Source organism: Rhea pennata, chromosome 1 (genome assembly GCF_028389875.1).
Source record: "Rhea pennata isolate bPtePen1 chromosome 1, bPtePen1.pri, whole genome shotgun sequence".
Lineage (NCBI taxonomy): Eukaryota > Metazoa > Chordata > Aves > Rheiformes > Rheidae > Rhea > Rhea pennata.
This window is the reverse complement of record NC_084663.1, coordinates 202,068,008-202,134,313: the sequence shown is the minus strand read 5'-3', so window position 1 is coordinate 202,134,313 and position 66,306 is coordinate 202,068,008. Positions and strand designations below refer to the sequence as shown.

The 66,306-nt window shown below is 36.8% G+C and overlaps 1 protein-coding gene across 3 annotated transcripts; it reads right to left on the bottom strand.

The window, feature by feature from the left end:
* Window positions 1-20,457: 20,457 nt before the first annotated feature.
* Window positions 20,458-56,491, bottom strand: PGR (progesterone receptor). 3 transcript variants are annotated; one of them, XM_062577749.1, is made up of 8 exons: window positions 55,144-56,491; window positions 53,518-53,669; window positions 40,867-40,983; window positions 35,036-35,338; window positions 33,464-33,608; window positions 28,310-28,440; window positions 23,235-23,392; window positions 20,458-21,000 (listed from the first exon to the last, which is right to left on the bottom strand). In XM_062577749.1, exons 1-8 carry the CDS (start codon window positions 56,400-56,402, stop codon window positions 20,845-20,847), a joined length of 2,421 nt encoding a protein of 806 aa, XP_062433733.1. In that variant the 5' UTR covers window positions 56,403-56,491; the 3' UTR covers window positions 20,458-20,844. The 3 variants fall into 3 exon arrangements, with proteins under 3 accessions (XP_062433733.1, XP_062433750.1, XP_062433741.1); XM_062577757.1 differs by lacking the exons at window positions 20,458-21,000; window positions 23,235-23,392 and adding an exon at window positions 24,458-24,480; XM_062577766.1 differs by lacking the exons at window positions 20,458-21,000; window positions 28,310-28,440 and having other exon boundaries at window positions 23,330-23,392.
* Between the last annotated feature and the right edge of the window lie 9,815 nt (window positions 56,492-66,306).

Here is a 66,306-nt window from a genome sequence, read left to right as displayed (position 1 = left end):
TTGATTATTCCTGGTAGGACAAAAAAAATACCCTCCAAAATTACTATAAAAAGGCTGAAAGCACGTCAACATTCTTTTATTACAGAATAAAGTCTATAAAAAGGGAACAAAGAATGCAAGTTAGACAATATAGCGAAAAAATAATTGAGATAAATACTCTGCTAACAGAAATACCTGAAATACCTGAAAGTTCAGTCCTGAAGCTCTTCTTGATAAAACCTTCAATTACATCTGAATGTTTCCAGTCAATAAAATTACCAGCTTAGCAGAATCTGTTCTTGGAGTGCCAGCTGAATGCTTCATGAGTTAAAACCCTGCTCTAGAGTCAATGGTATTAGATATTTGTTCAGGATAAAACAAAAGCATAAGCAGGTTTCTAAATCTGAGCCCCTTTCTTCCTTTGAAAAGGAAAAGTGCAGTACTTGCTTGGTTAGTTACCGTGCCCTATTGAAAGACAAGATACTTAAGCACAAGTTAGTGTTAGAGGAAGATTTCACTGTTCCATAGACCTAACTAATCTTAATTCTTTTTTCAATAATGGTAATAAATATGTAAGACCTCTCTTGATTTCTGAGATGTATTCTGCCTCCAGAAAATTTAAGGAAGAACTTCTTTTAGGGCTAGAAACATCATTAATCTACTGATCTCTGCTTTTTTTTCCATAGCCTTTTTCTTGTTTAAATTAGGTGATAGATTTATTACTAGTATACAGAAGCGTATCAGCACCTCCTTTACATGCATACAGTCCATCACTTAAGCTGAGCCACTCTGTTTTGGAATTCAGTCTGATGGCAAAAGCCTGCAAGGTCCTTCTGTTCAATAGATAAAGCACCAAGCAGTGCTCAGGAAAGAGGGGAGAGCAGCAGAGCAGCTCCCTGAGATGAGCTTGCTTTTCACAGAGGAAGTCTTTGGTATTAGTTGGGCTACTCTGGACGGGGGTGGATTGCAGGCAGTTGACAAGAGACCCCTTGAATTAGTGACTGACTCATCTAAGTTATTTCTTCAGTCTAAACTGAGGTTCATTAGGTCCCAAATCAGATTTCCCTTCCTGATAAGACAAGACTGTGTTCAGTACCTAGTGATGAAGAAAGATTGTTACGGTCTTCATCATGGGTAGTGGGGAGGCAGAACCATGTGTGATGCCCATAATTTTCCCAGAGCAGGAGAGATAGGAAGTAGAGGTTTAGCTCAGCTGGTCAGAGCATGGTGGTGCTAATGCCAAGGTCATGGGTTCAGTCCCCATATGGGGCTACGCTGAGGGTTGGACTAGATGACCTCCAGAGGTCCCTTCCAACCTTACCACTCTATGAAATCGTGCCTTCCTTATTTTTAAGGCACACCAATACTTTTGTATAATGTATGCCTGAAAATTCCATTGTCATGAGAAGATCAACATGATTTTTGTTGTGTATTGGATTGCACAATCAAAAAATTGCAGAGTATCGAAGGGCTTTCCTCTGCTGACCTGCCCAGGAGAAGGGCTTTGCAGGTGAACACAAGTGTGAAGGAGGCAGAGGACAGAGCTATGATCAGAGCCTAGAAGCCTGGCAACACCATCTCACCCACGCAGAGAAATGCAATGTTCTGGGGAAAAACTTTTCCTATCTATTGCACCAGGCTCAATGGCAAACTGACCTTTACTGTACTTCTCTTTCATGACCTTCTGTGCCTTTTAGGAGGAATTTAATTGTTATGAAATTTCTGAGGAAGAGTGAAATAGAAAATGCTTGCTTTTATTTGATCTTCTTTAGCGTGATTTCCCCCCCATTTTTTTTAAAGGTGATTTAGATGATCTGACAATAGGTATTTATTTCTGGGTATTCTCCAAAGTTATGTTTTGAAACCAGCTGATTCAATTGCAAGCTAGAAGACTCAAAGATAGTAAACTTATACAAATTTTACAAAATTTTAGAGTTCAATTACAGATTGAGTAGGTAGAGTCTGTAAGTGCTGAGGGAAAAGTTGTGGAAAGCCTTGAAGGAATCCTTGTGGAAGAGAGGTATTATGTCTGTTCCCATACATTCATATCCTGATAAACATCAGAAAATTCAACTGTGCAAGACCGCTTCATAAGAAACTAGCTTTCATTTGTTCTATTGCTCACAAAACAAATCTATCTTTTCCTCTTTAGGACTGTTAACCTATTCAGGCCCTTCTTCTGAACCAGCCATGTTGATCATACATTTAAAGTTTAACTTAGCTGTAAAATGACTTTTCCATCTGAAAATATTATGCCCATTCTTAATTGCAGTTAACCTCTCACTCTTAATGGAGTGTTAGGAGGGTATTTTTGGTTTTTTGCCGCTGTTATTCTATGTTCCTCTTCTCTGATACATAACAAGCACTTTCTGTGTAATTTCACTACTGGGTTGTGAATGCCCCAGCCCTTTCCTGGCTTTTTATGAGGGCATTTATCTCTACAAGAAGCTGTAAAATGAACTGGAAAGTTGTTTAAAGTAACTGGGTGCCTGCAAACTGGAATGAAGGAGAGAGCAGCACCAGAATTTGCCTAATGATGATCAGATCTGACCAGAAATCTCTTCTATTAATAGCAGAAGATCGGAAATACATGTAACATTTAAATGAAGATAAAATATTTGGATAGTGCCGTATCAGAAACTCAGCTTATCCAAACCAATTTAGTTCAGAGTATTTATATACCATTGTTTAAGAAAGTCAGATTCACTCTACAAGCAAAGGTTGTGCTTAATTTTTAAATTATCCTTACTACTAAATTATCCTTACTAAAAAAATGCAGTAGTTTTATCAAAAAAGCACTGTGGAACTCGCAGTAGATGACACATTGTAATGGCTGTTTGTCTTGTGAAAAAAAATGTCTGTACCTACAACTTATGTAATTAACCATGTCTTTTTCTTTGTTAAACTTTTTGGTACATGTTGTAGCACAGCAGGAGTCAAACTAATATTATGAAGGACTGATATAGTGTATGATAAATATGTAAAATATATTAATATTTTATATCACTCTTTATTAATACTGATTAAGGTGGAGAATTATTTTAGTGTAATTTCTATGAGTTCAGTATTAAAATGTTTGTGCCATATTTTGGCATTTAGAGTACTATGTAAAAAAACTCCTAAATTAAACCATAGCTATCACTTATGTCCCTAGCTAATCTATAAAGTTCATTGTTAGATTATTTCTGGAAAAATGATGCACAGAATTGCTGACCAGCACTAATCTATGATAGTAGTAGTAATTTATTGTCTTTTTTATATATTTTCTGGTGATAATCTCTATTCTATGCCTGTAATTGGATTCATTTAAATATGTCTTTAGGAAAGAAATATTAGGAAGAGAGAGAGTTGCAAAATTCAGCAGTTCAGAACAATAATTACAGCAACGAAAGGGCTTTATAATATGAGAGGAATTTGATTTCTTTGTTACATGTGTGCACTGGCCTATTTTCTATTTAATAAGATTGCATCAGAGTAAGTAATGAATCCAAAAAGCACATTGTTCTTCATACTGTTTTTCCTAATGCTGCAGTGTGTGCAGCTCTGGAATGAGTGGCAAGAAGAGCGCGACCCCTACGGGTGTGTGTCCTACAGATTGGGCTAGATCTTCCCCATTGATGGAAACTCTCAGAGCGCTAGAGAAGTCGGAGAGAGACGTCTGGCAATTTGTAGTGGGAGTTTGCTGGCCAGAAGCCCCGATAGAGTAAATTGAATATTCTGTCTATGGGAAAAGATGTGATATGGCTTGGCATTGTGTTTTCTTCAGCAGAGTGCTCGAAGTGGATTGCTCCATTAAAAAGAGATCAAGCTGTAGACAAAGTTCAGTGTTACTCTTTGTGGTCATGCAGCCCCGAGTGCTGCTGCTTCTCCTGTCCTTCCAGCTACCACTCATGCAAAAGCTAGACTATTGATCAGGCTGTGTCAGAAGAGGTTGGGAGGTCTGTTTTTGCATAGGATTTTGTATGGGCTTTGGGAGTTTGCTCTGTTTTATTGTAAAAAGGTGCTTGGTATCCAAACAGCTACTAGTACAATGTTGCATTTCAACAATTATCACCGAGGATAATAGCATTGTTTCTGTTGTCCTGTATGTGGCACTATTTAATAAGCCATTGGATTATCCTTGTTATTTTAAATATAGACAACGGTGCTTCAGCTCTTGGATGTCTCAGTTGAAAGCTCATCTACAACAGTTTTTTGCAAGTGTATCAGAAATTGTCGTTAGTGTTCTGGCACTGGCAGTAAAGATTTCAGAATGATCTCAGCACTGCAAGAGTTTCTACTAAAGCAAAGGGCAAAGCAACTGAACACATAGGTAGTTTCAATTTACAATCATATTTATGACAATTTTGGAGGTATTAGAGTTTATAAGGGTTACTTTAGATACTATAGGGTATTTTAATAGGAAAGTATGTTCAATCAATAACAAAAATATATATATTTAATAAAGTACTACTAAATTATCTTACTGAACTCTTTGTTTATTTTGTAGTGTGGTTTCAATAATTATCTGCACTCTGTATATATCTACATGTAAATAACTGTCATGATATGCATAAGCTGACTTGCAGACATACTTTTATGTTTTACTTTACACTGTATTTCAGAAATCTGAAAAATGTTTTTAAAAATAAAAAAGCCTTTTGACACCTACTGGTTTCTGTATTGTTTTTAAACTTGAACTCTGATTCAGCCTTTTTTAGGTTTGTTTTCAAATAACAACAAATAATGCTTCTTTTATCCCTACCTGAATTTTTCAAGGTCTAACGTTTATGAAGTTTCATTCATGAAGATGCTTTATGTACAGGACGATTTAGTAAGTTGTTCCTACCATTTAGTAATGGGCATGTGTATAAATACTAGAAAATACTATGTCATCTGCTGTCTTGATCAGATGGAAGTCTCCAAAGACTTCTGAGGAAAAGAAAGTGACAGTTTTACGTGTTGTGCACCAAAGCAGCACAGGACTAGTGCAATATCAAAACAACACTGATGTGGTCTTTGCCTGTAAAAACTTGCAGGTGAGTGGATCACTGGAGGCAGCTGACAGTATGGTGATCCGATTCCAGCAATACTGCCTGTAAGTGAAGTTGTTCTGCAATTACTGTGCCTCTCTATCACAGTTTCTCCAAAACTTTTGGCCTCAAGAGACTTGCAGCTGTTTGGCCCTCAGGGGCCTTTGAAGTCCTGCAGTTTTTCTAGGCTGTAGAAAATGAGTTATTTCTGTTGTCACTTTTGCCTGAGTCAGGCAGAGCTTTGTTGCTGATCTTCCTTCTGAAGGGACTCTCCAGAAACCCGAGAGGCTTGAAAAACTTGAGTTTTATTAGGGTATTAACTAAGACAGCTATTTTTCTTAAACTATGAGGACTCAAAAATTTCTGAGGAAGATCAAACAAAAAAAAATGACTTTCCTAAGTCCTTCCCCACCCACGTGGATAGTGCAGTAGACTCTGCTGCATCCTCAGGGCACTTCCCTCTTGCAGCATATGCTGGGCTCCTCCTGCCCCACGCACCAGCTCCCCTGCCCTGCAAGGCTCCTGCCTGCCAGACCTGCGCTCACCCCACCACCACCTCCTCACCCTGCACCTCACCCGGGAGCCTTCACAGAAGGACATAGACGTCACTGAGAACAAAAAGGAGAAGAAGACATGGTCATAAATAAAATGAGTTAGTTGTGGTAGCAGAACAAGAACTAGATTAAGAAACAAATTTCTTCATTGTGTTACTTTCAAACAACGAATAAACTCTCACTTCACACCTCTCCCCCCATAAAGTTTTTAGAGGTTACCTACCCATCGGACAAAATGTTAAGGAGTCAGCATAGTTCACTGATCTGTTTATGTAGATTTAGCTGTAAGATGCATCTCTCACAATACTCAAATACAATAGATTCAGCTAAGCATCTGATTTGGGAGTTTGTTGGTTTGGTTGTTTGCTTATTTTTATCAGACTTACTCCCTTTCCAGTTTATCTGCTATGTTTGCTACCACAAAATGGTGTTGGATTTTCCATTACACTTCATCTAACAAGGGCAGAGAATAGAAAATGATGGCCAATTTATATTTGCAGCACAGGTAAGCTTCCCTCCATTAAAACTCTTGCCAAGTAAATAATTTCAAATGAATGAGATCAAGATGAAATAGGTTTGAAAATTTCTTGTCTTACTGTTTGATAAATTTCATAATTTTCAAGTATAACCTTAAAAATAACAACTGTGATTAAAATACTTTGCACTAGAAATAAAGAAAAAGTAATGATAAAATGGTGATTTTCCACAGTGGGGACATCTTAAAGAAGTACAACTTCAAGCAAGTTGAAGGAAAAATTACTGAAAATTTGAGCCTAGGTTTCTGTTGAAATACAGACCTCAAGTTTCAGATTCCTGAGCATTTCCCCAAAGTCAAGAAGTCTGGAAGTCTGGGATCCCAAGTAACCTGAGATTGAACAAGTGAGAGGTGAATGATAAGGAATTACAATCAGGATTCATATCTGAGTCTGTGTAACTCAGAACCCACTATAAAAAAGACCCACCTTTTTCTATACTCACTTAAAATGAGCGATATGTATGCTGGGTCCTTAAATCCACTGAGCTCAGCCAGCAGTTAGTCTAGTGGAAGTGGGGTGTGATGTAAACCTCTGGGCATCAGCACAAGGACCCACTGTTATTACTGTTATTAAATGCTGGGGCCATACAGCTTCATATCTGTACTTTGAAAGTTTTAAAATGCTCTCTAAGAAAGTACGAACAGAAGCAGCAATGAGGCCATGCCAGCTACTGAATTTGCAAGCTGAAAGTAAGCGTGAAAAGTAAAGCTATTTGGCAGAAAGGAGTTAGAAGAGCTGGAAGGAAGGGAAGGTGAGCTGTGATGGCTCAGATCCAGGTTCCGACCCCTCTGTGCTGTTTGAGACAGCTGGGAAAGGCAGTGCTGCGTGCCTAGGGCTGGATGGAGCTGCCCCGGGCTTGGAAGCGCCGTTCTGGGCAGCCGGGACACAGGGTGGATCTGCCTGGCGGTAGGCAAGGGCTGTGAAATGGTGATTGTAAGTGAACAGGTAACCTAGCCTTGCAGCTTATGGATGCTAAACACGTACGTTGTTAAGTTCTTAGAGTTTTGTGCTGTATGGGGTCAGGGAGAAAAAAGAAGTTTGAGCTCAAAGGAAGGAGCTGTGCTGGTGAAGCTGCGTTTTGCGGTATTAGTTCTGCTAGAGAAGTCGGAGAAGGAGAGGCTGTAAGTGAGGTACTAAATGACTTGCAACATTTTGCCCTTAACTTGAAAGTTGCTTAACTACATCAGAAGTAGTGTGTAGCTATTACGAAATAACCTGTGACTTAGAGGAAACGCCTGTGACTACCCTGTCACGGATTTATTCCCACAACACTCCCTAGCGCCATGTGGATTTTCAGCAGTGAGGTAGCACTGGGAGCAGCAGTGGCAGCTGAGTGCAATTGCCAGGAGATCACCAGACTGCCCTATTGCCCTCTCATGTTGGCACGCTGAAGTACATCTGTCAGCCTACATCTGTGCCCGTGGTGGACTATACTGTGACAGTGTAGTCTGGGGGGTGTACTAACAGCTTATTTCACCATTGCTCGTATTAACGACTGAAAGCATACGTGATAAGAGCTGTCATGGATTCCTGGATCTGCAAATTTGTGGAACAGGCATAAAGGGAAATGAAGAGTTAACTCTGCTGATCTGGGAAGGTTGGTTCATAGATAATTGGAAAGTGGTAACATGCACTTTGATCGCTGGCAAAATGAAAGATAGATAATATCAGGTTTTAAGTTCAAAATCTGAAATAAAATTTCTGTTACAGTTTTCTGCCCTTCCCTGTTGAGGATTCAGACTCCTTGGCTTTCAGTGCAAGAGTGACTATAGCCCAAGACTAGTTTTGAGGCCTAAACTAAGCCCTAAAAGAGTTTTCATTATTTTCCCAATGTCTGTAAGGCCGTTACTTAGCATTATAGAAAAGCCAAGATTTTTCTCTATTTCTAAGAAGCAGATATGCTGGCTTGCAATATGTTGACATTTCCTGAATATTTAGATATAAAAAAACAGCACAACATTCCCATAATATCACCAAAATGACAACTCCCATGCAATGAGACACTATCTGTGTTTCTTATGGAAGGGTGACATCACTGGTTGCATGAAGACACCTCATACTTCATGATTCTCATTTATCTACAAAAATGGATTTCCTGGTATGCAGGTTAGAGGTACTTACTGTATTGGTTGCTAAGCCTGTGATTTGTTCTATTGATCAGTTGAGTTGTGGAATAGTTGTCATACAAAGCATAAGCACTCAAGCGACCCACAGCTGTGTGAAACATCTGCACATTTGGCCTAGGTCAGGCATGGAAGCCTGGCTCGGCAGCTGCCTCTTGAGGAGCAAGGCTGGCTGTGCCCTCTGCTAGCAATGAGAAGAAATTTCAGGAAACAGTGTAGAGAGAGAGATTCAGGAAGTCCAAGGAAAGGGTGTAGAGGTAGAGAAAGCTGGCTGCAAAGTTGAGGTCCCAGTTGTGAATGTTCTCACATGAGCTGAGCATGATCCATTACTTCAAAACCTAGTTTCCTTTTTAATATGAAGTCTATTCTTATTAAACATGGTAACTAAGGTATCCGCACTTTCAACTTTTTAAAGTTTATTTCACATTTATAAAGGTATTTCTGTGTAATTTGGATTAATCACTGATACAGAAAGAAAGTATTGAAGTATATTTTTGACTTCTTTTGCAATGGTTGGATGGTTTTCTATTGTATTTATGGCAACAAGCTCAAAAGCAGAACTAACCTAGAGCAAGTACCTTTGCCAAAGATCATAGTGTGCTTTTTTAATGTAAACATGCAAGGATTCATGGGAGCATTCAGTGACCTCCACAGCCAGCACAGAAAGGAGTCTTAATTCACTTGAAAGTACTTTGGTAATTGGAGTACATCCTTCTGCCAGTATAATTGAGGAGCTGATTAGCTAGACTTAACATGGGTATATTTCATTTGAAATTACTGTTAATGGCTCTGGAGTGCCCTTATAAGGGATTAGAGTTCAGTCTGAATGAGAAATACTAGCAATTTGTTTTTGTTGATGGTCATTGCCTTTGTCTTCTTACAAGAAACACTTTCAAAGGGAAATATGTGGCTTATCTTGATTGTGGATATTTTCAAAATGAGATTTGAAATTCCATGTTTTAACATTATGACAACAATAAACTCCATCCCCATCAGTGACTAACTGGCCTTGAGGAAAGGTTCGGCAAGGGCCTTTGCGTTGCAGCGCTAGCTGCTGTGCTGCTGCAGGGAGGAACAGGGACAAGCAGAGTGCCCAGCACTTGCTGGCTTGTGGAACTAGCGCTCAGCGCCCGGCACGCCTGCACGCAGCAGACGGTCAAGTAGGAGCCAGAAGACTCCAACCAGTGTCATCTTGCGGCTTGCAGGACTATCACGCTACAGTCCAAACTTGACCATATGTGCATGCCATTGCTAGAGAAATTGAAGTATAGCCTGTACTAAGATGTGGGTGGCCATGCAGTGTAAAGGCCATGAGAAAACCTTTAAAGGACAATTCACAAACCAAGGCGGAAGAAAAATAAGAAACCTGATCTTGATAGATCTATACAGTGTTCCTCCAGATAAATTAATTGGTGTACAGGATACAGCTGGTTCCCAGAATGAAATACATGGTATTTGCAAGGATTTCACAAGAAGATAGTAAAGATAGGATTTTAGTGTATCATCTGAACTGTGAAACTGAGCACAAAGCAATGGAAACTGAGGCTGTGAAAGCTGTGACCACTGCCAGTCCTGAATGACTACAGAACAAACATGACCTCTGTCAGCAAGGAAATTCCACGTATAAAGGCGAAATACATCAAGACCTTTCTGGTAGTATTCTCCAGGGGTATCTGAAAAGGAAGCAGGTGGATAGCAGAAAACCTCAGAGCAGTTTAGTGAAAATAAATTTTTATGCAAAAGTATGCATGATGCAAAAGTATCCTTACATAAAACCACGATTTAAAAATCATCATTTTATTTCCTTTGTTATTGCTGCTGTTTGAGGGATCCTTATGTTTGCCCATGAAAAACATTGTTTCTATACTGTTATTATGGAAAATTGTGTCTGCCTTGGATGAGAAAATTTTAGTATTCTGCATAATTTCCTGAGTCCTCTTTATTGGCTCAGTATGAGCTATCTAATCAGGCCTTCTCTTGATAAATTTGCAGTAAATGCCATCCCAACATTTCACTCAACTTCCAGTTGGAACATGTAATGCAGTTATTTCAGGAGATCTGAAATACCTTATTAGTATATAGTTCAGTGAATGGAAAACAAGAAAGCACAATTATTTTACCTTCAGAGCAATACATAGATATCTCAGAAAAAATGAAGTTCTACAAAGAGGTTCATGTTCCACTACTGCTGATGCCCTTCCTTAAGATTTTTTTTTTCTCATCAATGTTTAAAGTATCATTTGAAATAATTCATGACAAAATGAACTGAGAAGCCAAGTGTCCAGGTATCTACTAGTGCCTTAGCTAGAAAAACTTGGGTGAATGTTGATGCCTTTTTAAATTAATGTGATTACCTTAGCGGCTTGTTAATTGAGATGTACGTAAACATTGTGATAAAGCAACATTCTTTCTATTCCCTCTAAACAAAAGCTATCCAGCAAAGTTAGTCTCCTGCATGCAAGAGGAACAAACACTGATCTTCAGCTTTTCACAATTTCCAAGTCACTCATTCCTGTAAACGTTTTTTCTTTAAGGTAGGTTACATCTGAGTTCTATAAAAAACAACACAAAAGAAAATTGTACTGCTCCGACTTAGGACAGTGGAATTTTGTCTTGAGTCACCTCAGCCTTAGTGCAGTTTGTTGCTATCATCATCTCCATTGCCTCAGCTTCTTCCTTACTGACCTATCAAAAAGGAAATCATGGTTTCATCCAAATTACTGCATGGTAGGATACCTGATACCTCATGTTTCTTTCACCTAGATAATCACAGAATAGCAGGGCTCTCTTTACTGAGAAGATGTGAGTGGTAGATTGTTATTCTATGAACTCATTAATATGATGAAGTGAATGTACACCTGCACTGGGTAGAGATGAGTTAATATCTCCACAGTAGCTACATCATTACAGAATCTGAAATGTGATAATGAAAAAGATCTCATTTAGTTAAAGGTTAAAGCAAAAGCTTCTACCTCAAATTGTTTAAACAGCTCATTTCAAATAATGAGTAAAATTCTTTTATTCTTTTACACCCTTCCATTACTGCTTCTGCTAAAAAAACAAGACCCCAAACCATTTTTGAGTGAGAGAGACAGGCATTCAGATTGAAACTGGATATAACATATAGATACAAAGCGGTCGTTCCAGTCAATTTGGAGGAATATCAGTGCATAAGAGATGACTGAGGACTAAATAAAGATAGCAATACAAGTGTCCTTAATTGGATGCCTATTTAAGTAGGACTAGGGTCTTAAACTTTGACATCTTTTAGTTCTTCAGTGTCTCAAAAACTCTTAATTTTTTCCTCTGTGTTATAACTGTTAATAAGACTTCCCATTGTGATGGGATTTATACATATTTTGTTGCACAGACCAAAAGCCTTTTGCTGTTGTTTAATGGTGCATGGACTGTTTTGTCTAACTAAATTAATTTGGAAAAAGTCACCTATGTGGTAAATCATAGCCCTTTGAAACTGTTTATGCTGTGCACACGGATTACTGATAATATTGAGATCAATTCACAAGAATGAGGGTATTCAGAAATGCAACTTAAACATCACTTTCAAGATGTACTGTATTATCTGGAAATAATGCAGAAAAATATCATTGTTGCTGTTGGCATGGTCAATGCTGCTGTGAGAGCAGGTTAACATTACAGCGCTGCCTGAGCAAGGGCTGACTTCTCCCACCCAGATCAAAACTATCAGTGTGCCCCTAAACTGAGAGGGTTTAAACTGAGAAAGTTGGTCCCTCCCTTTCAGAGAAAAAGCATAGAGCCACACAGCAATTCTGCTGACAGTCAGTGCTGCTGGCTGGCCCAAGGCTCCATCCTTGCCCATTGCACAGGCTGTTGGAGAAGGCTGGAGAGCAGAAAGGGGAAAGGCTAAGGCAAGGATCACCTGAATGCTTAAGTCAATAAAAGCCTGAGGAGATAATCCCTACTGAGGCAACCACAGAAAGGTTGTGCTGGTCCTAGTCAGTGGGCCATCGTGCGCAGACATTTGGAAAAATATCCTACTGCTCAGTGCCCGGAGGCTGTGTGGAGGATGAGCTCCTCCAGTGCTTCCTATCTGAGACCTTGGCAAGCCCATCCGACAGTGTCTGCCCCTGATTGCAGAGGTTCCAGTCAGCAGTATGGACACAGCACATAAACTCACTGACAGCCTCTGTAACGTGTATGTTCTGCATATGGAAAACTTCCTCTTAAAACTTTGGTATAATATATATAAAAATATTTATAACATATATAAAAATAAATCATTACATAGACTGCTTTGCTCATTTTACTTGCATCTGAATGCTTCTAGATAATATCATAAATATTACCATTGTGCATACAGTTATCACAGTTATCACAGACCATTTTTCTTTTTTTCTTTTTTGAACTAGATTTTTTCCTTGAGATGTACTATTGCAGAAGATCAGGAATGCACTGTGGCTTTTTTTTTTTTTTTTTTTTTTTTAATGCAATTTTGCAACTTTTATTAAAATCACTACCATCCATATAAGCATTTTCAGTTTTTGAGTTTTGTAGAAGGTTTGAATTCAAAACAAAAAGACAAATAATTCCCTATCCCCACGTAGTTTTAAATTCAATAAATAAGCTATGTCTGTTATCTCTGTCCTTGAGCTGCCAAAGTAATGACAGTGAAGATAACCTCTACAGCTGCTGCACCATAAAAGCACTGCAAGCACCAGAGGCTCCTACCACGAGAAGCAACCAGGTACAAACTGACATGATGCTAGTGACTGAAAACATGGCCAATTACAGCATGGTGCTATGTTGTGGCGTCTCTTTACTTTCCAATCTAGCTGTAACTGAAGACTTAAACACTTCCCGTACTACTACAAAGTAAGCACATTTCTAATTTATTGGACATGACACAACGTAGCTAGACAACACCTTTACAAAAATACTTGAAAGCTATTTCAGACTTACAAATATATAGATGCAAGTTCCTCTTCACTGGAAAATACAGAAATCTTATACAAGTCTTTTCTTATATATAAAAATAACAGCAATAGACTGTAAATTATGTCCATCACACTCTAGATTGCTAAATATAGAGAAATACTAACATCAGTCCAAAGTTGTCTCAGTTAAATATTAATATCTGGCTTTCTACAGAATTTTCCATCTAGGATCACAAAACCTTTACCAAGTGCTAACGCATTGCACCCCAAGTAATCCACGTGAAAGAAAGCATGCATATATGTGTGTGTAGGTAGGGGGAAGGGGAAGCATTTTACAAATATGGGAATTGAGACACAGCATTTTTGAGATATTCAGAACATGAAAGAAATCCTGTATTGCAAGAGTTCCTCACCTTATTTTTATCCCCTAGATTGTGCTTCTTCTGTACAACATAGCTTTTCTTTGAATTAACAGCCATCTTTAGTGAAGGCTTTAGTGTACTTTAAATGCAGTCTTCCAAAATAGTATTTGCAATCTTGTTTTTTTAATATGTTTTGCTTATGCTTGCTTATACAACTTTGTAATAGACACATGATCTGTATTACTAAGCTTGAGAAAGGCTATGAGTTCCTGTCTTCAAGTAAAATTTAAGTTGAATGTAACCATCACTATAAATTACAGGTATTAGCAAACACAATGACAATGCTTTTGTATAAAACTGGTGTAAGAAGTGAATTGGACTGCAGGCAGTATAACTACATTGAACAATGACTTTGGGATACAAAACTTCCAATTACATTTTTAACTGTAAAGCCTTTTAATTCTTAGAAACCCCTTGGCTAACCCATAGTGTACAATGATGATAGTCCAAAAAAGATTCAGTTAGCATCCATTGTGCATAATGCCATCATGATAGAACAAAACTGAACTGTTTGGTGCTTCCATAGCCCAGCTACCTGGGCATTTTAGGTAATGGTAAATGATGGAAAAAAAAATCTTTTAACAGTTTCTACTATTATGTTTCGTCTATTTAATAGTGCATAATTTTTAGCAAGTGTGTTGTACTTTGCTTATAAAAGAATATATTAATGCTTTACAGCAAAGTAATTCCACATTTTTTTTATCGAAAAAGTTGCTGGGATCTTGGAAAATAGTATGGAGCATATCTTTCTTCTACTGAGAGGTCTTTCCCACTGTTCTGAAGATCTTGTACCAGACTGTGCATATGACATCTCCCAAAAGACATCCAACGAAAAGACAGTTCATATGGACTACTATCCACCACTCTCTGCTTTACTGAAAGTTTAAGTCATGATTCTAACTTCCTCTGAGCTGTACATGAAAATTCATTTCAGTGAAAGTGCATTTGATCCATTATATTGCACAAATAAAACTATGATAGTGAGATTTTTATAATATGTATTTATTTCTATAAAGAATGGGACATATGGACTAGTATTGAGGCCTTCCTCAAAAAAATCATTATCTCTTAAAACTGCTTGAACTGTATATAGAGATGCCATTGTAACTACATCTGTGTGTGTGCACACGTGTACACACGCCTGTGTGTTTCTGTATATGTGCCTGCATGTGTGTGATATTAAAATCATTATTTCAACTTTCATGCTCAGTGTTTTTCAACTGTCAGAAAAAGCACTGTGTGAACCACTACTATTCATTACGATGGCTTTAACCTTACATTTAGATATGCCTGGTAACAACTGCAATCAACTGCCTTTTAAATAGATTTGTCCATTTGGGGCAATTTATAAAATTTAGATGTATGGTTTTCAAGTAGCATGTTAAGACTTAGAAAACTTCCTTGGAGCTTACTTTTTTTTGCAAAGAGATTAGAGATGCTATTAAATTTCAGTACAGTAGCAGCCTTAGGCAGTATTTAAAATGCAATAGAATTGTATACTCCTTTGAAACAAATTTCCTTTCAAAATTGTACTGATAACAATACTGCAACCTAAGAATTTCATTTTTTTCCCATGAATCTAATATTCTAAGTAGCATTTACACACTTTCTGAACATATGCTGCCATGTCCGTGTTCATTTGGTGCTTTGCTTATTCAGTCAAATTTCACAGAGCCACAATGGACCTGCTTGAATAAATCAAATTTCTTGGAAGACAGCTATGATGAGAACATTGCTCTCAACTGGATGATATTTTAGATCAGAGTGACAGGTTGGACGTAGAACAACAATATAGGGTATGAAGTGTAAAAGTATCTTTATCTAGTTTATGAAAAACAGGCATATGTGGAAAATGCATGTGCAGTATGCACATTGATTGACTTACGGTACTGTCCATAAAAGTCTCACCTGTATAATACAAAGGCCTCTGTACTGGTCTGCTCAGTTTTCTCAGAGCTGATGGCAAAAAAACTAATTGTGCCACTAGATATTTTTCATCTGGCATCTTGTTTGAAAGCAGACTGCTGTGGAGTTCACTGATGGGGAGTTCTGGATTTCTGGAAAACTCTCTTTTTCCTCAATATAGCAAAAAGAGATTTTACTACTAAACTGGTTGGGTGGATATTTAAACTGAGCTGTGGGAAAAACGCAATAGAGTGAGACGATTTAAATGACATCGTGAGAACTTCCTCACTGATATGCTTGAATGCTAAATTGGAGGAACCATTGTACCTGTAGAGGTGAAAGGGTAATTTAGTTTTCTTTCCCAGAAAAACATGATCTATGGCTAAAAGACTTATGATGCTATTTTTATAATGAGCACAACTCACACCAGCAAGAAGCTGAAATGTTGCCAATTTTAAATGACGATCTAGACCTAAATGAAAGTTCACTACTCTTTGATATTCTTTATATTCTTTAAATCTTGAACAGAGTACTGCAGGCCTGATTTGGAAAGAAAATGCCAGAATATAGGCAAAACAAATACATCAAGGGAACAGCACTTCTCATGCACTTAAAGCTATGTAAAAGATGGAATAGGGAATTCAGTTCTGATGGCATCGGTACCTTCTGAGGAATGTTTTCCTCAAACAAACAATTGAAGAGCTAAAATTTTAACTAAATCATCTTTTTTAACTAAGTCATCTTTTACTTTCGTGCTTCTGTTCAAGCATCTGAAAATCTATACTATCATTCTGTATACAAATAACGTCAATATAATAAATTAATAGCATGTTTATCTGAAAAAAACTCATAAATTTTAAAATACAAAACACCTAAAAATAGCATTTTTTTTTTCTTTTTAATCTTCCAAGAGGGAAAAGAGAATTAAATTAAAAACAAACCTGCTGTTCAACAGTCAGGTCATCATGACACAGAGCAGCACAAAACAGTAAATCTAGCAATGCTGACAATCTAACCTGGCAGTATATACAAAGGCTTTTGAGCCATGGAAAGTTGGGGAGGCTTTGGATATTGGCTCTGTGGCTGCAAGCTGATTTATCCGAAGGAAAGGTCAGCCTGCCACCAATGGCATGTGAGACAACAAATGCTTATTTGGAGTTGCAGAGCTGAAAGGAGGGAGCGGCAGCCCATTGCTCTCCTGTTCTAGCAATAAGCTAACCTTATGTTTGTGCAGGTAGGAGAGGATGGGAGGAAAGGATCCCTATAGATATTATGATTTATGCTACTAATATGCCACTGATAATACAAAGATTTGTTTTTAGATAGAATACAGTAAAGCAGCTGAGCTTCCCAATAAAACCAAATTATTGGCAGATGTTCTGTCACACACACACACACAAAAGCTTTTAGATTAGTTCCAACTTTAAAAAACCCTTAAGTTTAATCACTATGATTTGTTGTAATGCCTGCAGGCTTGATGCTTGCTCTTTGACTCTGCTTTGTGGAAGCAAAATCTCTTTCTCTTAGCCACCTTGTTCAATTGCATTATATACTCATTGAGAGAGATTTATTTCCACAACTTAAAAGAAAAGAGAGAGAGAGAGAACTAAAGCACCAAGGCACTGACCATTCAGAAAATACAAACTGATTTCTCATCTTCCTATTTTACATATAACACTAGAAAATAAAACTGCAGTGCAGCTGAAGGAACAGCTGGAGGCCAAAAATATCTAAGCTTCAGTTTATTATACACTCACATAACAAAACTGTTCCAAGCCTCCACAAAATCAATTGAAAGATTCCCAGACTACATTTCCTTAGGTCATGGAACAGCTGTTAACAACCAACATCCGCCCTTCCCAAATGAATGTCAGAAATGTTGATCCAGCTGAGATCTTTGAAAACGTGAGTTATGTGTTTGACCTTTTGAATTTCTTTGCCCACAGCAGGTATGACAGTCAGGCAACTCCAGGCCACGCGTGAATGGGTAGGCCAAACTGCCGGTGCTGGAAGTTTCTCATTCTCTGTCCTGCATTGCTACAGTTTTCCAATTCTAAACACAGCTGGGGCTGCTCCAGCCAAACAGTTTTTAACTTTCAAAACAATCTTTAAAAACTATAAATACTTTTGGACATGTCATGCATCTAAAAGCTGAATAACAACAGTAGAGATCAAAGAAAGAAGTCGAAAACTTTGTGGTTTTGTTTGTTTGTTTCACTTAAATATTAGCAGAAGGCAACACCGAAGGCCTTGGGTCAAAAATGCATGAATTGTACAGAATATGAGAGGCTTAGCTTCAGGCAGATCTTGCATAATTTAGCATAGAATTAACAACTTCTAGTGTGCTGTCAGAAAAATGAAATTATGCCTAGAATCTGCAGAAGATAGCAAGCTTTCTACACAGACAACAGGTCTAATACCTTTATAAAAGTAATCAGGCACATCCCAAATGCCAGAGAACAAAAACTCTTTTTGTCCACCGAAACCTCTTACTACTAGTACACAAAATGCAACATGAGAAGATGCAGCCTTTTTATACCTAGTTCAATAGATACAAAAGCATTAGAAGTTGTTTATTTAGACCTATTTGTAAACTTCAGGTTAAAAACCATCTTCATCCTGAAACAAATACAAATGCAGAGAAATACAGAAAACTGAAAAACCTTACAGTCTAAAATACTCCTAAACTAGTTTGCTGATAGTTCTCTGGATATGGCTACAGTGTTGCAAAATCAGAGCATATGAAATTTCTGCAGGACAAGAAAAACAATCTTGTATTTTGATTACTGTTAAGGATAGCAGTATAATCTGTAGAAAATGTTGGTACCAAAACAGAGACTGAAAGCAGTTTTAGTACTGGGCTCAAAGCTGGAAGATCTCAAATTAAGACAGTTTTGTCTAACTTTAGACAACCTAATAATGAATACAGGATTTTCAAAAGATATAGCAGCCACATTTAGCCAAACACCTCCTGAAAGTCTTGTGCAGTGCATTATTTATCATGATCACGATGCTCTGGGAATTTTTTCGGAGAGATAAAGATCTTCAAGAAACAGAATTTGCTATTCATTTGCTATTTATTCCCCAAAGATGCCTCATCTTTCTTTTGGATGATGCCTTTGAGACAAATATACAGTATTTCAGAGTAAGCTGCCATATTTATGGGACATGGTGACATGGCAGACACTTGGAACAAATTTTAGGAATTGAGTAAAAGGCAGATGTAGGCTGACCTAGGGCATTCTTGAGGCAAGCATACTGACTGTTCCCTTTTCTAATTTCAGAATTAGGATGTCAAGGAGTAATTTTTAGTGTGGGAAGTTTCTGTTACAGGTTAATATAAACAGAAATGTCTGTTTATTGACTGGTAAATCATATGACAATGTTTAACTTACTGGAGAACGCATGAAAATATTTTTGTTATACAAAAGCTGGATGACTGAAATGAGCTATTTTTCAAACTGAGCTCCAGAATTACTGAATGTAAATACAAATAAAAATCAAGAAACTAAAGTCTCATTATTCAGAAATAAAGAATTCTGTGTAATTTATTAAAACATAAGTGCTTTAAATATCAAAGTTAAAAGTCAGACTGTACTGAAAAAATGGTTGTCTCTCGGCAGCTAAAAATTATGAACCTAGTCCACTAACAAGAAAGTCTGGTTATGCCATTTTACCTAGGGATGTTTGTTTTCCCCAGCTCTAGTGGGTTTTATGCTGCCATGAGAGATGCTGAAATGTGTTTCCCATTTGCAACAGCTTTTTCCTGAATAGTTTAGGAAATAATAAATAACAAAGATATCTTTAGATCTACCTTTTAAATGGTAATTCTCAGAATTTTTTCTTTAAAGAATCAGGCCATAATCTTTATAAACAAATAAAATCACTTAAACTTGTAATCAGGTCCACTCTGATTTAATGGGGAATATTGAACTTCTGTCCAACGGGTCTGCAGTTCTATCAAGTTACATGCGATTGTCGTGATGGATGTATCCAATATGTAAAGGGAGAAGAGCCATAATGTGTGGCTAACAAGTACCTCAGTGTGACTCATTATCTACGCCGCTACAGAACTTCAGTACCGTTTGTAGTGACTGGCAAAAATGTCTCATGTTGTAATAGCCTTATAAATTCTTTGTGGATTGTATCCATTCCCCTTTTGTTTGAATACATCTACAATTTAGTGCTTCAAATCTATGAGCTGTTTTATACTCATCCCTAAGGCAAGAACATCACAACATTATCATTCTTCAGTCAAATATTTCATTTCCATGGTAAAATATGACATTTTCCTTGAACATATACAGCTAATTTAGTTCAATTCCTCTTTTACAGTTACCCAAACTATAATAGCATGCCTTTAAAGCATAAAATATTTAACTCTACAAAATGGTAATAAAATGAGCCTGGTATACCAAGAACATTGCAGTCATATTTTCCATTTCTTTTTGTGTTCAATCTCTCTATAATTTGATGTTAATGGTTGGTTGAGTATTCAACATTAAGATTCAAAACACTGAGATTAAGAGTTGTACTCTCTGAAAACACTTCTATTTAAAGCTTCTGAAATGCAGGATTTTAGAGTTGACAAATTTAAGATTATAGCTAAGTGATTTAGCTTTAGCAAATACTAAACTTTAAAGGAAAATAACACAAACTAAAGCTGAGTGGGTTTGAATACACATTTTTTCTGGTGCAGCATATGTGGACATTTTCATAAGCTTTCCAATTTTTGAAGAAGAACTGCACTGAATGGTGCAGGAAACTGCACACTGAACTCAGAGTTCCAGTGCAGTATGAGCATAGGTAAGAATATGAATGTATGTTTTGTTGCTAGCACTTTAGTTACTCATGAAGATACTGCAGTGACATCTACTTAAATCTGGACTGCTTATTTTGAAATGATATTTCTGTGAGGCAGATTACTAAGTAAAAAGTGAAATATCCATGAGAAAATGTGGGCAGTATATATTTTGATTTCTTCAAAATCTTTAGCATTACACACATGCCCACAGGTACCCATGCACATAATGTATTAAAAAGTTTACACCATGTCATATAAGAAATTTGAAAGTGTATAATATGTAAGAAAAATGTGTAAGATATCTGTTCTTAGAAATCTGAAAGCTCTTTTCATTATCTTTTGTACGCATATCTAAAGAGCAATCTAGCCAAGTTTACAAAACATTCTAATGACTGTTGTGATTTCTGCAGTAAAAGGAATCAGGAACTCATAATATGTACATCAAACTTACATGGTTGTGTATGTTACAAGTATAAAGCAATAGGTAGGGCAAGTATGACAAATATACTGAAGTCCTGACATTGTAAAATCTTGACCAAAATAAACAAACAAAAAAATGACCCAGAAATCATCTCTATGATAAGAGAAAAGACATTTCACTTTTTGTGAAAGAGAAGAGGTTTCACCATCCCTGCTAGAATCTTGGGTAGCTGTGCAGCAATCACCTCTGACATCATCTCGGGGAATTCAACACTTAGTGCACGGGACTGGAGAAATGTGTTGAGACAGAAGAGATGGAGCTGTTTCACTAGCTGGATTTAATAAAATACAAACATGATAAATCAGGCTAACAGTAATGTAGTCAGACAAACTTGCTGTTCATCACTTACACATCCCTCAGCTTATATCATTATACATCTATCTGTCATTCCTTGAATCAATAATGAGGGTACTCAGCATTCCCTATCAAAAGATCATGGCAAAAACCATAAATATAGCTAAAGGACACATGACTTCTAAAAAAGGAGTGGCTCACTAATGTCATTAGAAAGTATTATCATCTTCATTAATGACATGCAACATGAATAATAGTACTTACTAAACAACTATTGACTCTTTTATTTTATGTTGATGTCCAACATATCTTGGTGGTATATTTACTGCATGCTATTCAGATACCACTTTGAGGGCAGAATTTATTATTTCCTTGTGAACTTTTCCATGGTTCTGATTATGATCATATCTGGGTATGTCACAAACATTTGACTTCACAGGCCCCTACCCTTTCAAAGCAACTGTTTAATAAAATTCATTCTTTCACCTTTTCTATCTTCTTTAACTGAGAAGTTTCAAGTTTATAGCAGTTTTTCTTTTACACTTGTGTCAAAGGTCATCTATTTCTTAATAGAAACAGTTACCCTAGACCATAACACTATGTAGTTCCTCCTAGCTTATCTTTTCCTTGCATCTCCCATCTCTGTCAGCCTGAGCTGGAACAGGGACTTGAGCTAAGATACTGTACGTCCCAAACACTACGCTAACCATCACTCTGCTTCGTATTTTGCAACAAGTCTCACTCACTTGCTCCATTGAGACTATTTTGTCTAATTATTTGAAATGAAGAAATTTACTCCACAGCCCAGTACTCAAGAGTTCCCCTCTGGATGCTGTGAAACTCAGACTGCAAATTCTTACTACAAGTGAGGTGGGAAGACCTTTTATGCCAAGAAAGATACACTCAAACAGGCTCCCTGAGCACACGGCTACTATGAGTAATAGACTGGCCAAGACTTGTTTTTGCAAGTATAAGATGACTGACTGAACTCCAACTGCAGGGAAGGGTTTGGCACTGACAGTCCCAAGTGAAGACTGGAGTCTGACTACCATTAAATACTTAAAGTTAAGCTCCTTCTCCCATTCAGTATTTTCTATCATCTACCTTAGAATGTAAGCATGCTTTTCTTACTTGTGCTGTTATCTGAGAAGGTATAATACCCAAACTAATATGATTTCTGCAGATGGCAGAAGTTTGTGTAGTGGATCAAAGGATTCCAAACTGCTTAGTGAAGCACTAATTGTCACTATTGCTACCTCTCCTAACTCCAATAAATAGGATCTTCAGGTTATTACATTTTTTTTTGCCTATCAAAAGGAGGAATTAGTGATAATAAAAGGTTTTAGATGAATATCTATTTGTTCACAAAGAATGAAAATTAAATGCAGATTCGGTGAATGCGAAAGAATGCACACAAGTAAAGACACCATCTTTCCCTGAGATTCTAAGCTCCCCTCAGCCATCACAGAACTCAAAAGGAGTCGTCCTAGACTGTCTTAAAGCATTCCTCAAGTACTTACTAGAATTGTCATGTGTTGCCCTATATCTCTGCTTTTGCTTCTCTTACAGAGATATACAAGCCATTACAAAACAATATTCACATGGATACAGGTTTATACAGAATGTTGTTCATTCCTCAGTTTTAATAAATGTTAAGCCAATAGGATGTATGTTAGAATTTCAGGGATGTGAAAAGGGTTCCATTGCATCTTTTAAAACTTATGAATGTCTATTTCATTATTAGAGCTGTCAAAGATTAGTCACTTCCAGAACACAGAAAAATACTTAAAAATTGCTTATAATATGTATGGACTAGTACTTCAGTTATGGTTGAAAAACAGTCTTGATTGTCCCTCCCTAATTCTTAGTAGCCTGACTTTAAAGCTTGAATTGCCTACTCTTTGCATTTTTAAAAGGTTTTTAAGCATTCACTGACATATATACACACAAATACATCCCTATCAACAAACATAATTAATAGTAGCAGGCAAATTTCTCATGTAAGTTAAAACTTGCATACCATAAAATCCTGTATACAATATATATTTATTATTAAATATATAGATATTCATACAGTAAAGGAAAATTCTAGTTACAATAGTTTTACATTTAGAATTGTTGACCAGCCACTTCATCTTTCCATAAATTTATTATTAAGACTTCTTAGTTCCTTATAACATAAAAAACAGAACAATTAACAAGTAAACTTACGTCATGCATGGAATCCATCAGTTTTGTAAGTTGATAAAAACGTTGTGAATTGGCTACAACGCCTTTTTGGCGCATACCAATTGCCTTCACCAGTTCCCTAATGTAGCTTGTTCTCATCTCATCAAATTGGCTTTGACTTCTTAGACCTTCCAAAGGAACTAAAAAGAAAGTAACACTTGTTTTGCAATTTATTCTGAACACAATGAGAAAGATTTAAAATACAGAACCAGTTTATACTGTACTTTACACTGTGTACTTTATTATTATGTAGCACATACTTCTTCCTGTTAGGCAGTGACTGCAGAAAGAGTGGCACACTATAGTTAAAAGGATTTATCAACAACATTCAGTCAACTATGCTAATTTCTGATGTCTAGAAATAGCCTTAAACTTCAGCTATACCTATATGTTGAATAGAAGAGAGTCAAAAGGACCACTCCTGACCTTAGGAAAAGTGTCACGGATTCACTCATGTTCACAATGCTGAAGGTCAGCCCTCTGATTTATCTGATTTATCTTCAAGAGCTGGATGGTTCAGAATGGAGTAACAGAATGAACTAATTGCTTCTAGTCAGTGTAGATGGTAAGGGATTCAGGGCTCAGGTTTACTGAGGTTTATCTCTTTTATTTAATAGAATAAATGTAGTCTCAGCGTATCAAAGATAGCTTGCTGAAGGTAGGAGGAGAAGCAAATGGCTGAAATTACTCTTAAGGGTCAGTTTTGATAACCAAATTGAAGACATGGAGAGAACATCAGGAAATCAATCTCTTAGTGACTTCTAATGACAGGATCATATCTAATTTTTGATGATAACTGCTAGTAACATTGTAAGGGAAGAGGCATAAGCTACAACCATTACTTTCCTTGATCTGTAGAGAGTAATCCACAAGTCTTATATGTTGTCAAAGGCCCCTAAGAAAATTTGAAAAAATATTCCCATCTTGCAATCAAATCTAAGTACTTGCTTCTTTAGAATAATTATCTAATAAAACATGAGCTTTTTCAAACACACTCTTTTTGAAAGAACTGTTACATTCTTCCTCTTTCCTTTTTGTCTTGTTCATGACATTTCATATTGCAATGTCACATTTGACATTTCATACTGTGGGAGTAAGTAAGGGGAAGGATTTACCTCACCGAACTTTAACCTCTTGCAGTGAAGGCATTTCCATCTGAGCTAGTGACAAGGCTGCTTGTATTTTTAGCAGGGAATATCAGGCAAGTCCAGGGTTCAATGCATGTTAACTGTTTCAGAAGTAGATTTAGGAAGAGATGAATTTCGCTTTACAGATGCATATTTCTCTTCACAGACTTTCAAAGAAACTTCTAAGGACTAGCTCACATAATCAAATAATAAATCACATACCAGTTAACTTTGATCTTGGTGTCTAGTATATCTTCAACCTGATATGAGCCTACAACTAGTAAATTTCATTTGAACCTTTTAAAAAAAGCATTGCTTCACAATGACATTAACAACACTAACATCTAACTTTCAGGGGATTTGTCACTTACTAGAATAAAAAAAAAAAAAAAAAAAAAAAAAGTGTGTTCTGGCTCTCTGTACAATGCACTATATTGTTAGATTCCCAAGAATGGAATTCATAAAACAGAAGCCACTCAGTTTTGCCAAAAAGGAGACGGCTGCACAGGAGTGGGACTTAAACCTATTCCCTGAAAGAAAATTAAGTAGCAAATCTTATCACGAGAGATGCACTGCTTTCCATTCAGAAATCATATATCCAGTCCTGAAATCAGTTGCCTAAGTCATATCTGGCTGATTGTTCCTCAGACAAAGGTAAGGGGGGAAAAGAGATATTTCTTTCAGGTAAACATACAAAAATTATTTTCCCTCATTTTAAGTCCAGAGAGAGCTAACAAAGCAGAAGTTCAAACCTCTACTTTCCTCTGATTTATGCACTAGTCTCTCATTTCCTAAGAGACCAAGAGATGAAACAATCTAGTTTGCCATGGATGGTTCTTCCTCAGGCTCTCCTCAAACAAGTGAAACACTGGAGCAAGGAGGGAGACACACATACCCAGGATAGCGAGTTTATTGTAAAGTAGGACAAGTACTGAAGCACACAGCTCAGCTATAGAAGTCAAGTTCTGACCCCCTACTAAACCAAAATTTAAATAAAAAATAAAAATAGAAAATAAAAATTGTGACAGGTTCCACAGAAAGCAGGCTCATCTCAGAACATCTAATATTAGTCCAATTAGTTAGTCTTGTTAATCTGACTTTCAGCAGCTGATAGAGAGAAAATGCGAGGCTAGGTGGAACTTTGGTTTGTCTCATTATGGCCTTGCAAATCCGGACAGACAAATGAGGGATCTGAATGTGTGCCTGTCATATCTCAGTTGAAGGCCTGAACAGAGGAGAAGAAATATTCTATTTTGTAGAGAATGCAATGTGTTTAGGAAAGATGAGTGGGGGAAAATTATGACATGGAAAAAGAACAGCTTAGTTTTTAAAACTTAGATGGTTAAAACTTAGATGGTTCTAGGCATGCCTAACAGCAGAAGTATAGGCATCTATGAAATATTTTTCATAGACAAGTGAGATTCTAATGAAATTTAGGAACCTCCTGGGTTACATTTCCCTTTTTAATTAAGTTAAAAGGTCTCTTCCAGCAATGTATGGTCTGTTTCATTAGAATTCTGCAAAAACATAGGCATAATTAAAGTAAGTTCCACTAAGCCATTCCTCCAAATATACATGAAGAATGCTGATGCCTTTATTCATTGGCAAAAATCCAGCAGAAATCTTATGCAACAAGATTATGCAATTCCTGTAAATTAAAAAGTCTGGAAAATGTTAAAGCTAGCATTGGATTTATTATATGCTTATTTTTCTCTTTTGTGGCACAGCTCTGCTTTCTTAAATTATTTTATTTTTGAGCTATTCATGTTCTTCCTAGACATGTGTGGCCTTTGCTAGATGAAGCACTATTTAGAACTTTTGATGCACTACTACAACACAGCATATTGCATCTAGTAAATAAGGCATTGTAAAAAGGAAAACATTGCAAAAAATTAAAAAGCTGGTCCACTTTCTGCAAAGATTGATTCTTCTTTCGAGAAAACTCTAAAATTGTCAAAAGTGCAATATAACGAAAGAAAGTCTAAGCTACAGCAAACTGAGGGAAAAATGTAAATTTGAAAAGAACATCAAATCTTAGGCTGCATTTCCATTCAGTATTAGAAATGTATTGAAACTGTCATTTAGTTAATGTTTAATGCAAACTACTGTTTCTTATAAAAAGTAAAAACTAGTTCACCTAAATAATAAATTAAGACAGAATGAGAGTCTAAAATTTGGGACTGGATTTACTGTTAGTATATGAAAGCTTGAAATGGCCATACTTTCACTTTTGAAGAGGATTAGGGTGAATACCATGACTAAAATAATAAAACTCTTAAACAAACACTTTAAAGCAAGAATTAAGTTATATGGGTTTTTGAGTATAGTTTCGTTGAAAATATTATATTTATACAGTACCAAAGTTTACTAAATGTCTCAGCAACCCTGGTTAGGTGTGCTCCTTTTCCCAAAGATCTGACAAATTGTTTTTTTCCTATAAGAGAATAAGTGCAAGAGAGAACAAAAAGCAAAACTCATCAGCATTGACAGAAATATTATTTTTTTAAATTCGTTGCTTATATCCATCATCTTAGAAATTAATTTCTGAGAGGAATGTAGCTGATAAATGCTTGGTAAATACTGTTAAAATGATGCATTCATAATTGAGAGGGAGTGGATCTTTGCAGTATTTTTTGAAAAAAATCCATTATGATTATGAGCTTTGTGAGATTATGGTGGGAAGCTAGAATATCACACATGAATCTTAATTTCACTGAAATGTAAGACCTCTCTCTAATGATCAGATAGACAATGGAGTTCTTTTTGTGAGGAAAAAGAGGTGGAATATAGTTAAAATAAGAATACATTCTAAGGATATGTTCAACACCCAGTAATTCCAACAAAGCAACTGGAGTCATACTAGAGAGGAATTTTGGTTCACATTATTTTTATTGCTTTAGCAGAGTGTATGCATTTTGCTATTATTTCAATATTTTTTATATTTATATGAGCTAATGTTACATTCTGTTGCTGACTGATATTTTAAGCATGAGCTTATGCAAATACCAGCCAAGAACAGCTTAAGAAGGAATGAATTTTAGTTCTTTATCTTTTACTGAAACTTTGCCCAACCAAGAAATAGGTTTTGCAAGAGTCACGTCTCAGCTCCCAGTCAGTAGGTACGTAGAGAACCAAACCTCACCATTCTTACAAATACAGTTTTAGAAGTTGCTTAAGCCTCATTTCTAATAACAGCTGTACCTTTTTAAAACTTTTCATCTGGGGATTCATCACTGAGAACTATGGTCTCAGCAGATGTACTTCTTAGTATTTTAGAAAGGAGTTCAGAAGAGAACTTCATCCACTTCCATATTTCCCAGTTAAAGTGGAAAACCACTGTGTCTGCTGGGATTTTAGAAAGATTTGTATGATAATAGAGTAAACCAAACATAACAATATTTTCATTTGTTGATATCTAGCCTAAGCTTGACCATTTTACAGATAGGAGAAGTTGAATAAACGTCAGTATTGTTGGGTATGCCAGCTTCCTTTTTTTTTGCATAAGCATGCTTTAACTTCTTGGCAAGGATAAAGCCCTCAGTTAACAAATATGATAATTAATTAAATACTTGTTGTATTTCTAACGCTTGTAAGGTATCTGTGTAGACAAACTAAAGAGCACCCTGGATGAATTACAGCACACTTGCTTTGAAAATGTATAATGCAGTATAGCTGTATGTCAAACTGGATCCAACATTTCTCCAGTGTTATACAGAACAAAACCAACAACAAAGCATAGATTATTTGCTCCTTATAAATACTCAAGAAAATAGTTTTAGGTCTTGGAAGACTAACATTTTTTTTTCCTAAAGAACTTTTCCATTTATTAGACTGGACAGCTTAGCAATGTTCAAGTTAAACAGTACTGTTCAAAACTCTAAACTTTTATTCATAATATGTTACACAGAAATAAAACAATTTTCTACCTACTTGTATTGAGAAGTAAAAGTGCTTTCATACATAGGAACTCTTCTTGGCTAACTTGAAGTCTGACAAATTCCTGTGGGAGCTGCCACATGGATAGACACAGTGAATAGAACGATGATTCTTTCATCCTCTGTCTTACACCCAGAAAAGGTTAAAAAAAAAAAAAAAAGAAAATAAAGAAAAGGCTCAGCTTCTAATTGTCTGAAGGAAATGCCTTGTTACTCATTACCACATTACTGAAACTAAAGGAAGAGATTATACATATAGAGAAAAAGATTGATTTTCTGTACTTAGTTTTTTAATAGTAACAAATTTGCTATTTTTTTGGATGTTTACTCTATTGTTGTTTGTTTGGATGTTACTCTGTTGAAAGAAACCTTGGAAGCTATCAAAGGTGAATTCTACCAACCAAAAAGAGGATTTATTATTAACTTAAGATAAAATAATAATGTGAACTATTGTAGTATCATATAGCAACAGTGATGTGAAATTGTTTTCTCTTATAAGTTGATATTTTTTTTTATTCTTCGAAAAGAGAATGTAAAATTGAGGATTGTTTGTTCCTACACCTGATAGGTTTTATAAAAACTTGTCAATGGGTTTTCAGAAAATGTATTTAGTATACAAAATACTTTGTATTGTAAGTCTAAATAACATTTTACTACTAACAGCAATGATACTACTCTACGCTATTAAAGAATAGTTGAAAATAATATAAATATACAAAAATATTTAAATACATTTAGACCCTAATACAGCCTTATCTAAGAATGTGTATAAATACAACAAATCAGATCAGCCAATACATGAAATTATCTATTTTTTCAGCACTTTTAGATCTTATTTTTCACTTTGAAATTTTATTGTTCAGAATACATTTTATTCATATATTCATTGAGAAGGCAGTTTTCAACTGAAATGACTGCAGCAACAGCATCTTAAAGTTTGTAAACTGAACCTGAAGATTCAATAACATGAGCTAATTTTAAAAAGATGCATTCTGATCTGAATGAATTAGTTGCAACAACAAAGAAAAGATTAAATTTTACCCCATGAAATCAAAGGGAGTTTTGTCACTGGTTACAAATGAAATTCTAACTTTCAAAAATTCAGATCAGGTTTTCAACCTGACTGCAGATATTACTCCCAACAATGAAACCAGTAGGTATTTTCTATGCTGGATTAGAGATCTTCTGGGCAGCCTAGACATCCACAGATCCATGGGCCCAGATGGGATGCACCCACGGGTACTGAGGGAGCTGGCAGATATTGTTGCCAGGCTGCTCTCCATCATCTTTGAGAGGTCCTGGAGAACTGGAGAGGTGCCTGAGGACTGGAAGAAAGCCAATGTCACTCCAGTCTTCAAGAAGGGCAAGAAGGAGGACCCAGGCAACTACAGGCTTGTCAGCCTCACCTCCATGCCTGGAAAGGTGATGGAACAGCTCATTCTGGATGTCATCTCCAGACATATGGAGGAAAAGAAGGTGATCAGGAGTAGCCAGCATGGATTCATGCTGGAGAAATGGGGAAATCCTGCTTAACTAATCTGATGCCTTCTATGATGGAATGACTGGCTGGGTAGATGAGGGGAGAGCAGTGGACGTTGTGTCCCTTGACTTCAGCAAGGCTTTCAACACTGTCTCCCATAACATCCTCCTAAAGAAGCTCAGGAGGTGTGGGTTAGATGAGTAGACAGCGAGGTGGATTGAGAACTGGCTGAAAGGCAGAGCTCAGAGGGTTGTCATCAGTGGCGTGGAGTCTAGTTGGAGGCCTGTGGCTAGAGGCGTCCCCCAGGGCTCAGTACTTGGTCCCACCCTGTTCAACTTCTTCATCAGTGACCTGGATGAGGGGATAGAGTGCCTCCTCAGCAAGTTTGTCAATGATCCCAAGCTGGGAGGAGTGGCTGACACATATGAGGGCTGTGCTGTCATTCAGAGAGACCTGGACAGGCAGGAGAGCTGGGCGGAGAGAAACCTTGTGAGGCTCAACAATGGCAAGTGCAGGGTCCTGTACCTAGGGAAAAATAACCCTAGGCACCAGTACAAGCTGGGGGCTGACCTGGAGAGCAGCTCTGCAGAGAAAGACCTGGGAGTGCTGATGGGTGACAAGTTGACCATGAGCCAGCAATGTGCCCTTGTGGCCAAGAAGGCCAATGGTTTCCTGGGGTGCATTGGGAAGAGTGTTGCCAGCAGGTGGAGGGAGGTGATCCTGCCCCTCTACTCAGCCCTGGGGAGGCCTCATCTCGAGTCCTGTGTCCAGTTCTGGGCTCCCCAGGACAAGAGAGACATGGAGCTACTGGAGAGAGTCCAGCACAGGGCTACAAAGATGATCAGAGGGCTGGAGCACCTGCCCTATGAGGAACGGCTGCGAGAGCTGGGCCTCTTCAGCCTGGGGAAGAGAAGACGGGGGGGGGGGGGGGGATCTGATCAATGTGTACAAGTACCTGAAGGGAGGGTGTCAAGGGGACAGGGACAAACTCTTTTCAGTTGTCCCATGTGACAGGACAAGAGGGAATGGGCAGAAATTGAAGCACAGGAAGTTCCGCCTGACCGTGAGGGGGAATTTCTTCCCTGTGAGAGTGACGGAGCACTGGAGCAGGTTGCCCAGAGAGGTTGTGGAGTCTCCTTCTCTGGAGATCTTCAAGGCCCGCCTGGATGCAACCCTGTCTACCATGCTCTAGGTGACCCTGCTGAGCAGGGAGGTTGGACTAGATGATCTCCAGAGGTCCCTTCCAACCTTATTGATTCTATGATTCTATGCTTAAAAGAATCTTCTTTAGGCATTGAGGGGGTTTATGCTGTTATTTTAAGTGATATTGATATCTTAAATGATTTTTTTTCCCAAAATCTGAACCGTTGCACCAGCTTTGACATGAGTTAAACATAAACTTTTCATCTATTAGATCTGAATGGACTGGTTATTTCCATGCCTACTTTAAATCCTTTCCTGATATTCCCTATTCTTAAGTGGCATCTTATAAGGGTGGTATTAGCTTTCAACATTTTGGTATTACTAAATGTTGATTTAGTCATATTTTAAGACACTGGAAAGTATAAATAACATTAAATTGTGGTGATGTAATATTAATTCACCAAATCATATCAAACTAACAGTCTCAGCTTTCTTGGTTCAAAGATGCTGCTACTGAGGAGGTCATTCTCAAGGGGCACCAGAATGGACTTCTGGACAAATTCTCTAAATGGAGAGATTGACTGTGAAACAATGTTTGGATTGTGGTTTCATGGTCATTTCAAAACTTAAGCGTGGGATGCCACTATGGAAGGAATTTCCATTATCTCTTCCCACCTCTAGGTGTGCACTCTTGCTATTCTGGCATAAGTGCCCATATGCCCATGTGGTAAATCAGAGCAGGGCTAAGCTCCATCTGAAAATGGATTGCTCTTCCTAGGCATTTTTCAAGTATATCAGTTTCCTTATCTAGCTGTTTTACAGTTCAGCCTCTCAGTGTTTGGTTCACCTTAAAGGAAGTTATAGGAATGCATGGCCAGGGGCAGGCAGGTCGGTGAGGCTGCCCTTTTTGGCAGCTTTTGGCAGTTACCTTGGCTAAAAGTGATTATGAAAGTACAACCTTAGATACCACTAAAGACAAGGAAGAGGATTATATTTTACGGATATAAAAGCTAACTTTTTTCCCAATAAATAGCTGCAGCTATGATTTAGTGCAACAACTACTCTTTGTTTCTGATGTTTCAAAGCTGACCCCTTGAGATGTTCTCCAACAGAAAGAAGAGTGTATTGTCAGTCTGCCTCTTCCTTGATGTAGACAGACTTAGGCTGCAAACAAGAAACCCTCTTGGAGGGTTTATCATCAGGGCTCCAAAATCCCTTTTCTGGAAGAAAGCACTTAAAGTCTTCTTCACCAGGTGGCAGCAGTGGTCCACATGTAGGGTAATATTCCAGGATGTGTTATTACTGCCTGAAGACATCTCAATCTGTATTTCCAAATGTAACCGCAAAATATATCACAGCATATGCTGTGACAGAATACAGCAAGAATTTCTCTCAATCCCATCCCTTAAAAGTGTTTCAATTCGTACAGCTTAATTAATATATACAGGACAGGAAAGAATTCACTATTCTATAATCTCATGGTGACTTGCAGTCATCTGAAAGAGAAAAGACCAGGAGCTGTAGAGCCTGATCCACTAAGTATCTTTATAAAGAACATTTCTGGCAAAAGACTAGATGTCTATAGATTTAATTTAAGTTATTTTCAGTTGAGATGACAATTGACTGGGTCTTTGAAGTTTGTAAATTTTGGATTTAGGTGCATACATCTTCTTCAAACACACCTCTCAATCCTTAAACAGACATAACATATGAAAATTTGTTTAATTTTTATCTCACTTACTTACAGGAGCTCTTTTATGATTTTAAATAAAAGAAAGTAAGAAAAATACATTAAGAAAAAATAAATATATAGAGAAAAGTATGTTCTATGCATGAAAACTTCCCGTGTATTACATTCAAAGTATCTAAAATTACAACTTTGATAATATTAAGTTACTGATCTGAAAAACTGACAAAGAGAAATGAAGATTATCCAAATTCATCAGCATAGGGAAGGATAATCTATATCAACAATTTCCCTCAAAAACAAAAAAAAAATCTCAAATTATATTAGCCTTGATATTAGAACTCCTTATTGCTAAATTAGTACAATTTTTTAACAAGAACTGTGCTTTGGAAAAACAAGGTTTAATACGAAAGTGTCTAAACTACTTTTAGACCATATAAAGACTATTTGCACCACCCTTTCCCCCTAAAACAGTCACCAAAAAATAAATTCCAATTAGTTCTTAAACATGATCTCAGAAATGTCTTAGTCACAAAAATTCAAGTAAATCATGTTACAGTATCTTTATCCTTTGGGCTTTTTTTGTCTTAGATAATGAAAATAATACTCCTCTGTTTGGTCACCTCTGTAGAATATTTGGGATATCCAGTCAATCCTTCCCAAAGTTACTGAACTTTGGTTTCTAAGTTTGAGTTTGATCACAGCACTTTCTTCTGATGTTTATTTTTAAACAACAGAGCAAATACAGAATGAAAACTGGCCTCAGTGAAGTTACATTCTCATTAACACAAATAGATTCAGGATGTCATTTATATTACAGAACAACAGAGTCTACTTACTCATTTAGTATCAAATCTGGTGCAAAATATAACATCTGGCCACTGACATGTTTGTACGATCTCCATCCCATTGCAAAAACCATTAGACTCATCCAGGAATATTGGATGAGGGTTATCTGATCATCAATATGTAAATTCCGAAATCCTGGAAATGAAATAAAAAGTTAAAATATTTTATAGTCCTTATTTAGACAGTAGCTGAGTAGGTGTTCTTTAGATCACAGCTTGGTGCATAATCTCAAAAACTGTGAATAGCTTTGTACAGTTTAGAAGATAGCTAGGAATAATCTGGAAAACAAGTGCTTTTGAGGACATAGCTCTAGGAAGGTTGTGAAGTTTTTATAACAATAGATCACTTCATTCTAGTAGCTAAACTCTTCTTTTTCTATTCCAGTATTTTGAAATGATCAAACCAAAATCAACTTTATCAGTCAGAGGTGACTGAACTTTATTTAGGAAAAAGGAACGCATCTCATTCTCCGTTAGTAAAAATATTATTACATCATCACTGTAATCAACTTACTTAATAAATCTCACATTTCAGTGTTCTTTACGAGAGACAGCTGTAATACAATAACCATCCACCTATGAATATCTTTCTTGAATTTAACTACAAAGTGTTTTCAGTTGTGAATCACAGTGAAAGAAGATGTACACTTTACTTTATAACCTTTGCTCTTTCATAACTTTGAGGATTGCTATAACACGGCAGTTAGCTTCCTGTGGTGCAGCAGTGGTCCATTACCTAGTCCTGTTAGCTCTTTCAAGCCATCTCTGGCCTTCATGTTACCCCTCAGTAAGCTGATTCAGCTTATAAAGACATCAGAAAACTACAGAGGCAGAAAAAAAGATTTGTTTTATTCTCACTTAATGGGAATGAATCAATTCAACTAAGAGGTCAGACGAGCAAGCTGCACTAGGAAGGAACAGCAAATGGGACTACTCCTTCCTGCAGCAGTGAAGTATCAACCTGCGCTCACACGAAACTGTATTTCCAGGCTTTCTGCTCAATGTATTGGCTTTTACAGATCCCTGGATTAGGTCCCTATGAACATAAAGAGCATGTAGATACATAATATGATGGTACTTTTTTGTGAGCCGGCCCTAGATCTTCACAAATTCAGTTAATTTTGGTAAGTCTGTTTATTAGGTGCTTAGTCCTAACTATTACTACATATTGTAATTTTTCTCTGTTGTTTTAGAAATTCATTTTAACTAGAATAAGAATAGAGAACATTCAGAGATATAAATTTTCCCATGCCAAAAGAATGAATAACAGAGTAGGAGGGAAAAGGCTACTATAATGGCCAGATATAGGAATATTGTGAGCTTTTGCTGTTGTTTTTTTAATGTCTAACTATTTAGAAGATTTTATTTAAGAAGGTTGTCCTATTAAAATGTATTTTATTGGTACATAAATTATCTGATGAAGTGGAAGCTTAAACCATTTACAGTTTGTTAAGAATTAAGTAATATGCAGACAACAGACAAACAGTGCCCTCCTCTTTTGGTTGCTTGTCCTATGACATACTTGCTTAACTAGAATTTACTACATATAAGAAGTGCTATTACCTGGTAGCAATTTAGACCACTTGACTACACAAAGAAGTTGCCTCTCACAAAGATGATTTAGACTGGTCAGCAAGGAACTTGGTGTTTCAGGCTTTGTATTGTCATAACCAGCATAGACAACTTCTGGCTCAATACCTCGTAAAACACTTATCATTGGGGGAACAAACTGTATTTCTTGATTTGGAGAAAAAGACAGCCTCTGGGTTAGTGATTGACTTTCATCTTGAAGGGCTGCTGGCTGCTGGAGTGCGACATCTAATGTTCTCACAACCTTAATTTTGTTAAACTTTTTAAATTTTCGACCTGAAAAAGAAAAGTGTTGACCTGTTAAAAAAAATTAATCAGAAACATGAACCTTTCCCAGTAATACTAGATAACACTTTTAATCTGTACATAGATATGAGATGTCTTCTACATGTTCTTTTTTTTTTGTTTCACAAATTACATATTTTTAAAAAAATTACAGAAAATTCATAGTTTTCCCCTTTCATATACTCCTCTCTACCCTGAGAGACAAATGAATTCATCCATTAAAATGACTGCCATGAATTCTAGGTTAGAGTAACCTGATAAAGTATTTTCTGGTTCAGTTCCCACTGTTCCCACTGCCCAATATGCTGGCAGCTGAGCCAACTGGCTCTACAGTTCAGTTTCTGTTCAATGTTACTTAATGATATTCTTTCATTTTTTTTTCTCTAATATTCAGAAAAAATGCAAGTAAATTAATTATTACATGTAAAATCCTTTTCCCCCAAGTTTCAAAAATGCATTTCAGTCTCATGGCTAACTTCTATTTTGATGATTTGTAATGTTATACTTGTTTACCAGACAGAAAACTTAATGCAGTGATGAGTGAAAAGTCAACAAATGGTGTGAAATCACATGTCAACACTTATAAATCTCTTCAATTTCTAGAGAATAATTTCACTTTTTCAGTAATTGTAATTCATACTTCCGTGCTGCAGTGGTTTGAAGAATACTTACTAAAAAGTAATAGTTGAACTGTCTTCTCTAGATAAGCACAAATACTATGTCAAGTATGGCTATGTAAATATACAAAGCTCTAGGTAGTAGTTCAAATTTATTTCATGGAAACATTCTGGAGGATCAAGGAACTTGAACCTTCAGAGGTTCAAGAACAGCAACCCTCAGGAACAGATTACCACATTACACATTTCAATAAAAAGACAAATCCACATAGAGGTGGCTGCATGGAACACATTCACTTTAAATAGACCCTCAAAAGTGATGAAAACCTTAGTAAAATCATTCAGTTCCTGAGCTCTGCCAGAGTTGTTTTGCTTAGTAAAAGAGGGTTTCATAAAAAATAGAAAATGCAACAAATGCTGGTATTTATGGTCTGATTTATGTAACACTGGGTCAATAAGAGAAAAGATGCAGTGTGACAGTAGACAATGAGTAAGTCATTCTGCCTACGAAGAACAAAATGCTTACTATTTCAACCTTAGAGAAACAATGAGGAAGGAGAAGGTTAAATTTTCCATCTACCACAAAGAAACCATGTCACATTAATGCAAACTCTTAAGGACATAGGGAAAACAACAGATCTATCGATAGCTTAGCTTTTCAATTGTAGCTTGTATAAATATTCAGGCAATTTCCTGCTCTAAGATAAACAAATGTCTCAACTTAGTTATGTAGCGGGTAAAGAATACTAGTCCACTCTAACAACTATCCATCATAACTTTAAAATCAGTCTGTGCATATTTGGATAGCAGGCTTTTTCTTTGTAGTCTTTTCATTAATTTGTTTTAATCAATATTGCCAGTCACTCAAGCAGTTTCTTAGTACTCACAGTTCCCTTACCTACAATATACTATAAATAAGGATACAGCATTTTTGCATTATGTGTACCTAGAAAACAGAAAATGATAAAAATAAAAAAATCTACTTCATCTAATTATCAAATATATTATGAATTTCTTCTTAATAAATAAATCTTGTATTTTAACGTTCCTTCAGTTATATACACAGTCTCAGATTGCCAACAAGAAGTTTTAGACACTGGACATTTCATATAAAAATGGCTGGGTTTCTACCAAGAGTTGAAAATTTCACTATCTTCACCATCTTTCACCATACTCTGTAATCACGTGAAATGTCAATGATTTATTATTCTTGACAGAACACTATGGCTCTGACTTTAAGGTCACTATGCTCTTACATTTTGTGAAGTAGAACAAGCTGTGTACACCCTAGGAGGGTGTATACAAACTAAAGGAACAAAGCAGAAGTAATATATCTTTTAAAAAACCCTTTAATGATCCCCAAGAAATTACTACTTGGAAAATTAATTCAATTTTGCTAAAAGCCTGTTATGTAGAAGAGTAGGAAGGAAATGGATTAATTTGTCTAACTAGTAAGAAATGTACTCTTGAGCTGTGGTCTTCCTAAACAATGGGGTGATCCGTTCTTGATCGCAGCAAGTTTTCTATAAAAACTGAACAGTTTTCCTGGGCACCTTTCCCATCATGGCAACTTACCAAGGGCTTCTGCCTAGCAATTCACCAAATAGGCTGAAGCTGCTCTCCTGAAGTCCATAGTCCTAACTCTAACCTTCTCAGGCTTCCTGTGGATCTTGAGCTAAATCATCTAATGGTTGCTGTAACCCATGCAGCCATCTGCGACCACATGCTCCACCAGTTGTTTCCTATTTGTAAGCAGCCAGTGCAGAATTATCTCTGAGTGCCTGATCTAACATTTTTCTGTGAAAATTGTCATCAATCTAGTATATTCACGGAATGCTTCAACAATACTGACTCCCCTCCAACACAACACAAGTATTACTCTCCTGTTTTGATTGTGATCCAGAGTCTTTCAACACACGTCTTTAGTTTCATACTGAAGGTCTAGGCAGTCAAAAAGGTCAGAAGTGCAACTCTTCCATCTTCTTCCTTGACTACCCTGCCTACAAAGCTCACACCAGTCTATGTCAATGTCACTCTAGCCGTCTCCAACATTAGGTACACAGACAGGCATTGGTTTGTCATTTGCATCTTCTGCAATCTTGGCCTTTTTTCTTCACTGGAAAGATTGGAAGGATTGATGAGAAGAGCACCTAAGACCCTGTCACTTTTGATTTCTGCCCAGAGAGTCCCATAGTCATCTAGAGAGTCAAAAGTCAGTAAGCTCTCTGGGATCTACAGAAAGGTCCTCTTTGGAAAAATTCCACAAACTTTTCCACCAAAGTTAACTAACTTTTTTCTCTTAATAGAATCCCTATTTAAACTCTTAAGGTGAACATTCTGCTCTTGAGCTGATTCTCTTGATTCCTATATACAAATCACTGCTAATAGGAACACTGTTTATGAAAAATGAAGTAGTAGTTTGTGCTCTTGGTAGAGAATATGCTTGCCTTCCAAGAAGAATTTTGCTTACTGGATCAAATCTTTATGCAATGTGAAATCCAGCTATACCAGATCTGCATGAGTGATGGCAGCATCCATGCCAGAGAGAAAATCTTTTTCCCAGATATGTACCTGAGATAGAAATGCCTCAGTAAATTACTATAAAAATATGTGCAGTTTTTTAATCTGCTCATTAAACTATATACATTTCTCATTCATAAAAATGTTTTTAGTTTCCAAAAACAACTGCTGATATACTTCAATATTCATCCTAATTTTGATTTTACTATAGGTCTCAGTCTGCCATTCACAAAAAATAGTGTTTGTTCGCACACTTGAAATTTCTGCAAGAAATTACTACTTCTGGAGGCAATTTCACATGTATTTACAGGAAGAGCACTGTCTGGAGACTTCTGAATGATTAATATGAAGATATTGCTAGAAATAATGAATTGGCTAGACAGAACTGCCTAACACAAAGAAATTACCTAACTACAAAAAACTACCTAAATACAAAGAAATTATTTGTCTATTCCTAGAACTATCTGAGAAAAGAGGGACCCAAAGAGAAATAGGAAGTTTATACTCTTTTTATGCATGATGATAAAGAACTAACAGTCAGAGAAACTTTCTCCTCAGGCTTTGGTTTCAAGTATGAGGATACAACATATCCCTATACTGCCCCACCAATATCGCTAGCAAAAGCGTCCAACTTTTTTCCATTTTGGGCACCTACTTCAAGAGCAAAATCTGTATGTTCAAAATTACTAGGAAAAGAAAATGTTCTTTTTTAAACTACCATCCAAAAGCATATGCAAAATGCATAAAAAAGTCAAAAGCTTTTCTGTGTAGAATTACTCTGCAGAACAACATTGATGTGAAAGAAGTAGATGCTGGTGATTCGTCATATGCTCCTCTCCATGTTCAAACAGTGCTGTCTGTGATGTTAAAACATTTGAGTTTCAAATATCAGTACTACCTAACTTTCAAGACATAAAAATTGAGGTCATGATCATCACCAGACTCTTGGCTGCACAAAACTCATAGCCAGGAATGAATTAATGAATAAATCTAACATAATTCACACCAGTTGTCCCCAAACCTTCTGAAACTAGGCTTTATATTTGCCACCTCTTTCTTCCCTGAGTCTCCATTCTTACCATATAATTTCCACAGCTGACCCTGTCTCTTTGGCTTTCTCCCCTTCCAAACCAGAGGGAGTGTTCTATCACCTGGGCAAACAATGCTTCAGGTTCAAGGTGTCTTGTCTCTCTACGTCAAGTCTGCCATACTGTTTCTTCCCTGCATTCCTACCTCAGCTCTAAAACACCACTCCAGACCTAGAATTCCAGAACCACAGCCCTGCAATATAACTGGGGCTGAAAGTGATGGGACTTCAGCTATGAAGTTAAAATTTCAGTCTGAAAACTATACACACATTTTAATTTATGAATGAACCCAGACTAGCATGGTAATAAAACTAACAACAATATATAATGCTAGTTCCTCCTGTGGAGATAAACAAGAAAATGTACATATAGAGAGAGATAAGTGCTTGATGCATTAAAATAAATGATATCAGAAAAAACATAGTTTATTTTGTCTCTTGCTTTTTTTTTTCAATTTCCTTTGCAAATATATTACTTCCTATTATTTCAACTATCCTCATATAGTCTTTTCTTATAATCTTAGCCACAGATTTTAAAGAGCTGTGCTGGGCTAAAACTTTATATAGCTATAGTTCTCATGATCTGTAAAAAGGAAAATTATCTATCATTCCTGCATATAAGCACAGCAAAACTTCCATATGAATATCTGATCCAATACAACTGGCTTGCTCCCTGTGGGATTTCTATGATATAGTGCATAACTTTCATTAATGTTACATAGAAAAACAGTGTTCTCTAAAATAAAATCTGCTCTGCAAGATACAACAGCAAAATGGAAATTCCCAGGACCTAGTATGCGGAGCCTGCAGTACTGGTACAAGCATTACCCGGCATTAAATAAAAGGATATAATCTTGTTGACATCTACTCAAAGCAACAATGGAGAGGAAAACAAAAAAGAGACAAAAATAGTACTGATTTCTGGTTTTAGTGTCAATATCAATTTATTTCTTTGTTTTTTTTCTCTAAATCAAATTCTCTAATCCAAAATTATTAATGAATACAGACCAAAGACATAATTCCTATCCTTTGAAGAAAATCAGTTTAAGGATATATTATTAGGAGAGACATTCCTACAGTGGTATATTTTTGTCTCAGGATTTCTAGACTTTTTAAGGAAAAATTACAAAGAAGAATCTAAAATTATTTTTTAAAACAAGTAATTCTTCAACAAAATAGCATTTCTATGTCTTCTTTACTTTATAATATCAAATTAATACTGTTAAAAATGAATAGACTGAAGCTAGTTTTCCTGATTGCCTATTTTTCTAAGTCAGACTTCAAAAGTATCTCACCTCCCAGGACCATACCAGCTTGACAGCACTTCCTCAAGCGACATGCTGGACAGTTCTTCCTACGAATTTTGTCAACTATACAGTCATTTCTTCCAGCACATAAATAGTTGTGCTGCCCTACAAGCAAAAAAAAGCCAAGATTAGTATGTTTTGTAACATGACAAAATAATTTCTCTATATAAATGATCCAAAAATAAAAAAGGATTTAAATCAAAGTATGACATACCCATTAAAGGTGTCCTTCATTTTTATGTTAACTTTTAAATAATTATTACTGTTTAAATATAGTAATTTCTATATAGTAAGAGGGACATTCCCAAAATATGTAGCTCCAAAATAACTGAAAAAATACGAACTGCTTACTGTACTATCAATATTTCTAATGTAAATCAAACATGAGGGCAGACTGATTTGTTTTTTTCAATCTTATTTCTTTTTCCATTTAAGTTATTGTTCCTATCTTTAAAGTAACTAAGTAAATTTTGCTTTGATTGATGAGGAGTTTCCTATAAAAAAATGAACAAAGAAACTGAGGCACAAAACAGTGCAAAAAAGATCCCTTTTAGCAGACTAAATTACTTCTGATGGAAAATCAGCTTTCTACTAGACCTACTCACATACCAACAGAGCCAATGAGGGCAAAAAGAAGGCAGTAACTTTTTGTCTAGGTTCAGTCTTAGGAATCACAAGCTTGGCAAGTGCAGTTTATTGATGAATTCTGAAGGACCCAAAGTTAGGAAGAGGTTGGCATTAACTTTAATAAGCACCTCAGAATTTCCAGTATTTCATTATCCTTCTTCACCTTTTTTAAATGGATTTATCCTCTAAGATTTATCCTTCTTGTTTGTGTACATCATCCTTTATTCATTTCTATATTTTGAGTTTCTTATTGGTACCTAGCATGAAAGCATGAAAATATTTAAAATTAAAAATAGACCAAAAAAGTAAGGATAAACTACACGAAGTATCAGTATCATGGATGCTTCCTTTCTATTTTTATTGATCTATTACCCAGAGTTAGTCATCTGATGCCACCAGCAGTCCGAGATCATTATTTTACTCAGTTGCTGTTAATCAGTTTTCTTTATAACCAAATTTAGTCCTCTCCCTGCACTGCATCTGATAAGATGAGCAACTGTTCACCAATAACTTTTTCATACAACAAAAAAACTGAAAATGAATCCTCTGAAAAAATGAAGGAGAAAAAGGAATGTTCTAACAAAAAGAAAAGAACTAGTGCTAAACCATTTGAAATGAAATGTTTATATATATATATATATATATATATATACACACACATATATATGTTTTAGATACTTAATGTACTACTTCTCCATGTTTTTAAAAACAACTTGTCCAGGCCTTTTTTGTCTTTTCGTTCTGGAAATGACAGGGAAATACAAACACTTGTCTCAAGCATTGCCTGGCATTTGAAAAGTATTTACTAATACAGTAAATCAGAAGACATTGCTGAATCATCTCTTTTACTTTCTCCCATTACTTCTAATCTTGAATCCCTTCATTGCAGGAAACATTGCCAAAAGTTACCCCAAAATAAAAGTCTTTCTTGCTTTTGCCAGCAGACCAGGAAGCAATACACTTATTTTGAACATGTCTTTCTTGTGATTATGTGCAGTTTTTCCTTGATCTCTTGCTTTGTCTTTATTAGCACAAAAGTACTCTCTGTTCTGATAGTCAACAACAGTTTTAAGAGTCTACTAGTAAAACTAATATGAAGCGAGTCAGACTCTGTGCATTGTGGCAGTCTGATGCTTTACAGTAATTAATTGCAAAGGACTACAAGAAGCAGGAAAGTAGGGACTAGGTTTTGTAGGAGGTTAGGGCTTTTTTGTGGGTTTTTTTGTTTGTTTTGTTTTGTTTTGTTTTGTTTTTTTGCCCAGGCAAGTATCTCTTCTGAACCTCTTTTTTTCGTAGCCCTTTGAGTCTATGCATTGTTTTAGACCACATAGCTCAGGTCCATTTCAAGACCAAAAAACTGACTATGTATTTCCAGTATAGTAGACGATTGAGAATAAGGAGAAAATGGTAGGAAAAAAACACCAAAATGCAGGAGTCATATAAAATCAACAAGGCCAAAAACGGTAATAATCATATGGCAAAATACTGAACAGAGGAAAGGGAAATGCTGATGATACTAGTAAATCAGCAGGTATTCATGTTCATGATGAACAGATACCTTGTATCTAGAGCTGTCCCTATTTTTGTGAATGTAAAAAGTATGATATACAGCCTTATACATCTCATTGTATTCCAAATATCAAGTCAAGAAGGAGATAAAATTCCATAAAAGATAAAAAAGTTATAAGAATATGAACATGAATATGAAAGACAGTCTCATAAATGAATTCATATGAAATGAATAATTTCCTTATTCTCTAGAGCGTTAAATGGTACTTGACAAATGCCACTTTAACATAGTGAAGAAATAGCTAAAACAAATGATAAAAGTTTAGCAACTCTATACATTCAGTTTACACGTTTTCCTTGATCTTAACATTTAGAAAATCCAAGTTGCTCTAGCAGTTCCAGTAGCCCTTCTGCTCTTTGTACCGTAATCATAGAAAGTGAGCCAAGATACATGGAACTAGTTGGGTAAAGTAATTCCTGCTCCTATTCTTCTATTTTCCTAATATTCAAATGTTAAAATGTTACTCATGTTCTAGATTCTCTTAGTATAGCATTTTTCTTAACCTCCATCAGACACCATTATGTTAGCAAAGGCAGAAGTTCTAACACAAAAAGGCCACCACAATTTTAAGCACTGGGTTGACTAATACTATATTGGGCAGATTTATATGAGAAAGTGGTTAAAATGCCAATGGTCTGCGTACACAAACATGCTCACAATTTTCACTTATGGTAAAGCTGCACCAATGGTACTGCAGCACTCAGAAATTTGAATCCAAATACTGCTAGAAGCAGTATCTACAGTGTCTTTTGAAGCTGAACTATTAAGTTAGCTTACTGATATACTCTAAATCACTTATTTACAATCACTGGAGTGAACTAATGAGTTGCCAAGATTTTGCAGATAAGAAAAATATTTTAAATGTAAACCTTTATCTGCACCAAGGGTACCAATTGCAGGCAGGCAGTTATTTGTGTAAGTGCATCTCTGCTGAACTGCTGACTCTCTGCACTGAAGCAACGCACTTGTTTGTGAACCCTCAATTCCTCCTTGTTATAAATAAAAGCACTTTTTCAAAATTTTTTTCTTTCTTCCGTAGCTGGTTCTGTCTCCCTGTATCACTCTTAACTGGCAATGCTTTCTTATAAAATCATCTGCTCCCTATCCCCATCCCCTGAGGACTGTTCTTCATAATACCTACCACAGTGTTTTATTTAGTCTGCTTTGCAGTATCTGTCTAAAGACAGTGAATATCTATTGCATTTCTTTGTAAATTATTTTACTACCAAGTATCTCCCAATGTCATCTTATGCCTGTCCTCCTCACCACAGCTAGTCCTGCTCATAGAAGGTACCAATTAAATCAATAGCAATTAAATTAAAACATTTGCACACAATTGAACTTATAACTCCCTGCCAAGGAATCTTGTGGAAGCCAAAAATATTGCTTTCAAACGAAATATAGTTTCAAAATAAACAAAAGGAAAAATTAGTTTATCCATGTGTATTAAACACAATGGTGTAGATGTAGATTTCACGCATCTCAAATCATGTTTTTACTTATTTAATATCAATTTCACTTCTGTGCTAACATTTGCTCCAAAAATGGAGAAGCCACTGAAGTGAGAATTAGCTTCTAATCACCTAACAATAAACCATATGCCCCAGGGTTCTTACCATGATCTTTGCTTTGATCCACTGCTCAAAAAAATTTACTTTCTATGTCAGCCTCAGAGGCCTGATTTAGGAGGGACAATACTAGCAAACTTCACATATTTACAGCAGCAGACAGAGCTTAGAACACAGACTTAGAGCTTAGAGCTGTCACTGTATAAAAATGTAGTTAATGAAAGCAAGAGATGCTCCTCTTTAGAAAACAGCTTAATAGTTACTGGGCAATTCACAATTTCCTGGTTTGCTCACTGAAATTGAAATTCACATTTCCAAACTCTCAAGCAGGTACTTTGACTACAACTCCATACTTTCTGCTGGTATACAGACCTACTGTTGATGCAGATTTACTTCACATCAAAGAATTAAGTATTCAACGGACTACAGAGGGCAAAGGTAGGTATGCCCTATCATGGATTTATTTTCTAAATGAAATGATCTAGAATTCATTCCTTGACAGCGATATAATTTAAAGTGAAAATAGTGAAAAATGCTTGCACTCCAAGTCATCCAATAGCCTGGTGTTCAGGGCTACAAGGAAAGAAAAGCGTGTGTGAATCCCTTAAGAAATTAGAGATGCCTGTACACGGCTCTCATCTCCTGGGCAATTGCCGGAACTTTTCTGTGTACTCAGTGTACAGGACTCTTGAGTGTAACAGGCATTAGCAATTTTTGTGAAGTTTGTCTTTTATTTCCTTTGCCTTTATTATCAGTGTTGAAGAAAGAGTTGACACAGAATGATTTCTTTATTGTATATTTTAGTCAAAACAAAATGTAAAATCTTTATTCCTAAGTCAAAACAAAATGTAAAATCTTTATTCCTAAATCAAAATTAGTATCTTTTTCTAATCTATTTTGCTTTAGTGAACAGATTGATGAGTAATTTTTCACATAATTCTATTTTTAACAGACTTTTGGTATTCTTCCAGTCCATTGTCTGCTGGTTTTAAGCCTGCAATCTTACAGTTCTCTGTAATTTGCTAAATGGATTAAACAAAACTGGTTTCTCTAGAAGGAAAGCAGCATTCTCATATCATCACATATCTTTCATTGCTTTCTTCTATTCAACAGACCACTTCCTTCCAATGTTTGCATTGGAAGGAGAGTCTGACTCTTCCCCTGTCTCCTGATCTCCAAATTTTCCTACCTCTTCCTGTAAATACTGTAACATCATTGTTTTCTTCCTTCCAGAATTACCCTTCCAGACAATAATCTGAGCAGATTGTTTTTATAAACTATGTAGCTACCTTGTTTCCATTCATTTCTAGATACAGTTAAAATTATATTCCTGTTTTTTAATATTTCCTTTAATTTTCTAGTCTGTTCATCCATCTTCTGATCTCCCTTTCCAATCATTCATATATACAAATTTCTCCTTCATATATGTTGATTAATGTACCTGCATTTTTTTTAGTAATAAGCAAATAAGCAAAAATAAAGTTAATCAAAAGCCACAAAACTTGTAGAATAAATTTATCAAAGCCCAAGAAATTTGTAGAATAATTAAACTACATTTTCTAAAATAACATAAACAAAATAATGTGTGGCAAAATAAAATGAAATAAAATCTTTGCTAATTGATTTAAGATAGTCCTATAACAGAAAAATCAGAGAAAAAAGTAAAATCAAACAAAATTAAGTCCTATTTACAGAAACAATCATGAACTGCAGAATTACCATTTCACACTGATTGTGAGCTGTTTTGTCTAGCATATTTACCACTCCAACATCCTGAAAGGCACAGTGTTTGAACCTAAATGGAGGAATTTATGATAGTAAAAATTTGGAATAGTTAGTATCTTTAAGAAAAAGATGCTAACTTCTAAAAATGACGATTTTCAGCTCTTTTTGTGGCACTGTGCAACAGTTGCTCCTTGGTCACAATTTTTAATTAACTACATCAGTAGTAGAAATATGCAAAATGATTAAGCTGACAATTATTTTGTCAGTGAGGGATGTATTTCATATAAAATATTGATCATGGGATGCTACTATGACCACAAAATCCACTTAAGAAGTACTCCAAGTGTTTCAAAAGCACACATTATTCAAGTATCTTTTGCCATTCTTCTGATTCCTCGACTGTTGTATTCTTACATTAACATACGAAGTATTGTTTTTATACTTCTGCCATTGTATCATTCTGATTTCAGTTGAAGTATTATAGCACATTGCCATGATGAAGCTTTTCATACATATTCTTTTCTTATTCTACCTATCAGTGCTTTTTTATTCTACAACTGAACCAGTGGGACTGGGTCACTCACTCTACAAGTAATACAGGTAGGAAAATAGAAGCATTAGTAGCAGAAAACAACAAAAAAAAAAGAAAAAGTTTTTGCTTTTCATTGATCGAAACACCCAGTTGACAACAGGCTGCTGAAAAACAGCAAAGAGGGGTTTCATTTGACTAGCTCAATTCTACATTCTGGACACCCAGAAAAACAAGTAGCACACACTCTCCTCCTGGTCATTAGAGAAAAACAGGCACCTTAGGATACAATTCATTTTAATGTTAAGCAAATGTCTAAACTTCAGTTCTTAAACACCCTGCTGGTCTCCAAAGGAAACTTGAAGCAATTAGCCCAAAGATGGATGTTCACATTGTAAATGTCTATGGTTTGGTGCAACAAATCTCGAAAAAGTATTGTCTTTGAGAATTATGGAAGATTATATAATTATTGGACAGGAATAGAGCAATATTCTCCAGAATCCCAATGTCTGCATATAATTCTTTCTATATTTGAACTACTAAAGATTTCAGTTTGCTGAAATGTGCTTAGCCATTAACCAGTATTAAGCAATAGCCACTTGTGAAAGGCACAGTAGCTGTGACTAGGCATAATCAGGAAAACTCTGAAGTGGAACCACGTATCACTGCACATAATGCCAAGTCTATAACATACAAATGCCACACTGTGAAGTCTTTGAATAGTTTCTAAAGAATCATCTCAATTACCTTATTAGTACAGCATCAGTTTAGGGGAACAGACAGATGCACAGCTTAAGGTGACAGCCACCATAAAAATGTATTTTTAGCTGATAATAGTTTGACTTCTAAAAACCTGCTAGCCACTTTGGTAACATAGGTGGGATTCACCTCACCAAATGCAGACAATGTGCAACATCTGATAGTCCTTTTATACTCAGTACAGATAAACAGTTACTGTTAGAGTACTGTTCTTTTCATCCTAAGCAGATATCTAAAATAAGTCACTGAATCACTTCCTCGTAAGTCACTGTTTCTCTCCATTCACTGTAAAGTGAACTTAAGGTGAGTGACTGAGGTTAGTTGTATCATGAATGTCTAAAGTTGGAACAGAAGAATCTCAGCAATATTGAACAGCCAGTTGCTGGTGGTCTGTAAAGCAAGCAGTGTTACACTACCTGAAATAACTTCTTTTCCACCTTAAAAGATGTTTAACACAATATTCAACACAATTTACAAATATGCTACATAAAATTAAGCCCCCAAAACACTAACAAATAGCATTTCTGCAACTGATTATGCTCTAAGCCACCTCCATCAGGAAATCAGTAATAACAAGTCACAATAAGTAGTAAGAAACTTAGCATTAGCATGACTTAAGTACCAGAATGAATGCAATCTTAGCTCACTCCTTTGTTGTGCCTTATACAAATCAACAAATTAATGTTTGTCAATTTGTTGAAAAATAAATGTTTTTAAATCAGAAATATGAATATATACAATTATGTATCAGTACAGATTTTCTTACTTTCCCTTTTCATGTTTAAAATATTTTGTTCTCACACAAGTGAGACTTCCAAATTGAACTTTAGAACCTTGCAGTAACTCTGTATATGTGAATTTGGGAATGTACCTAGTGGACTTCACATTAACACTTTTTGGTAATAAAATACAAAAATAAAATACTGCAAAATAAAATAGTTTTAATAACATTAAATTCTGTATCATTACATATAAAGTGGAAAAGCAGTTTTATCTCTCAACTTACAATATATATTTTTTGTCTATTTCATAAAACTTTTATCACTATCAGGTCCACAGTATACACCCAACCAATTTCTGAGACCCAGTCTGGAAAACCAAATTAAAAATTAAAAATTCATGCAGAGTTAGGAGACAAAGGAAAATTTACAGCTCCCCAATCAATCTCACAGCCAAAAGGGTTTCTATAGCATTCCATTTCATTGTCTCTCCAAAGAAGACTACTGTATTTTTTTTATTTATTTATTTGGCCTCTGTTCTTATGTTATGGAAAAGCACATCTGTTTCATTTGGCAATTTTCCTTATACACAGCATTTCACTACAGGATGTAGAGAATCACACTGTTACCATAAAACTGTCTATACAAAATAAGAGTCCCATAAAGTTTATCAAAAAGGTTGATAGAAGTGATGGTCAGACTTTCAGCTGTGCAATTGTAGCTCATTACTTTTCAGTACTTTCCTCCACCTATACCTCTCCAGACACAGAAGTGAAAACTCTTATAGAAATTCTATATTCCACAAAGTAGAATTTGTCAAATCAGGTCTCAGAGAAAATAGAAGTTCATATTTAGAGTGTTAGCTAGTAGTTATGGTTGAGTTTGTTCCTGATATTATTATTTGTATACCACCATTACCCTGAACTTGAAGCACATATTAAAACCAGAAAAATTTGCTACATAATCACTAGACCACCTTTATAACAGAGCCCCCCAAAAGTTATAGCGTTTAAAGATACTAATAATTAGCTTTCTACACTTCCGATGTAATATCTATTAATGTTGGCCTCACACTCTCTAGGTTTGGGCAACTACTTTTCATTACATGTAATGAAAGTAATAAAAACAAAGGACAAAAGGAAGCAAATACCTTATATAAAGATTATAAAACAAAAATAAGAAGTAAGACTTTATATAGGAAAGATAGTGCTTTTTTTCAGGATCTGGGCAATTTCCACTTTTTATTAGTAAAACAGCTGTGAAGGAGATGCTTTCAATTTAAAAGCACTTAATTTCTCTCCAGGGCATAAATTTCACCAAGCTTTTAGACAAGGAATTTAGTTACTGTTGTCCTCCATGACTTTATGTGAACATATCTTTAACAGATATCATTAATGACTCTGGCAATTTAGTATTAAAAAGGTTTATTGTTCACCTGCTTAATTATTATTCTCCTAACCTCCCCTTAGAAATATTATATCTAATTTTGTGTGATCATGAACTAAATCTTTTAGTAACAACTTAAAAATTCCCAATCACCAAGTCACTTCACCACCACACTAATCCTACTTATTTGAAAATATTGCAAATATTACTTCCAAATAGTTTGATAGATAACTCTAAAATGTCATTCTCAACTCACTGACAAGAAAAGTAATGTTTCCTGAAACAAAACAAAATGAAACGAAAAAAAACAGAATATTTACTTCTTACCTATTCTTACCCCTTAGCTTATCCTTAGCTGTCTTTCCCACTTCCAGTATTTATTTTTTTCCCACCTGCTTTACTATGTTTTCCCAAAATTTAAAAACTGCTCCTCGGGTCCAAAAACTGTACTATATATTTTCTAATACAGTCTTTTCCTTAAAAGTCTTTTCTGAAATATGAAACTAACTGTCTAAAAATATTTTAACCTTCACCAAGACTTAAAATTGGGCACAAATTAGTTCAGAGAGTATTGGAAAAAGAGTATTTTTTCTAAAGAACTGAACTGCCCTTGGTTAACCTATTTCTCTTCAAGATTTTGTTTGGAGTAAAATATACATATTGTATTAACATCTTCTTCTTTATGCTTAAATGAACACATGAAAATTAAGAACCCAAACAACAGAAACTATCCACTGTATTTTACAATTCATTATCAACAAATGCTCACTATAATTAACAATTCACTGCCAACAAACATTCCAAAATAATTTAATTCTAAATCTACACTTACATCTTAGTGATCTTAATACAGTTCTGGTCTACTGTTAGAGTGTTAAAACTGTTAGAATAATTATATTGTGTATCTTTGCTAGTTATAGTTAAATATATGATTAAATTTTACTTACTGTAGAAACATTTCTAGGTTTACCTATATAGTCTTAAATAACTATTTGCTTTGAATATTATGACTTGACTTTTATTCTGAAAGATCAGAGATGAAAAATTGAGTTTTCTGGATAATGTAATGGCCCCTTTTAACACAAAGGGAGCATTTAATTAATAAGGTAATTAAACACTAAAGGAGAGTAAAAATAAATGGTGTATGAACAGGAAGATGACATAGGCTATTAGACTTGAAATAGCCAACATATTTGAGATTAAATAGGTATTTAAATAGGAGGAGACATTTCTCACCAAATTATATGTCACCATACTTTGTCCTTTTTTTAATTTATGCTCTTGAAAGCTTCATAATATATGAAAAAGTCATCTAAACAGAGAAAATTCAGGAAACAGCAGATTTCTATTTCCAATTTTATTTTAATTTCTTATAGTGATAAGTACTTACGCAAAGCAAATCTAAAGTAGAATCAGGACTATGAATTTAACCTCTTATTTGCTAGAACTATCATTTAAAAAACAAAATAACCATGTCTGTAATAATACTACCCAAAACTTTAAAAGGTAAATAATTCATTCTCACTTCAAGAAATGATGGGCCTGGAGATAATTTTACATTAAAAATATGCTCAATTAAATTTACACAATTACTATTGTACACTTTTAAACACCATTTTCTGTTGTATTTGCAATAAAAATAACCTTTTTTTTCACTGAAGAGTATTCTATCACCTTCACTTGTGGTAACAAATTAAGTGAAAATTAAGTACATTTCATCTAAATAAGAGAGAAAATAGGCATCTATCCATAAGTGAGAGTATTTCGTTGCTGGTCACGCTTCAGTTAAAATGGGAAGTCCATCTTTTTTAAAGAACTCTCCGTAGATTTGCACCTCCTACATAAAGCCAGGTAACTATAAATAACTATGTATCTCATCAGTTTGCTCTCATGCTGCTTATTTCTGTCATTCTTTCCCTTAAGACTCAATAGGCTATACTTTTGTTAGAGTCCACTTCCTGAGGTAGTTATCTATTTGAATATTCTTACTAACGAAACCAAATGCCCTTCCTCACAATAAAAGTCTTCGCAATCACTTAAAAATGCTGAATATGAAGATACTATGTAAATTATAAGCATCTTGTTTGTGTAACTGTGATGACTTCTTCTTTCTTTTTATATCTATATTCTTTATCTCATAAGATTCTACAAATACAAATTTTGTGTAAATAACTAGCAAAAACAAACTTCAATTAAGACATTTATACTACCAATTTATTTGTCTTCTTAATATTTACCGCTAAAATATTTATGATGAACATGAATAAAATGTTCTGCACTTGTAATTCTGCACAAGTATTGATACTAGCTTAGGAAAGAGATGAAATTAAAATATGATATAACCAAATTCAAACAGAAAAAAAAATATTACCATAGAGTTGAAAAATGAATAATAAAACTTGTTTAAATATAGCATTCATTAATTATGCTCACTCTTAAAACTTCATTTCCTTGGTTTATCATTTTTTTAAAGTGCATGACTGATTTACTAAAAGAATGTGTACAAAGTATGTGAAACAAAACTAAGAGATTTGATTAACACAGTCTATGGAACTTAAGTGTATGCCTACAAGTGACTCAAGAGCCAAGTTCTTCTCTCATTGGAACCTAACATACATGTTTATAATGACTGCCTCTTTAACCTCAATAAATGTATTGGAGAAAAAAATACTGCAGTAACTCCAAAGTCCATGTAGTCCAGCATCCTTACACTGGAAGTGTAAAGAAAAATGTGCATATGCTTAAACCAGGAAATAACAGCATACTAAAACAAAAACAGACCACATTATTTCCTTAGGCTTTTAATTTCCCAGTATTCTTATGCCTCTTCATTTGAAGGTCAATAAACTCTATAAAGCTGAATAAACTATATATCACAACAAGAAAATACAGGATAGATTTTTTTTTATTTTAAGCAAATCTATACATTGCAACAACAGTTTTGTTAAGAATGTGGAACAGAAACCTTAATATCCTAGTTCTGATAGGTAAGATTATAACCACATAAGATTATAACCACAGAAAAGGAGACAAAGCATAAAATGTAGATGAATTTGTTATACTGCATCATTGGTTGATCTATATAAAGAAATCTGTTCTTGTATTTGTACATATTTAAAACCTCAGCTGGCATATATCGACAATGACCTCAAGTCACTAACATAATTCAAAAAGAAAAAATAAACATAAATATTCTTATTATAGTGTTATTAAGCCTGCAGTTTGACTTAGTTAATTAATGGCTAGCTGGAACAAATGTCAAACCCATTTGTTATTATTATTATTATTATTTGAAATAGTTCAGTAAAACTTGAAATACTTCCATAAAACTCAGGAGGTCAAATTCTGCATTTTGCAAGCAGGAAAAATGCCTCATGACTTTGAAAACAGAATGAAGCCAAAATAAATTCTGATCTACCTACAATTAATGCATATCCACGATATTTTTATTTGATTAGCATCCAAACTTTTTAAATTATATTGTGTAATATGGAAAAATTTTATGAACTTCTGCCAACTCAGAAAGAATAAATGATAAATAGCAAATAATAGAAGTAAAAAAAAACGCTAGTAAAATAAATTAAGAAAAAATTTAGTATTCATTGCAATACTTTAAATAGAGTTGCCAAAGCAACACAAAAACTACATTGATAATACTTGTAAAGATCTGTTTCAGCAATCAATAAATGTTATACTCTTAGCAATGCTTAGAAAGATGTATTTCAAGTAACTATGAACAACAGCATCATATAGTACCTTCCATTGCCCTTTTAAAGAAGACTTTACAACTTCCACAGGTAAGTACTCCATAGTGGCAACCAGAAGCCTCATCACCGCAGATGAGACAAATCTTCTGCGGTAAGGATTCAAAGCTGTATTGAGGACTTTGGCTGGTTTCTGTATCTGGCCTTTAAGAAAAAAAAAGAAATGAGAAAAAATAACTATCTAGATTTGTGACAGCAGTTAATTTGCGACAGCTACCTGTAATAATCAGTTTTATATTTAAAAATTCCTTTTTAAAATTGTAACCAAACTTCAGAAGGACAAGAAGAAAAACTAAAGAAAATCCAGTATGATTGCATTTCCATTTAAGGGCTTGTCTAGGCTAGGATAAAAGGTACATTTGTAAAATACATACATTTGTAAAATATGCCAAGGCATTAAAAAGTTACAATTGTGGGACAAGTAATATTCTAACCTCCATTAGCCAAAGAAGGTAAAAACTAGGAACTTGTTAGAATGTTCATCTTCCTGAGAACAACTCTTGTGAGTAAAGTCATACTACTTTTTTATATTTTTTCCTCAGCACAGAATGAATTGAATTTCAAAAGCCCCTTTCACATAAGAACAATTTATTTCAGCTAGAAAAATCTTTACTAATCAGTTTGTCTCCTCCCATTCAGTTGCAGGGTTCTGACACACCATGGAAGTTAGGGAAAATAATTCCAAATTTCTTGGCAAGAAAAAAAACTAGTTAATCTTCATGTTTTTAAAAATCCAAAGATATCTGTTGAGACTGTACTATTATATTTATATATATTTGCATATTTTCCTATGTGATGCATAACATCTTGGAATCACAGTAAGCAATTTTATTCTAACAAATCTGCACACCTACTTAAAATGTTTTAGATTTCTTTTTTTCTGTGTGTAATTAATTGTTTTTTCTCAAATCAGGAATAAATATTTTAAAGAATATTTAGACATTTATAAATATTGCCTATGTGTGAATTAAGATGCATTCTGCAAAATACACTGTTTCTCCCCTCTTTGGAACTGATTACTTTTTAAGACATTACGTAGTAATTTTACAAAGATTTAAAAATTGCAACGATAAAAATGCTGCTTTTCTCAAACCAGAATTGTGCCCTACACATCTAAAAATGTTTCCGTTGCAAAGCTAAAATTCAATACAGTAAAATGCATCACAGCTCACTTCACACATTAACTGTGATTTCCCAGTGCACAGACAATATATACGCTGTCTACAGTTACTTTCTAAAAATCTGAAGTGGAGTTTAGCCAGGCCAAATTTAGTTATTTGCCTCAGGACCTTCCAAAAATACTTTCAAGGTGCAATGTTTTACACTGCGATGAAAGCAGCCTCCCTCAGCAGAAAGCCGCAAAACGCACTCAACTGGAGCGGCTTCCCCTGCCAATCTGTCCCCCCAGGGAGCGCATTTGCGCGACACCGCTCCGATTTCTCTCCCCTCGGGAAGAAAAGCGCTTGGGCGCACCGGACCGTGAGAGCTCCCGGACACGGGGCGCTCGGCACCCGCGCGCCCAACGGCCGCGGCCGTTCCCCCCCGCGCGCCCAACGGCCGCGACCGTTCCCCCCCCTGCGCCCAGCGGCCGCGGCCGGCCCCTCGCGGCGGCCCTTACCGAATGTAGCCGATGTAGGGCGGGCACAGCTGGGGCAAGCCCTCCTTCAGCACCGCCGCCGGGAAGCCCAGGGGCTGGTGGCCGTTGAGGCCGAGCGGCGGGTAGAGGCCCGGCGGCGCCGCGGAGGTCGAGGGCAGGCTGTCGGGTGGCCCTGCCGCCGCCGCCGGCCCGTAGGCCCCGGCCAGGAGGGACGACTCCGTTTTGTAGAGGACGCACTCCAGCGAGGAGTCCTGGCTGGGCCGCGGGTGCTGCGCGAAGTCGGCGCAGCCCGCCGCCGCCGCGGCGCTCTTGGCGCCCAGGTACGGGCCGGGGAGGCTGATGCCCTCCTCCTTGATCTTCAGAGCGGGCGGGAAGTCGCCGTAGGCGAAGGGCCCCTCCTTGGCCTCGGCCGCGGGGTAGACGAAGTCCGCGAAGTCGGCGGCGGGGGCGGCGGGCGAGGCGCGCTGGCCGAAGGCGCCGCTCTCGTACTCCTCCACGTCCAGGAGCTGCCGGGTACGCGACGCCAGGTAGGCAGAGTTGAGGGGCAGGATGGGCACGTGCAGATAATCCTGCCCGGGCTCCGCTGCCGGCGGAGAGGCCGCCGGCGCCGGGACCAGGCTGCCGCCGCCGGAGCCGGCGTCCTGATCCAGGCGGCTGCCGGGGACGAAGCCGCGCTCCTCGCCGGGCAGCGCCGCCAGGCCCGGGGCTTTGCCCTTGGGGGCCGCGGCGGGCCCCTCCGCGCCGGCCCCCGCCGGCCGCGGTTTAACGGTAGCGGCGGCCAGGCCGTCGCCGCCAGACCACAGTGGGGCAGGCCGCGGCGGGGGCTGCGCGGGGCCGGGCGCCGGAGCCGCGCCGAGGGCTGCTTCTCCCGCCTTGTGCTCGGAGCAGCGGCTCATCGGCGCGCTGGGCACCTCCGAGACCTCTGCCCCGAATAGGGACCACGGCGCCGCGGCGACGGCGGAGCTGGCATGAGCCGCGGGCGCCAGGAAGGTGTCGAGGACGCTGTCCAGGGAGTCCTTATCCGAGAGGGAGCCGCTGCCTGGCCGATACGAGAGGGACTCCCGGTCCTCTTCCCCCGGCTGCTTCCGCGGCTCTTCCTCCTCGTCCTCCTCGTCCTCCTCCTCGTCGCTGCTTTTGGGGTAGAGCAGTCCGTCCAGGGAAATGTCGATGGCCTCTGCTTCCCTGCGGAAGGGGTCACCAGCAGGGTGGCCCTGCAGCAGGACCGCCCCGTCTCTGGCAGACGGAGGCGCTCTGGGGTCCTTAGCCTTCACCTCAGTCATGCTGGCGCTGCGCTTAGTCGCCGGTGCACTGCTGCCGCGGCCGGGCTGCTCCTCACATCCTGGACGTGCCCTCGCCGACGGCTGCGGCCGCGCGGGACCCGCTCACATGGCGCAGCCTGCGCGGCTCTGCCTGCCGAGGGGCGGCTCGTCCACGGCGCCGCTGCCTTCGGGAGGGCGATAAAGGGGAGGGGAGCTGCCTCGTCCTGAAGAGCAAAGCCGAGCGCACCGTGTGCGAGGCGCCGGGGGAGCGGCGGGCGGGAGGGGAGAGCAGGTGCCCCGGCAGCCTCCTGTGCCGCGGGTGGGTGCGCGGCCGCCGTGCCCGTGCTCCGCCGGGCGACTGTCCCGGCAGCGCCCCGCTCCGCACTTCGCCTTTTCCTCTCCGGCTTCCCTCCGTGCCGCTCGGCGCTGAGGGGCTCGCCGCCCTCGCCACGCCTCCGCCCCCGCCCCGCGCCGCCGCCGGAGCGCCGCGGCTCCCCCCTCCAGCCGAGTTTCGCCGCAGCGGGCCCCGCGGCGGGCGCGCTCGCCCCCTCGCCGCGCCCGGGCTGGTGTCGGCGTCTCCCCCCGCCCCCCGTCCCTCCTGGCGGCCGAGCCGCGGGCGGCCGCGGGCTGCGCTGCCTCGAGCTGCCCGGGCGCCGCCCGCTGCTCCGTTCTGCCTCCCCTTGGCCGCCGCCGGGAGGAAGCCGGGCCCCTCGCCCCCTGTGGAGCCGGCGTCCCCCGGCAGCTTTCTCCCGCTGCTGTCCGCACGCCCCTGCGCCGCGCGCCCTGGGGCTCCCGTCGCTCGCTATTCCCACTCCCCTCGCCTCGCATCTGCCTTCCCGTGCGTCCGGGCTGCGCTGCTGACTTCTCCCCTCTGCCTGGCTTCCCCCCACCTGGTAATCCCCTTCCTACCCCCCCCCCCCCCCCGTCTCTTGTGCAGGTACCCTGTTTTCACGCTTTACCATCCTAAGAAGTGCAGCTCTTGGCTGGCTTCAAGGCTGCAAGCAGGTTGGGTAGGTCACAGTTTTGAAGTCGAGAGCGCCAAACAAGTTTCACCCATTTGCCATGACTGCAGCCTTCCTTACGACTTACATCCTCCCCTTCAGATAGGTATTGTAATTTGCTCAATTCCTTTAGAGATAACTGTGATAGATCTTCTTCTGGTAGCAAAGAAACCAAGGCATTTCAAAGCACTTTAAATTGCATTCAGGGGCCTCCAAAGTATCCTCTATTCTTCATCCAGATAAGACACAAGGCTCTTGGAACAAAATGTTTGGATAATGGGGCCTTCTTTGCTTCTAATATTTTCCTATAATTATTTTGTCAGAATGAACAATAAGAGGACTTGCTTTGCAGAGGCTACCTAGCTACTGTGAATATAACAAGTTATAATCCAGCCCAAGTTGGTTCCAACCAAGAAGTTGTTACCTGCTGATAGCCGACTGGTATTTTCTGTAAAAAAAAAAATGGGTCTGTGGTAGAATATATTCCATTCAGTAAGATAAATATTTATTGTATAAAATCAGTTAATGTAATTTGCTGTAAATAGCAGTCTCAGAAAAGAAACTTGCCTTGAAAGATGATGCATCATTAGCTTACAACTGGCCCTTGTGACTTTGGGTAGAATCAGGATATTTCTGATTCATAAAGAAATATGCACTCATTCCTGTGTGTTTGTTGTTCATGTTCTGCATGTAAATAGAACATAGTTTTCAGAAAAGATATCTTTTTTCAAAAACTCTGATCATTATTCCCCCCCTTTTTTTATTTAACTTTAAAATATGTTTAGACTGGAAAGGACAGCTTCTTGGGAAAGATTTTTTTTTTTTTGAAATTATCAGTGTTCTGAAAGCTAACATAGCAAAAATCATACAGGACAGCTTTATAGAAGCAGTGGCTTCAGATAGATTTTGTTCAACATGGTGTGTACATTTTACTTTACTCTAGGCAAAATACTAGTGACTGATGGGCAGCTTCTGGAGCCTACATTTTATTCCTTTAAAAAGTAGGAGAAAATCTTTAATTTTTCTTTTCTATTTGTTTTTAAAAGTATTATTATATCATGATAAGAGCTCACATTTTAAAACTCAGATGTCACATAGGCACTTCTGTGTGCTCAGGAGGTTCAACAGTATACTTCACATTAATATATATATGTTATGTATAGGACTATTTCTTGGACAGAAATATTTAACAAAGTTGAAATTGTAGAAGAAAGAACTGTTTGATCAGCAAGTGACAAACACAAAATAAAATAACTTCCAAAAACTTAGGAGTGAAATAAAGGTTAAAAGAATGAGCTCAAAAGCCTGCACAATTCTATTATGATGCGACATTAAAACAAATAATTTGAAATGCTTCTCTGACTACTGAGTTTCTGTTTTTCATGCTACAATATTTATCCCTTTTCCCAAGCCTTCCTTTCTCAGAAGAGACAGCAGTTCATTTCCAGCATCATGGCCATGTTCATTTTAGATTTCACCTGGTATTTTCATGCATACTCAGCTAATTGTCGTGTCTGTTTATTGCCACTGTCTTTTGGTTTTCTCATTTTCACTTCCCCAAATGCATACAGCGTTCATAGCTTGCTTCTTTACAGAAATGTGCTCCAAAGATTTGTCTCGTTACACTGACTTGCCTCCTTACTACTGCTTCAGGCCAAAGAAAAGTAGAGAGCCTCATATGACAGGATGAGAGACAGTGGGTGCGGTGTTTTCTGCAAGTCCAACTCACTGCCTTTAATGACTACTAAAATTTTACACTATCAAGTCTACGGGATTTTAAATATCTGAAAATTCGCTAAAAACAGAGGGCCTTAGTACTTGCATTATTTGTTTAAATGTTAGTAGTTGGATTTTGCTTATGTTCTCTATTGTAATTTTTAATTCCATTTTTATGACCCACCAAATATACTCAGTTATTTAATGTAAAATTATATTGAATTGACATTCTTTAAGGAAAACGTTCTGGGTTCTTTATCTCTAGAACATTTATAGGACTTTGTTTTACATTGACTTCATGTAATTTCCAGAAGCTTTCACTAGAAACTTTTGGTATTCTCTTCTTATTGTTCTGTCCTTAGCCTTCATTTATTTTTTTGCCATTGAAATGATGCCACATCATTTTGATGCTATCCCTGATATTTCACAGTCCCTAATGTGATATCCCTGATATCACAAATGTTTTTCAATAAGAATATTTAATGGTATGTGCTATCAAATTTATTGACATTATAATGGTGCTGTAATTTTGATACTACAGATTGCAATCAGCATTATGGAAAAATAAACAGATTTGCATATGGTATTTTCGCAGCACAGTTTGTATTTTTAAAAATGCTAATTTTCATTTACAAACCATTAATCTTTTTTTTATTTTCTAAAATAAAGGTTTTGCAAAGAAACAGGTATTTTTGCATCTTAGTAGTTTTTTATGAAAGTGGTATTTTAAATTCTAAATCTAAAAATGACATTTTTATATTCTGCAAATTTTTACTAAAAGCAAATAAAATGAATAGATTTTTACTTCAGAATAGTCCTGTTTCAGATCAAACTATAAAATGTATTGAAGGGTTTGACAGACACTATTGTATTTACTTCAAATTCAAACAAAAGCTTGGAAATGTAGTATTTGGGAGCTTAGACTTTTTATTCTTAACTATTTGCTAGCCCTGTTGAAAACTATGGAAATAATAAAATCTGCACTTAACATGATTTATCAACTGTGTAAAATGTCTACAGATACAATAATATAATTGTACTGAGAACTGTCATCATTATAATGCTGTAAGACTGCATTAATTTTTTGAGCAGTTCCTGAGCATTTGTTTGAACATTCAGCTTTATATTTTTAAATGCTAGAAAATTTTCATAGAACTTCCAAAATATTTAAAATTGCAATGTTGATCTAAAAAAGAAAAATACAATGTGAGAAAATAAGTAAATTATAACCATCTCAAATATGTACTACATATGTCAAAATCCCAATCTTTTTCTGTGACCACCTTTTCTTAAAATAATCTTGAAAAATGGCCTGAAAGTCAGCAAAATCACTTTTTCTCAGACTAAAGGAAAAATGTCTTCCATTTGTGTCTAACTGTGCCCCCAAATTAGTATCTTAATGTTTAAATCTGAGAAAGAGCAGACTGATCACACCAGAAAGCTTTAACTACTGAATTAGTTCATATAGGCCTTTCTTATAGTGGCCACAGCCACTATAGCCTTGTTTTGCATAGGCTTTTTGAGAACAGAGCTTAGAGGGTAAAAGTGGTATTTGAAATATTCACAGTTAATTAATATCTGAAAATTTTGCTTTATTATCATTTATGATACAGAATCACAGAATGGTTGAGGTCAGAAGGGACCTCTTGAGATCATCTAGTCCAACATTCAATCATGGTCACCTAGAGCACTATTCCCAGCATCCTGTCTAGAGGGGTCTTGAATATCTCCAAGGATGGAGACAACTTCTGTGGGAAACCTGTTACTAGGACTCAGTCTCCCTCTTAGTAAAGAAGTTTTTCCTCATGTTCAGATGGAGCTTCCTGTGTTTCAGCTTGTGCCCACTGCCTCTTGTCCTATCCCTGGGTACCACTGAAAAGAGTCTAGCCCTTTCCTTTCTACACCCTCCCTTCAGATTCTGTAGATTTCTACATGTTGATAAGATCCTCCCTCTGGATCTTATTAAGGTCCCTCTTGATAAGGTCCCTCTGAGTGGCAGCACAGCCCTCTGGTGCACAGCCACTCCTCCCAGTTTGGTGTCATCAGCAAACTTGCTGAGGAGGCTCTCTGTCCCTTCACCCAGGTCGTTGATGAGTAAGTTGAATAGTCAAAAACGTCACTGATGGTTTTTTTAAACAAAGAATAGCTGATTCAAAGAGCTTATGATCTCACGGTGTCCCCCCCCCCCAAAAAAAATATAGAGGAGCAAATATAAAACTTGAAGCATTAGGGATTGTAGGAGGGGCTTAGAAGCTTTTGCTTCTATCACAGAAAATACATTTTTGTAAACAAAATTTAACAGCTCTGACTGCATTTTACAATTCCTAGTCTACAAAAATAACCTACATTTTCATCATTTATTATAGAATAAATGCAAATATTATACATTCTTCGTATGTTATGTTGGAGATGTGTACTTTTGCATTTGTATTTTCTGTTCTATAAATATTTAGAGCCTTAGCCAGACTGCTAAATTCCGCTTTAATGGGGATGTCAGCAGATTTTAAATATGCATTTATTAGAGATCATCAGTTTTGAAGTAGTAGCCAAGTCATGAAGCATCTAACATCAGGGAAGTGATCTGATATTAAATGTTCACACCTGAGCCAGGTGTTTAGCCTTCTGTAGTCAGATAAAAGTCACTGTGGAGCATACTAACTCAGCCAGTTCAATTCATCTTCTGGAGCTCTTCAGAGATTCTTGTCTCTTTCTATTAAAGATACAAAAGACTTCTATGATCTGAAGCACTTTGAATAAGAGCTGTAACCTAGTTCTTTGGCAATGCAATGTCCAAGACTGATGTCTAAAGTAAGAATTCTGAGTATAGTCCTAAATCCTTAAAATGTAGTATCAATGTGTTCTACTAGAATGGTTAAAAATTCTACAAGAATCATGTTTTGGAAAGTGTGCACTGTAAACGTATTATCCCTTCCTCTGAGCATGGGACTACAACAATAGAGTTAATCTCTGTGATCTGTAATCAGGTGTTTTGCTAGTTTAAATTAAATCATTAGATTTATAAACTATCAAAATTGTTGACTTACTAAATACAGTGGAGATCTGTAACAAATGCAAAGGCAAAGGGATCTGCAAACAGCACAGTGTGAAGCAAAGGAAATAAACAATAGAGTTATAAAAGGAGATGAGGGAAAGGAAGCTAATCACAGTGCGCATTATTTCTTGTGCTCAGGCACTGAAGTTGCCACAGGGATAGTATTGATACAGGAGCTGAAGTGGGCTCAGAGACATTTTACCGTTATAAATTGTCCAAAGGAGGAAAATAGATGTGTATTGAGTTATATTCGTGAAAGTGATAGCTGCTTCTGGGACAGAAGTCATATAATTTATTTTATTTAGCTTTATTTGTCTGTTTACACTTCAGCAAATTCTCACTAAACTGCAGCACATCATACGCTTGTAGCTGAGAAAATAAGCAGGAGCAAGAGATGAGAAAAAAAGAATAGAGATGCTTTCTGATTTTATGCTCTACAGAGAGTGTCACTGTTTGCTGGATGACATCCACATCCTCATCCTCATTCTCAAATACCTTGTCCTCTGGTTTCAATGAATGCATCGTCTTGGGGGTATCGAAGAGCATGTGCTAGTTTAGAGACCATTTACCCAAATCCACTGTCTTCCTTAAAGAGTCATTGTTGCTATATTGCCTAGCATCAGGAAAAAGATAAAAGGACATATATTATTCTCATGTATTGGTTTACATAAAATATAGTTGTCGATAATTTGTATATGCGAAATACATATTTCAGTGTATAAAGCAGCCACATACAGACAATTAAACCCCATGGTTCTAGATGGAATAAGATAGCTCATCTAACACTAACGTTCATGATTGTTAAATGTGGTAACATGTTCTGTTTACTGGCCGGAGAGTAGGAAGCTGCAACAAGTGACGCCAGACAGATGTTAACATTTCTGAAAGTCAGTAGGTAGTCAGTAATTCTTCAGAAGTATTAAAACAAATATCTTGCTTAAATTGTGTGTCATAAGTAATCATAGAAAAGAAGGTAAAAATCTGGATAGAACCTCAGGAAGTTCTGAATATGCAAGTAAATGCAACTCTACAACAAAAAGATAAACAAGGATTAAATCCAAACTATGACAGTCATGTTCTTAACAGTTTATAAATTGGATGAAGTAGAGCTGATCTTGGAGTTGAGCTGCAGTGTAAGTGGAAATGAGCATGATTTTCTTTTAGTTTGTTCCTATGCAAATTTAAATTGCCTTAGCAAGGTTTACTGCGATTACAAGTTAACTGCAATTACAGCAGTTGCTTGAATCAGCATTTTCTGAAATTTAGGTGGTCTGGGTATAGCCCAGGTGATGGCACAACACTTTTTCACATTTCTGAATCGACTGAATCGACTTCAGTTAGATTATTTGTACATGACAGAAGAGGGATCAGAAAAAAGCTCTGCTAAATATATATATGAGAAAAACCCTATTAAGTTAATAACCATAATACTACTATTAACAAAGGAAGACACTGACTTACAGTCATGTCACTCGGATCCAGATCTTCCTTTGTTTCCCCTTTGTTTGTATGTGAAGCAGAAAGCTCTTGGATTCTTCACATAATTATATTGTTTATAATTTTATTTCCTAATTAAAAATCAGTAATAAAAATTATTCAACATTTCCAAAGTACAACTTTAGTTTTCAAAACATATATTGACATGGCTACTTTGAAATAATATAATCTACACATTAATTATTCTTTAAATTTGTTCTGACATTCTGGAGAATCCAGTTTGTAATATAAAGATTAATATTCTGCCATAAAATCTGGAAAAGAGAGAAGCACAAGTAGGTCTGTCAAGGCATTCCCCATATATTAAATTATACAATACCACTACCCCACTGCAATACTTTATTGTACTAGATGTGCCAGCCTGCTCAATCTCCTAAATGAAAGATTCTAAACAAATATGTAAATTTTAAAATAGCATAAATATTTTTCATATTTGAAAGAGATATTTAGCTGACATAAATCGGCACAACTACATTAGGTTTGGTGAAGGTATTCATCATAACACCCGGCAAGGGACTAGCATTTTTTCATTTCTTCAGTTATAAAGTTCCTTTAAAGCACATTGTTTAAAGATAGTAAATGCCAAATTATTATTTACTAAGAAGCCTAAAGGATTCTCAAGTTTGTTCCATGGGGTATAGATACATGTCTTAATAGTAAACTTCTCTCAAGATGTCAGAAAAGCCAGTATTTCACATTTGGATGATAAAAGGGCCAAGTAGTTCCAAATTCTAGGGAAAAGGAGCATTGACTCCCATTGAGAGCAATAGAAAAGATTGTCAAGAAACTCACAGGTGGAAATTTGCCGAAGGCATATCAGAAACCTCTTTTTACACCTTGTTACAGTGTTTCTTCCTCTTAGAGTTGCAGACCTTGTATCACGTCAGCAAAGCTAAACACATGGGAAAGAGGGAAACACTTGGCTGCTTTGATAACATGAACATTCAATTTCAACCTCAGCAGATTTTAATTTATTGCTCAATAATCAACAGGAAAAGAGGCAGGGTTAAGCCACAAGTCTGCTAGACACAGATTTGGACATAGAATATTAAACAACAGAAAGTGAAAGGGAGATATAGCCCTGAGACATGATGGTGCTCAGCTTAAGTGAATCAGAAAATTACATTTCATCAGGAGAAATTTAACATTACTATGTGCTCTCTATAAATAAAGTCAAGTCTACAACATACAGAATATAAAAAAAAAAAGGAGGTCACCATTTAATGAAACGAACTCTTCTGAAAGGTCAGAAGGCTATCTAAGTTGAACTGGTCTAAAGTCTAGGCTGCATAATAGAGAAAATATTACTTAGTACAGAATAAAACCTTTAGATTACACTAACTCCTTTTCTGTTCACCTGAAATGACTATCTGAACATCATTCCCTTAACTAGACATAAAAAGACATAAAGACCTGGTTCGTATACTAACCCCAAAGAAGCAAATTTGTCAATGTCAGTAAAGATCATAGACTCTGTAATCCTTAATTATGAGAAACTCTGGCCAGAGTATTCCTCTTGTAAAATAGCCTAGTTAATTCTGTTTTTTATTATTGATGGTGTGGTACTCATCCTCGGAGTTTTCTGTCATTGATCAAAGCCCCCCAAGTTCTATGGTAAGTATGTAATAGAATAAAAAGTATCCTGAAAAACTCTTATGGAAAAGATAATCATTTGATCTTATATAACACAAGAGATAAATAGATGACATACTGATTGACAGTGTATTTTCTTTTAGAAATAAACTTAGACACATGTGGGGAAGATATTCTTTTTAATCACAGTTTTAGTAGCCTGCTATAGCTGTTAATCACTCTGCCTTAAAATGACTCTTCAGATACACTGGCTTTAAAATTACAGTCATAAAGCATCTTTAAAGGGTTATTGTACTTTGTGATTTTCTCTTGACTTCTTCTGACATCTTACTACTGTCTTAACCTAAATAATAGTAGTTGTATTTTCATTTAGAGGGCCCAGAGCACACACAGGGAAATGTAACAATAAAAAACTATCGTAATAAGGTGATGCCTATAGTAGTATATTTGCCATAAAAAAAAAGAAGGTTGATAAGCAGTCTTGGAGAATAGATTAATGAAGTATATAAATCGTGTGACAGGAGGCATCCCAGCAGTGGAGGAGGGAGGTGACAGAAGAGATAAGGAAGTAAAGGCTTAAAAGGAGAGGGCTTGGCAATAACATCGATTCCATGAATATATATTGGGCACCAATGGGAACTTGTTTTGCAGAGAGGTAAGCTTGGCCAGCTTTGCTTTGTAGTAGCCCGTTTTGTGGCTACCTTTATCACTTACAACACCCTTAACACTCACAACAAATCTTCTGTTAAAGCAGAACTACTAAATTTTATAACATTTTCCATAAAGAGTCCACTAATAATCTACCAGTATTAGCATATGAATCTCAACAAATAGATTACATGAAAATTCTGTATGAGCTAGAATATAAGCTCATGATTCCTAATAGAATAAAAAGCAATACATGAATAGAAGACTTGGACCAAGCTATTGGAAGTCAGAAAAAAAAAAATGGAGGAGGATGAATGATTTAAAAATATATATCTTTTTAATTATTCAGATTTAAAGAATGTCACTACTATCCTGATTGTGTTTCTGTATCTAATGATTTACAAGTTGCATCATTCCT

Excerpts from the sequence above, each read along its gene's own strand:
- PGR (XM_062577749.1), bottom strand. The coding sequence starts at position 56,402 with ATGACTGAGGTGAAGGCTAAGGACCCCAGAGCGCCTCCGTCTGCCAGA. Across the intron at positions 53,670-55,143 it reads CCCTACATCGGCTACATTCG|GCCAGATACAGAAACCAGCC; the intron begins GTAAGGGCCGCC and ends TTTTTCTTAAAG. Across the intron at positions 21,001-23,234 it reads TGATGGATTCCATGCATGAC|CTAGTGAAACAGCTCCATCT; the intron begins GTAAGTTTACTT and ends TATTAAATCCAG.